The 72,089-nt window shown below is 39.9% G+C and overlaps 3 protein-coding genes across 3 annotated transcripts; 2 read left to right on the forward strand and 1 right to left on the reverse strand.

The window, feature by feature from the left end:
- Positions 1–588: 588 nt before the first annotated feature.
- On the reverse strand, positions 589–7,653 carry josd2 (Josephin domain containing 2). The gene is made up of 4 exons (XM_062062519.1): positions 7,214–7,653; positions 5,580–5,705; positions 5,292–5,486; positions 589–1,292 (listed from the first exon to the last, which is right to left on the reverse strand). Exons 1-4 carry the CDS (start codon positions 7,336–7,338, stop codon positions 1,160–1,162), a joined length of 579 nt encoding a protein of 192 aa, XP_061918503.1. The 5' UTR covers positions 7,339–7,653; the 3' UTR covers positions 589–1,159.
- Positions 7,654–10,988: 3,335 nt separating this feature from the next.
- ube2s (ubiquitin-conjugating enzyme E2S) lies at positions 10,989–28,571 on the forward strand. Its single transcript, XM_062064121.1, has 4 exons — positions 10,989–11,221; positions 19,240–19,387; positions 26,425–26,615; positions 27,962–28,571. Exons 1-4 carry the CDS (start codon positions 11,219–11,221, stop codon positions 28,322–28,324), a joined length of 705 nt encoding a protein of 234 aa, XP_061920105.1. The 5' UTR covers positions 10,989–11,218; the 3' UTR covers positions 28,325–28,571.
- Positions 28,572–62,276: 33,705 nt separating this feature from the next.
- LOC133660570 (uncharacterized) lies at positions 62,277–70,893 on the forward strand. The gene is made up of 5 exons (XM_062064122.1): positions 62,277–63,497; positions 65,354–65,508; positions 65,614–65,679; positions 68,099–68,284; positions 68,378–70,893. The coding sequence occupies exons 1-5, from the start codon at positions 62,860–62,862 to the stop codon at positions 69,418–69,420; spliced, it is 2,088 nt and encodes a 695-aa protein (XP_061920106.1). The 5' UTR covers positions 62,277–62,859; the 3' UTR covers positions 69,421–70,893.
- The last annotated feature ends 1,196 nt before the right edge of the window (positions 70,894–72,089 follow it).

Raw genomic sequence — 72,089 nt, forward strand, 5'->3', positions numbered from 1 at the left:
ATATATATATATATATATATATATATATATATATATATATGCATATTTATGTATATATATATATATATGCATATTTATGTATATATATATGCATATGTATACATATATATATCCATCCATCCATCCATCTTCAACCGCTTATCCGGAATCGGGTTGCGGGGACAACAGCTCCAGCAGAGACCCCCAGACTTCCTTCTCCAGAGCAACATTTGCGACTTCCTCCTGGGGAATCCCGAAGTGTTCCCAGGCCAGAGAGGAGATACAATCCCCCCATCTGGTCCTTGGCCTGCCGCGGGGTCTCCTCCCAGTGGGACGTGCAACGAGGACCTCCCTAGGGAGACGCTCGTGAGGCATCTGCACGAGATGCCCAAACCACCTAAACTGGCTCCTTTCCATATATATATATATATATATATATATATATATATATATATATATATATATATATATATATATATATATATATATATATATATATATATATATATATATATATATATATATATATATATATATATATATATATATATATACAGTATATATGAATTTTTTTTAAGGAATTACAAATCAACAAATTTTTTGTTTTTTTGGTGTAATTTTTATTATTTTCCCCCCAAAAATCTGCACATTTTATTTAGGCGTAGGAGGGGGGGATTATAAATTTAAAAAATGTTGTTCTAAACATGATCAAATTGACTATAGCCACTGTGTTGTACGGCAAACTGGAGGCAACTGAATCAACAGCGCCCCTGCAGGTCGCATTTGAGTACTGCACTTCCAAACAGTCTTCATGAACAATCGGAGCCCCAAAGTAGCATAAATTGTAGGAAATGTACCTTTCCATCCACACACACACACACACACACACACACACACACACACACACACACACACACACACACACACACACACACACACACACACACACACACACACACACACACACACACACATACACACACACACACACACACACACACACAGTGCTAGCAAGTAGAAGTGCATAGATGCATAGAAAGTGGATAAGATGTTAATAATTAGGTTGAATAATCACTAAGTGTTCCTTCCACTTGTGGCAGTTTGCAACTATCCCTCACTTTTCTTTGGACTTTGCTTTGTTTACGTCAGAGGGCAGTCCCTGAAGGCATCGCCGCTTCCCTCAGGCCGTACCGTCAGCGCCGTTAGCGGCGGGCGTGTCTGGGTTGAGCCAGGATCCGTCCTCCTCCACGTCGCGCCGCACCACCAGGAGCATCTCAGCCACGTCCTGCGACAGCTGCTCGCCCAGGAAGGTGCTGCAAGAGAGGGAGGGAGGTGGGCGTGGTGCGGGGAGGCGGAGCGAGGTGGACTTCCTACTACTTTTTTGGTTTGGTGTATATACCAAATTACTACTTTTTTGGTTTATTGTATACACTAAGTTACAACCTTTTTTGGTTTAGACTAGACTTAGACTTCCTTTTTATTGTCATTCAAATTTGAACTTTACAGCACAGATAAGAACGAAATTTCGTTACATAAGCTCATGGTAGTGCAGGATAAAAAGCAATAAGGTGCAGATATAAATAAATAAATATATATAAATAATATATAAATATATACATAAAATAAATAAATATATATACATAAATAAATAGATTACTGCACAGATAAATATATTGCACTTTTTCACATGCGCCCAGGTTTATGGATGTATGTTATATTGTCTTTTTTATTCCAGCGAGTTAATCCATTTTGGGGGGAGTTGAGGGGATAATTTAATTATGATGCGTTCAAGAGTCTTACGGCCTGAGGGAAGAAGCTGTTACAGAACCTGGAGGTTCTGCTTCGGAGGCTGCGGAACCTCTTTCTAGAGTCCAGCAGTGAAAACAGTCCTTGGTGGGGGTGGGAGGAGTCTTTGCAGATTTTCTGAGCCCTGGTCAGGCAGCGGCTTTTTGCCATCTCCTGGATAGGAGGAAGAGGAGTCCTGATGATCTTTTCCGCCGCCCTCACCACTCTTTGGAGAGACTTCCAGTCTGAGGCCCTGCAGGCTCCAGTCCAGACAGATGCAGGTGGTCTCTATAGTGCCTCTGTAGAATGTGCTGAGAATGGGGGGAGGGAGCTGTGCTCTTTTCATCCCACGCAAAAAGTGCATGAGCTGCTGAGCTCTTTTTACAAGAGCTCCGGTGTGTAGGGACCAGGTCATATTGTCAGTTATCTGCACCCCCAGGAACTTGGTGCTGCTTACTATCTCCACCGCTGTGCCGTTGATGAAGAGTGGAGCGTGGCTGGACTGGTGCTTCCTGAAGTCAACGATGATCTCCTTGGTCTTGTCCACGTTCAGGACCAGGTTGTTGGTTCTGAACCAGTCAACCAGATGTTTCACCTCCTCCCTGTAGTCCATGTGGTTGTCGTCACGGATGAGGCCCACTACTGTCGTGTACTTCACAATGTGGTTAGTAGTGGACCTGGCGCAGCAGTCATGGGTCATCAACGTGGACTCAGGACGCAGCCCTGGGGGGAGCCGGTGCTCAGGGAGATGGCACTGGAGGTGTTGTTGCCCACTCTCACAGATTGGGGTCTGTCTGTGAGGAAGTCAAGCAGCCAGTTGCAAAGGGGGGTACTGAATCCAAGGTTTGCTCACCAAGTGCTGCGGGATGATGGTGTTCAATGCTGAGCAGAAGTCCAGGAACAACATCCGCACGCGTGTGTCCTTTCCTTCCAGATGTTCTAAGCTCAGGTGGAGTGCAGAGGAGATGGCGTCCTCTGTGGAGCGGTCAGGGCGATAAGCAAACTGGTATGGGTCGAATGTGGGGGGAAGTCTGGAGACAATATATTCCTTTACCAGCCTCTCCAAGCACTTCATTATGATGGGGGTGAGTGCAACGGGGCGGTAATCATTGAGGGAGGAGATTGTGGGTTTTTTAGGCACTGGGATGATTGTGGCCGTCTTAAAACATGATGGTACCACAGCCTGGGTCAGCGAGATGTTGAAGATGTCTGTGAGAACCCCAGCCAGCTGGTCTGCACATCCCTTAAGCACCTTGCCCGGAATGTCATCAGGTCCCGGTGCTTTCCGGGGGTTCACTCTCCTCAGGGTTTTCCGGACATCCGCTGTGTCCAGGTTGAGCGGCTGCTCATCAGGGCGAGGGATGGATTTTCTCACCGGAGTGGTGTTAAGTGCCTCAAACCTCGCAAAGTAGTTGTTAAGGTCATCTAGGAAGCTGATACTGTTGTCACAGGGACGGGGGGCAGCTTTATAGTCCGTGATGACCTGTATGCCCTGCCACATTCGTGTAGTGTTTGTAGGGTTCTCGAAGAAGTCCTGCACTTTCCGACTGTGAGCACGCTTTGCAACCTTAATGGCACGGTTCAGGTTAGCTCTGGCTGATTTTAATGCCACCATGTCGCCAGACTTGAAAGCCTTGTTCCGAGCCTTCAGCATTGCACGTACCTCACTGTTCATCCAGGGTTTCTCGTTGGCCCGTGTAGGGATGTTCTTGATCACACTGACATCCTCCATGCACTTCTGAATGTATGCGGACACAGACTCTGCATACTCCTCCACACGTGTGTGGTGATTTTCGGTGGCGGCTGCTTTGAACATGTCCCACCCAGTCTGTGGTTTCGAAGCAGTCTTGTAATGCTTCCATTGCTCCCTCTGGCCAGGTCCTCACCTGCTTCACTGTAGCTTGCTTCCTGATCAGCAAGGGCTTGTATGCAGGAATTAGCATCACAGATAGATGGTCTGAAGAGCCTAGGTGAGGGCGTGGTGCAGCTTTATACGCCTGTTTAATATTACTATACACCAAGTCCAGCTTGCTTCCACCCCTGGTTGCAAAATTCACATATTGATGGAAATGACAGAAAACTGTTTTCATGTTAGCTTGATTAAAATCCCCTGCCACGATTAAAACTCCCTCTGGATGTGTAGATTGCAGTTCATTGATGGAGCAGTACAAAGCATTCAACGCTTCTTTGGTGTTAGCACTGGGGGGAATGTACACTACTGTGAAGATCATAGCACTGAATTCCCTGGGTAAATAAAATGGCCTGCATTTTATAGTTAATAGTTCAACATCAGGAGAGCAGTGACGTGATATTATCTTCCCATTATTGCACCAGTTATTATTGACGTATATGCAAACACCACCGCCTCGGGATTTACCAGTGAGAGATCTGCTCCTGTCTGACCGAAACATAGTTAGCCCCTCGATGCTAACTGCCTCGTCCGGAACGGTTGGTTTCAACCACGTTTCTGTGAGAAATATGGCGCAGCAGTCCCTCATCTCGCGTCTTGCATACAAATCCAGCTTCAGGTAGTCCAGTTTGTTCTCCAGGGAGCGGACATTTAAAAGCAGGATGGAAGGAAGCGGCATTCTGTGGGGATTAGCCTTTAGCTTTGTTGTTAGCCCCGCTCGGCATCCCCGCTTCTGCTTCCGATCACACCGCTTACATGTCTTTCGCTGACGGTCCCCGCTGGTACTTCACCCCGCTACGTCAAAGGCAGCTGGATGTAGCCGGCGAAGTATTCCCATGCTAGCGAGGAGGTCCAACGTACACGCATCTTTCAGTCCAAAACGGCCCAATCTATCCACATCCAGAATTGTCTGGCGGTCGTATGTGACCACGGAGTGTCCACGCTGTAAGCCAGCCATGAAATTTAAAGAATTGTCCGGCATTTTTGCCAAACTGTTCTATACTACCATGAGCGTCTGCAAGCCGCAGCCCGTCAGGGCGCCGCCATCTTATTGCTGCTGGTTTGGTGTATATACTAAGTTACAACTTTTTTGGTTTGGTGTATATACTAAGTTACAACTTTTTTGGTTTGTTGTATATACTAAGTTACAACTTTTTTGGTTTGGTGTATATACTAAGTTACAACTTTTTTGGTTTGTTGTATATACTAAGTTACAACTTTTTTGGTTTGGTGTATATACTAAGTTACTACTTTTTTGGTTTGGTGTATATACTAAGTTACTACTTTTTTGGTTTGGTGTATATACTAAGTTACTACTTTTTTGGTTTGTTGTATATACTAAGTTGCAACTTTTTTGGTTTGTTGTATATACTAAGTTACAACTTTTTTGGTTTGGTGTATATACTAAGTTACAACTTTTTTGGTTTGTTGTATATACTAAGTTACAACTTTTTTGGTTTGTTGGTATATACTAAGTTACTACTTTTTTGGTTTGTTGGTATATACTAAGTTACTACTTTTTTGGTTTGTTGGTATATACTAAGTTACTACTTTTTTGGTTTGTTGGAATATACTAAGTTACTACTTTTTTGAGTAGGGGGGGAGGTGGACTTCCTACCGTAGCTGGGCGTCTCCCCCGATGCACGCGGGACTCTTCAGCTTGGAGTCCAGGTTGTAGAACTGCCCGTGGACCTGGCGCACGGCCAGCCAGTGGCGCCGCCGCACGGGGAAGAAAACGGGTCCCAGCGAGACGCGAGACGGGACGTTGAGGATGAAGCCCTGGACTTTGGCGATGTGCAGGCTGTCCACCGTCCTGCAGGGGGCGGGGGGGTTGCAAAGGTCAAAGGTCGCACGCCGGTCTTTTTTTAATGGTCTCACGCCCACGTCCAAGATGGCCGACACCGACCTGCGCTTGTCCCACCACACGGCCGCCAGGTCCCTGCTCTGCAGCGCCGCCATGATGACGTTGACGTCGTAGTTTCCTGTGCCCAACATGGACCTGTGAGGGTTGACCACGCACTGTGGAGCCAGCCTGCAATCACAACACTCTTCACTACGTGTGCTACCTTTATTTACTACGTGTGCTACCTTTATTCACTACGTGTGCTACCTTTATTCACTACATGTGCTACCTTTATTTACGTGTGCTACCTTTATTCACTATGTGTGCTACCTTTATTTACAACGTGTGCTACCTTTATTCACTACGTGTGCTACCTTTATTCACTACGTGTACTACCTTTATTTACAACGTGTGCTACCTTTATTCACTACGTGTGCTACCTTTATTCACTACGTGTGCTACCTTTATTCATTACATGTGCTACCTTTATTTACAACGTGTGCTACCTTTATTCACTATGTGTGCTACCTTTATTTACAACGTGTGCTACCTTTATTCACTACGTGTGCTACCTTTATTCACTACGTGTGCTACCTTTATTCACTACGTGTGCTACCTTTATTCACTACGTGTGCTACCTTTATTTACAACGTGTGCTACCTTTATTCACTACGTGTGCTACCTTTATTCACTACGTGTGCTACCTTTATTTACAACGTGTGCTAACTTTATTCACTACGTGTGCTACCTTTATTTACAACGTGTGCTACCTTTATTTACGTGTGCTACCTTTATTCACTACGTGTGTGCTCGCTTCTGTCACGTGTGCTACCTTTATTTACAACTAAGTTACTACTTCTTTGGTTTGTTGTATATACTAAATTACTACTTTTTTGGTTTGTTGTATATACTAAGTTACTACTTTTTTCGTTTGTTGTATATACTAAGTTACCACTCTTTTGGTTTGTTGTATACACTAAATTACTACTTTTTTGGTTTGTTGTCTATACTAAATTACTATTTTGTTTTTTTGTATATACTAAGTTACTTTTTTTTGGTTTGTTGTATATACTAAGTTACTACTTTTTTGGTTTGGTGTATATACTAAGTTACTACTTTTTTGGTTTGTTGTACATACTAAGATACTATTTTTTTGGTTTGTGTATATACTTAGTTACTACTTTTTTGGTTTGGTGTATATACTAAGTTACTACTTTTTTGGTTTGATGTATATACTAAATTACTATTTTGTTTTTTGTATATACTAAGTTACTTTTTTTTGGTTTGGTGTATATACTAAATTACTATTTTGTTTTTTTGTATATACTAAGTTACTTTTTTTTGGTTTGGTGTATATACTAAGTTACTACTTTTTTGGTTTGTTGTATATACTAAGTTACAACTTTTTTGGTTTGTTGGTAAATTACTACTTTTTTGGTTTGGTGTATATACTAAATTACCACTTTATAGGTTGTTGTTGAACTTTGACAATGCCATGCACAGCCATGACGTCATCAAAGGAGTACAAGTGATTGTGACGTGTACACAACATAGACTGTGTGGAGAGTTCTGAAACTCTCCACCTTGCAAAAGTCTGCGTGTGTAAGTGTGGACCGGCGCAGAGATAAGTATGCGTGTATGAATAAGTGTCAGTTGGTGCGGACATGGCCAGAGTCACTAGTTTATTGGCGTCTCACCGCTTGCAGATGTCGTCTGCTGTCTCCTTGGTGAAGACGCGCTCCTGCAGCACGTTGTTGAGTGCGTGGATGGCGCACAGCTCCAAGCGTTGCTTCTCGTGGAAAACAAGCTCGCCGGCGCTCATCGTAAACTCGCTGTTGGACGCCGCGGGGAAAAAAACACACTAAAAACCGGCACACACTTCAAAGTGAAATGCCCGGGAAAGACATCAGCTAGCTTAGCTGCGGCTAACACACGCGGGCTAGCGAGCAACGGCCGGGTCGAAACGCCTGGAACCGCTTTAGTCGATACCCCCTTGTGTTGTTGATGCTTGTTGTTCGGGAGGAGCGGACGAGCTGCCGATGAAGCGATTCTCATCCGAACAATCACGATTTGTGGCGCTTGGTCGCGGCATCCAGAAGCAGGAAGTACTCTGTTGTTGTTGTGGTTGTGACGCCACGCCCATTTAAGCATTCGTTCCAAAAAAAATATATATCGGCTCATTTAAAATGCAACGACTATATTTGTTTGAACATTTAAATCAATCAGATATTAATTTAGTAATATTACACGAACGCCGATGTGTGTTTATATACATTTAGATGAGACGCGTTTTCGTCGGTCCTGGAGCGCTCTCTAGTGCTTAATAGTTTGAACGAACCGAGTTTTTTCTAATACATTTAGATATCCAGTCAAATGAAAATAAAATATTAATTAAAATGTTGATGTAATGTTCGAGTTGATGTTTAGAACATTAACGCGTTGAACTTGTGGCGCTTGGCCGCAGCATCCAGAAACAGGAAGTACTGTTGTTGTTGTGAGGCCACGCCCATTTAAGCATTAACTCAAAAAAAAATATATCGACTTATTTAATATGTAATGACTATATTTGTTAAAACAATTAATGCCATCAGATATTAATTGAATAATATTACACGAACACCGATGTGCGTTTACATATAGATAAGACGCGTTTTCGTCGGTCCTGGAGCGCTCTCTAGTGCTTAAAGGCCTACTGAAATGATTTTTTTTTATTTAAACAGGGATAGCAGATCCATTCTATGTGTCATGCTTGATCATTTCGCGATATTGCCATAGTTTTGCTGAAATTATTTAGTAGAGAACAATGACGATAAAGTTCGCAACTTTTGGTCGCTGATTAAAAAAAAGCCTTGCCCCTACCGGAAGTAGCGTGACGTAGTCAGTTGATCGCCTCCTCATATTTTCCTATTGTTTTCAATGCAGCTAGAGAGATTCGGACCGAGAAAGCGACGATTACCCCATTAGTTTGAGCGAGGATGAAAGATTTGTGGATGAGGCACGTGAGAGTGAAGGACTGCAGTGCAGGACGTATCTTTTTTCGCTCTGACCGTAACTTAGGTACAAGGGTTCATTGGATTCCACACTTTCTCCTTTTTCTATTGTGGATCACGGATTTGTATTTTAAACCACCTTGGATACTATATCCTCTTGAAAATGAGAGTCAAGAACGCGAAATGGACATTCACAGTGACTTTTATCTCCATGAAAATACATCAGGGAAACACTTTAGCTACGGAGCTAACATGATAGCATCGGGCTCAAATGCAGATAGAAACAAAAGAAATAAACCCCTGACTGGAAGGATGGACAGAAAATCAACAATACTATTAAACCATGGACATGTAACTACACGGGTTAATGCTTTCGAGCTTGGCGAAGCTTAAAAATGCTGTTGCTAACGACGCCATTGAAGCTAACTTAGCAATGGGACCTCATAGAGCTATGATAAAAACATTAGCTCTCCACCTACGCCAGCCAGCCCTCATCTGCTCATCAACACCCGTGCTCACCTGCGTTCCAGCGATCGACGGAAGGACGAAGAACTTCACCCGATCATCCGTGCGGTCGGCGGCTAGCGTCGGCTAGCGTCGGCTAGCGTGTCTGCTATCCAAGTCAAAGTCCTCCTGGTTGTGTTGCTACAGCCAGCCGCTAATACACCGATCCCACCTACAACTTTCTTCTTTGCAGTCTTCATTGTTCATTAAACAAATTGCAAAAGATTCACCAACACAGATGTCCAGAATACTGTGGAATTTTGAGATGAAAACAGAGATATTTTGTATTGGATTCAGGGGTGTACTAATACTTCCGTTTAGCTAGTGACGTCACGCGATTACGTCATCATACATAGACATTTTCAACCAGAAGTTTAGCGGGAAATTTAAAATTGCACTTTATAAGTTAACCCGGTCGTATTGGCATGTGTTGCAATGTTAAGATTTCATCATTGATATATAAACTATCAGACTGCGTGGTCGGTAGTAGTAGGTTTCAATAGGCCTTTAATAGTTTGAACGAGCCAAGTTTTTTCTGATACATTTAGATATCGAGTCAAATTAAAAGAAAATATTAATCAAAATGTTGATGTAATGTTGGAGTTCATGTTTAGTTCATTAACGTGTTGTGGCCCTTGGCCGCGGCATCCAGAAACAGGAAGCACTGTTGTTGTTGATGTTGTGAGGCCACGCCCATTTCAGCATTCACTCAAAAAAATAAATATCGGCTCATTTAAAATGTAACGACTATATTTGCTAAAACAATTATAGCAATCAGATGTTAATTTAATAATATTACACGAACACCAATGTGCGCTTATATACATTTAGATATGACGCGTTTTCGTCGGTCCTGGAGCACTCTAGTGCTTAATAGTTTGAACGAACTTGAATTTTTTCTGATACATTTAGATATCGAGTCAAATAAAATAAAATATTAATCAAAATGTTGATGTAATGTTCGAGTTGATGTTTAGTCCATTAATGCGTTGTGGCGCTTGGTCGCGGCATTCAGAAACAGGAAGTACTCTGTTGTTGTTGTGAGGCCACGCCTATTTAAGCATTCACTCAAAAAACTAAAAAATATCGGCTCATTTAAAATGTAACGACTATATTTGTTAAAACAAATAAATCAATCAGATATTAATTTAGTAATGTTATACGAACACCGATGTGCGTTTATATACATTTAAATAAGATGTGTTTTCGTCGGTCCTGGAGCGCTCTCTAGTGCTTAATAGTTTGAACGAACCGAGTTTTTTCTGATACATTTAGATATCGAGTCAAATGAAATAAAATTTTACTCAAAATGTTGATGTAATGTTGGAGTTGATGTTTAGTTCATTAACGTGTTGTGGCGCTTGGCCGCGGCATCCAGAAACAGGAAGTACTCTGTTGTTGTTGTTGTGAGGCCACGCCTATTTAAGGAAAAAAAAATCGGCTTATTTAAAATGCAATGACTATATTTGTTAAAACAATTAAAGCAATCAGATATTAATTTAGTAATATTACACGAACGCCAATGTGCGTTTATATACATTTAGATAAGACGCGTTTTTGTCGAATTTGGACGCTGTCCTGGAGCGCTCTCTAGTGCTTAATAGTTTGAACGAACCGAGTTTTTTCTGATACATTTAGATATCAAATCAAATGAAATAAAATATTAATTAAAATGTTGATGTAATGTTCGAGTTTATGTTTAGTTCATTAACGTTGCTGTTTTTTTTGGTACGGTATATTTATCGTTTTTCATATTCAATATATTTTCCTCCGTCAATTTTTAAAAAAAAATTCATCCCAGCCACCATACTTTTTTATCCCTAATTTGTTCTCAGTTTTGTATTAATTTTTCTGCAGTTTTATTCGTGGACATTTTTTTTTTTTTTAAACTGACCTATTGCGGAGAAGCGACAGTCAACATTGGTTGGGCGCTCGTTGATGACGCACATACGCATCGCTGTCGTGATTGGTGCAATTCAAACAAGGCGGCACGCTGATTGGTCAGGTCGACAGGACAGCGATGGTCGGTTAAACGATCAACATATTTGTGTTACTGTGACAAGGAACAGCGAAAAAAAAAACTGAAGAAGTTTCCGTAAAATTTATTTATAAGTATTTGTATTTTATATAAGTATTTTTTTTAATTTTAACTGCCCACTTCGTCGTGCATTTTAACCCCCCGCCGCCTGAGAAGAAGTCATTCTGAAGATGGTAAGATGTTTGCTAGCTAGAGATGCTATTAGCTAATTTCCGTCGCCAACCATCACGCCTTTTTGCTCCATTTAAGTCCAATAACCAACATTCATGTCGGCAGTTTAATGTTATTATTTACTTTATAATCATATCGATGACAAGAAAAAGCGTAAATCCATCATTGTCCTCGTTTGAGCGGTGCTACTGCGGCGCTAACGCGACGGTGAATTAAACCCCCAATCAGACATTATTCTACTTTTCTTGCTTAGTTACTTTTTATTCTTGCTCAGTTGTTTTTTTTTATTACCTGAGTGTCATTCATTTGTTTAAAACGACTTTCTGACATCGTAGCCATTTGTGTGAGTACCAAGTCTCCCCAGCGATCACTTTTACGCATATTCCAAATGCATTGATAAAGAATTAAGTCGACAATTTTCCTGGGACAAGCGGTACGAAATGGATGGATGGATGGACAATACAAATGTCATGATTTTCTTTGTTTCCGTTACATTTCCCAATATGTTTTTCCCAAAGTGTATATCATATTTAATATCTGACATGGAGAGGTACGTTGATTTACAAACCCCGTTTCCATATGAGTTGGGAAATTGTGTTAGATCTAAATATAAACGGAATACAATGATTTGCAAATCCTTTTCAACCCATATTCAATTTAATGCACTACAAAGACAAGATGTTTGATGTTCAAACTCATAAACCTTATTTTTTTTTTGCAAATAATAATTAACTTAGAATTTCATGGCTGCAACACGTGCCAAAGTAGTTGGGAAAGGGCATGTTCACCACTGTGTTACATGGCCTTTCATTTTAACAACACTAAGTAAATGTTTGGGAACTGAGGAGACACATTTTTGAAGCTTCTCAGGTGGAATTCTTTCCCATTCTTGCTTGATGTACAGCTTAAGTTGTTCAACAGTCCGGGGGTCTCCCTTGTGGTATTTTAGGCTTCATAATGCGCCACACATTTTCAATGGGAGACGTGTCTGGACTACAGGCAGGCCAGTCTAGTACCCCCACTCTTTTACTATGAAGCCACGTTGATGTAACACGTGGCTTGGCATTGTCTTGCTGAAATAAGCAGGGGCGTCCATGGTAACGTTGCTTGGATGGCAACATATGTTGCTCCAAAAGCTGTATGTACCTTTCAGCATTAATGGTGCCTTCACAGATGTGTAAGTTACCCATGTCTTGGGCACTAATACACCCCCATACCATCACACATGCTGGCTTTTCAACTTTGCTCCTACAACAGTCCGGATGGTTCTTTTCCTCTTTGGTCCGGAGGACACGACGTCCACAGTTTCTAAAAACAATTTGAAATGTGGACTCGTCAGACCACAGAACACTTTTCTACTTTGTATCAGTCCATCTTAGATGAACTCAGGCCCAGCGAAGCCGACGGCGTTTCTGGGTGTTGTTGATAAACGGTTTTTGCCTTGCATAGGAGAGTTTTAACTTGCACTTACAGATGTAGCGACCAACTGTAGTTACTGACAGTGGGTTTCTGAAGTGTTCCTGAGCTCATGTGGTGATAGCCTTTACACCCTGATGTCGCTTGTTGATGCAGTACAGCCTGAGGGATGGAAGGTCACGGGCTTAGCTGCTTACGTGCAGTGATTTCTCCAGATTCTCTGAACCCTTTGATGATATTACGGAGCGTAGATGGTGAAATCCCTAAATTCCTTGCAATAGCTGCTTGAGAAAGGTTTTTCTTAAACTGTTCAACAATTTGCTCATGCATTTGTTGACAAAGTGGTGACCCTCGCCCCATCCTTGTTTGTGAATGACTGAGCATTTCATGGAATCTACTTTTATACCCAATCATGGCACCCACCTGTTCCCAATTTGCCTGTTCACCTGTGGGATGTTCCAAATAAGTATTTAATGAGCATTAATCAACTTTATCAGTATTTATTGCCACCTTTCCCAACTTCTTTGTCACGTGTTGCTGGCATCAAATTCTAAAGTTAATGATTATTTGCCACAACAAAAAAATGTTTATCAGTTTGAACATCAAATATGTTGTCTTTGTAGCATATTCAACTGAATATGGCTTGAAAATGATTTGCAAATCATTGTATTCCGTTTATATTTACATCTAACACAATTTCCCAACTCATATGGAAACGGGGTTTGTAAATCAACGTACCTCTTCATGTCAGATATTAAATATGATATACACTTTGCAACATATTTTCTGGACGATTGAGCGCACAGGTATATAAGCCGCACCCACTAAAATTTTAGGGGAAGGAGGGACAGTTTTTTCATATATTCACATTGTGAAATGAGTAATTTACACAGAAATACTCTGTAAATGTTTATTTACATACTTGTTTCCAAACGGTGTCTGTAACACGGCAGTAAAACGGCTCATCAAACAAAACTAATTAAGTCGACAATTTTCCTGACTAAAAAAATATTACATGTGAATGACTGCTAAAATACGTCAAACACAATACAAATGTCATGATTTTCTTTGTTTACGTTACATTTCAAGTGTTGCCTAACAGTAATAGTAAGTAATTAATTCACAACATTTGTTTTTGTTGATCATCCTTTTATTATTCCTACCAGTGCACTTTTATTTGCATAGTACATATTCTCATCTTTTAGACCTATTTAACGATAGAAATATGAAGATATTTACTCTCTAAGAGTTTCTTTCATTCTTTTGCACGCACTAGTAAATCAACATACCCCTCCATGTCAGATATTAAATGTGATATACACTTCGTATCGTATTTTCTGGACGATAGAGTGCACCGGCATATAAGCCGCACCCACACAATTTTTAGTGGGGGGGGACAGTTTTTCCATATATTAGCCACATCGGACTATAAGTCACAGATATAAACGTAGTGAAATGAGTAATTTACACAGAAATACTCTGTAAATGTTTATTTACATACCTTAATTGTTTCCATACAGTGTCTGTAACAAGGCAGTAAAACAGCTGATCAAACAAAACAAGTCATGGTTATGGACCCACTAGCTGCGCGAGCTAGATCTCCAATCAGCTAAACAGACTCAATAACTCCACGGTGACGTTTTGGTGAATTTACTGAGGAATTTGTGAAACTGAAACAATATCACGACAGCACGTACAAATACGCGTGAAAACACTCCCACGGACATCACACATGGGACGGTTTAGTAAGTAACAATTGTATTTGCTTCACGCCGGGTGCTGTGGTTCTTAATAGAACCCTTTAACAATCCAATAAGTAATTAATTCACAATATTTGTTTTTGTTGATCATCCTTTTATTATTCCGACCGGTGCACTTTTATTTGTATTTGCTCCTCGCCGGGTGCTGTAGAACCCTTTAACAATCTAATAAAAAATTGAAAATATTTATGTAAACTTTACAGCCATTGTTTATATCTAGTGTCTAATGCAGGGGTGGCAAACTCATTTTATATCGGGGGCCACATGGAGAAAAATCTACACCCAAGTGAGCCGGGCTGGTAAAATCCCGGCACGATAACTTAAAAATAAAGACAACCTCAGATTGTTTTGTTTACAAATAGAACAAGCACAAATGTACAAATCCTAATGTTTTTTTTGTCGTTATTTATATTTTCTGAATAAATTATGTGATAATGTTCATCAATCAAATCATTGGTGTGAATTTTCAATCTATCAAGATAAAAAAATTGTATGGAAATCAAATTACAGGATGTTATTTATGTAATTTGATCATTTTCCTCAACTGTTGTACTAACATGTGGTTTATTTTGTACACATGTAGCATCATCTACAAAGATACAAATAATTGCTATTTTGACATCCAATGGACACATTTAGAACAGCTGTTTCATTCATTCAAAAATTTCAGATTAATTTTCATGCTTGGCAAACTCATCCTGTGGGCCAAATAAAGCCTGTTCGCGGGCCTGATCCGGCCTTCAGGCTGTACGTTTGACACCCCTGGTCTGATGTAAAACATAGGAAAAAAAGTTTGGATGCTATTTGTAATAACATAATTCATACAAGGTTTCCGCGGGTCATTAAAAATCTTTAAAAGTAATTTAATGGATTTATTTTGCGACAATAAGACCTTAAATGGCATTAAATAGCATTAAATCCACTGTCCAGATACATTAAAAATGGCATATAATTGCAATTGGCAACAAAAAATACAACAAAACAAACCATCTGACCCAGTTTTTCCAATTGCGGGGGGAGAATCAGCACTTTGAGATGTTCAATTTTTATTGAACGGCAATTTTGCAAACAAATATTGAGTCCTTTTAATTGAGAGTCCAATTGCGATAGTACAATATGCTACAGTAATGGAAAATATGCGTATTGCGTTTGAAAGGGTTACTTGCATTGTTATTATTTTGTGCTAGGTTTACATCAATGCTTAATTCGACCACTGTTAATGTAAACTGTCGTACTGTTCAACATTATTATTGTCAAATGCTTACAATTTTATCTGTACAGACATCTGTATGCTTTAGATTCAATGACGATCTGCGGTCGGAAATGGGCAATACATTTTTTAAAAGTTGCATTAAAAAAGCATTTAAGTTAGATTTTCTGATGCCTGCAAACACCCTGTTAGACCTGATCGTTACGGACCTCCGGTTGTCATGTAAACTCTATAATTACATAAAACTTGATTCTACTGTTAATATTTTTCATAGCAGATGTATAGTGCGTAAAACATGACTTTTGTGTAACGTCACTACTTTTTCTATTAATATTCCATCTTCAAAAGGCTCCAGATTGCCTATGACCCTGGTGAGGATAGGCGGCATAACCAAAAAAATCAATGTATACCATCTTTATTCTCATAATTCTCACCTTTTTTTCAATTAATATTGTCACTATTCTGATGAAATGGAAAATTATGTTTTGATACTATTCTGGATCTATAATATTCTGACTTCATTCTGATCAGACTTTGTTCACACTAAATAGAAACAGATTTTCTTATATTTTAACTTTATTCTCGTATTACGAATGCATTTGCAACAAAAAATAAACTTTTTTGTAAAATATATTCAGATTTAATTATCCTAGTATTATAAATTTTTTCCTGCAGAATTATGATGTGTAATTTGACAACTTTTTGTGTGATTGTACTGCTGTATTCACAATATTCTTATTAGGACTGGGCTGTATGGCTGCAAACTGTAATTAGTGACATTTTTTATGGCCTATCTAAAATAAGGAGCAGGAGAAAAAATTGGATATGTAAACATTTTTATTTCAAACGTAACCTTCCTCTTTGTTCATGCAACCAACCTTGCTTTGCAACTTCCAATTTCTTCCGACGAAGAAGGAAAACAATAACAAACGTCTTATTGAACACATTTTCTATTGCTATCGCAGTGTTGGCGCTAGGAATCTTCAAAATGGGGTCCCAGGGACCTCATCAAGTCATAAAAATGGGGTCCCACAGTAAATATTTGGGGTCCCACTTTTTTGTAAGCGTTTTGAAAACAAATGATACATGTATACATGTTATAGATCACATTCTATATTGTGTTTTGGAAAAAGGTTGTCATAAATGTTACTTCATTCATTAAAAAAAATAATACAAAAGAAAACACATTTTTATGTGTATTTAAATTTATTCAGTTGTAAACATTCATTCACTTTCTTCTTTCCTTCATGGATCTAAACTTTACCGCTGCAGGTATTTTTTTCCTATATTTGTATTTAATAAGTTGTAGGTGTATTTATTTCAGTATAAAAGTGTAAAAAGTTTTTTGCTTGGGTCATGAAATGATGATAATGGTGTGCCAGGGCATACATACATTATTTATTTAACGCTTAAATCTCTAGAGTCTACATCAACTTCACATGTATCCCTCAATACTAAGTTTGAAAAAAAAATGTATGTTGTTGTTTTGTTGGTTCGTTTTCTGACCTTTTTAACAAATAAAACTATGTTTTTTTTATGGCAAACACACAAAATATGCAAAATCTACCACAAAATATATTTTTCAAAGTGGAATATTTGATGTGAAGTAATCGGAGCCTTGGATAGGTCAATAATTCATAAAAACATAATTTTGATTCAATATTATGTTTTCAGCAATGACAGTTTTCAAGAAAAAAACAGCTTTTTTTTATAAGTCAACATTGCAACTTTTCCTAAATTACATTTCACTTGTAAGCTTTTTTAATTCCACTTTTGTTATGTTTTTGTTTATTTAATAGTATTTTTAGAATGTGCTCCCGGCCACACTTTTGACACCCCTGCTATAGATAATAAAATATTAAATCTGATAAGTCTTTGGATAAAAAGCAGAGCGTTTATTGTTGTTCCTTTTTGACTGTACTTGAATGTATAATACACTGTATTTATATTATTCACATGTGAATAATGCTGTATAATAGACTTTATTTATATTATTCACATGTGAATAATGCTGTATAATAGACTGTATATTATTCACATGTGAATAATGCTGTATAATAGACTGTAATTATATTATTCACATGTGAATAATGCTGTATAATAGACTGTAATTATATTATTCACATGTGAGTAATGCTGTATAATAGACTGTATTTATGTTATTCACATGTGAATAATGCTGTATAATAGACTGTATTTATGTTATTCACATGTGAATAATGCTGTATAATAGACTGTATTTATATTATTCACACGTGACTAATGCTGTACAATAGACTGTATTTATATTATTCACATGTGAATATTTCTGTATAATAGACTGTATTTATATTATTCACATGTGAATAATGCTGTATAATAGACTGTATTTATGTTATTCACATGTGAATAATGCTGTATAATAGACTGTATTTATATTATTCACATGTAAACAAATACCTAAGTGTTTATTGTTTATTGTGAGCGAACTGTGGTGCTGAATTTCCCCCAGGGATCAATAAAGTACTTTTGATTTTATTCTATTCTATTATCATAACGCACAGTCAGCATCTCTGCTTCAGTAAACAATGACGGTGATGATGTCACTTGCTAACTTGTCAGCCACTTCTCCAAGAGACTCCTTTTGAACACTCCTCGCACATTAACACTTCACTATTGTTGACCTGCAAAGTATGTTTTTGGGGTGGAGGAGTCTGGTCGGGTGCTGGTTAGCTTGAAGCTAACAGCTAGCCTGGCTCCATACTCAAACGATGTCGATCCAGCAGGGGATAACAGTGAAGTTTCCATGGACTCACAAAGACTAAAACAAGTCATTTACTGGAGACATGGCACAGGATGACGTTAAAAAGGTTGACTTTACACTCACCTTAGTGTTCACCTTCAAGTCTTTCATTGACAGCCCCTTGTGGTAAAGTTGTCCCAGTGCAAACTGAGGCAGTATTTGTCATTGATAAAACTTTCGGCGAATCAAAATGTAAGAAATTGTACCGCAAAGTTCATTACTTTGAAGACGACTAATAAAAATGCAATAAACGGGGATGGAAATTTGACTGGGCAAATATAAACAAAACCCCGGCGGAAAGCAATAATTGATATAGAAAAAAGAAGGAAACAGGAGGTTTGGCCCGCAGAAGGAAGGGTCGGTTTAAAAAAAAGAAAAAATCAGAGTCCCAGCGACGCACAGACTTCCGGAAATGAGCGTCCTTTCTGATTTCAATGCGTAAAAAGAGTGTTATCGGTCTCACGATATTTATTGATATTGTTTTATCTTCCAGCCCTAATTCCTATTCTTAATATTTTAACTTTATTCTTGTAATATTATGACTGTATTCTCTGGGGCGGTACAGCTGGGTTGTTAGAGTGGCCGTGCCAGCAACTTCAGGGTTCCAGGTTCGATCCCCGCTTCCGCCATCCTAGTCACTGCCGTCGTGTCCTTGGGCAAGACACTTTACCCACCTGCTCCCAGTGCCACCCACAGTGCTTTAAATGTAACTTAGATATTGGCTTTCACTATGTAAAAAAAGCGCTTTATAAATATAATTCACTTCACTTCTCAATTTGTTGACTTGATTCTGATATAAGTTTTTCAAATTGATGCTTAATGGACCCCACGAAACCTTCTGTGCCCCACCAGAACTCCAATGTGGAGAATCTACCCCCTCACGTGCTACGCTTGGTCTACAAAGAGGTTTCAGCTTTAGTGGCAGACCCACCGGAGGGCATCAAGATCTATCCCAGCGATGAGGACATAACAGAACTGCACACAGCCATCGAAGGGCCAGGTAAGCCAGGCCATCAAGTCCTGGTCTTCCATGTTCTGCTTTGTAAAAAAAAAAAAAAAAAAAGAAGTCTCACCTGCCCAGTGAGAAGAGCCATGCGTGCTTTTATGCATGCATGTAAGCACTGACAACAATTTGCATAGTACATTGTCTCATCTTTTAGACCTATTTAACGACACAAATATGAAGATATTTACTCTTTAAGAGTTTATTTCATTCTTTTGCACGCACTAGTAAATCAACTAGAGATGTCCCGATACCACTTTTTCACTTCCGATACGATACCGATATTGTAGCCTTAAATATTGGCCGATACCGATATCAATACGATACGATATAGGCACAAATCATACATATATTTATTCTAGGGCTGCAACTAACGATTAATTTGATAATCGATTAATCTGTCGATTATTACTTCGATTAATCGATTAATAATCGGATAAAAGAGACAAACTATCTTTCTATCCTTTCCAGTATTTTATTGAGAAAAAAAACAGCATACTGGCACCATACTTATTTAGATTATTGTTTCTCAGCTGTTTGTACATGTTGCAGTTTATAAATAAAGGTTTATTTAAAAAAAAAAAAAATTCTTTTTTTCTTTCAAAAAGCCTCTGCGCATGCGCATAGCATAGATCCAACGAATCGATGACTAAATTAATCGGCAACTATTTTTATAATCGATTTTAATCGATTTAATCGATTAGTTGTTGCAGCCCTAATTTATTCCTTATTTTGTTGTGTGGAATGTTAGAAAAGGCTTGATAAATTGATGTTACTGTTACTGATGTTGTAGTGTTAAAACAGAAAACAATAGTCAGCAAGAGTAGGTATAGGAAAAACTGACCCATTTATTATTAACCAATTGGTTACATACATTTTAACCTTCAACATAAGAGTATTACCTCAACAAATCCAATAGAAACAAAATGTTATATTTAAAGTGCACAATAACCACTAATACCAACATAATTATACAATTGAATAGAATAAATTAAAAAATAAATTAGAAGACCCTGAAAAATAACCTATATAAATCCAATTTAAAAAAAAAAAAACAAAAAAAAGTTTTAATGTGCAAACAATTCAAGTTCACTTCAGTTATTTTTTTACTGTCAGCATATGTTGGAAACAACTGTGGGCAGGGACAAAAACAACACAATATTGTCCACTGTCCAACCGCTCTAAGTTAAGAGTTCACAGCTCCAGTTTCACTGACTGACTGTGCCCAAAACAATGTAGTAATTACTCTTAGCCTTCACTGAAGAATAGTGTAAACACAATAAACATATCACTCTAATAACAAGAGCATAAAACAAATAATAATCAGTCAGTGCTGACTACCCTTACTACTCCTCCTCCTCCTTCTCCACTTTCTGCAGTCCGAGCATAAGGTGGAGATTTTTTTTAAAGAAGATAAGCATTTCGGCATGCTGTGCGGCAATACACTTTTTAACCTCTTGGTGCATCTGGGGTATAGTTTTGTCTACAAAGTAGTGGCGGCTAGGAATAATGTAGCGAGGTTGGAGGTGCTCCATTAAGCGTTTAAAGCCGACATTACTCACCACCGACAGGGGCTGGTCATCAAGCACAATAAACTGGGCTATCTTTTCTGTTATGGCCATTGCCTTTTTGCTGTCCCGTGGTAGTTTGTCACGTCTTGCAAAGCTTTCGGCCAGCGTGGGTTGCTGAAGCGAGCCAGAGGTGTGTTGCTTCGCCTTGCTGCTCTCGCCAAAATCCTCATGTTCTTTTTTGTGGTGTTTTTTCAAATGTGCGATGAGGTTGCTTGTATTAAACCTTCCCGGTTCTGTCCCTCCACGGGACACTTGCGCCTGACAAATGTTGCATTTAGCGGCAACGTCTTTGTCCGAGTTTAGGTTCAAATACTTCCACACAGCCGACATCACTACACTTTGCTGCGAGCACACGCGTTGTCGTTGTTGTGATCACGTGGGCTGTGCATGCTGGATCAGAGACGCTCTTCTTCCACGGCCGGCACCAACGTTAATTAAAGGCCTACTGAAACCCACTACTACCGACCACGCAGTCTGATAGTTTATATATCAATGATGAAATCTTAACATTATAACACATGCCAATACGGCCGGGTTTACTTATAAAGTGACATTTTAAATTTCCCGCTAAACTTCCGGTTCGAAACGCCTCTGAGGATGACGTATGCGCGTGACGTAGACCGGCGAACACGGGTATGCCTTCCACATTGAAGCCAATACGAAAAAGCTCTGTTTTCATTTCATAATTCCACAGTATTCTGGACATCTGTGTTCGTGAATCTGTTTCAATCATGTTCATTGCATTATGGAGAAGGAAGCTGAGCAAGCAAAGAAGAAAGTTGTCGGTGCGAAATGGACGTATTTTTCGAACGTAGTCAGCCACAACAGTACACAGCCGGCGCTTCTTTGTTTACATTCCCGAAAGATGCAGTCAAGATGGAAGAACTCGGATAACAGAGACTCTAACCAGGAGGACTTTTGACTTCGATACACAGACGCCTGTAGAGAACTGGGACAACACAGACTCTTACCAGGATTACTTTGATTTGGATGACAAAGACGCAGACGTGCTACTGTGAGTATGCAGCTTTGGCTTCTAAACATTTGATCGCTTGACCGTATGTGCGCAACTTTTTTTTGCGTATGTACGTAACTTTTTTAAAATATATAAGCTTTATGAACCTTGGGTTAGGTGAACGGTCTTTTGGGCTGAGTGATTGTGTGTGTTGATCAGGTGTTTGAATTGTATTGGCGTGTTCTATGGAGCTAGGAGCTAGCATAGGAGCTAGGAGCTAGCATAACAAACACGCAGGTGTTTTTATGCAGGATTAATTTGTGGCATATTAAATATAAGCCTGGTTGTGTTGTGGCTAATAGAGTATATATATGTCTTGTGTTTATTTACTGTTGTAGTCATTCCCAGCTGAATATCAGGTCACCCCCGGCTCTCACAGCATCTTCCCTATCTGAATAGCTTCAACTCCCCACTAGTCCTTCACTTGCACTTTACTCATCCACAAATCTTTCATCCTCGCTCAAATTAATGGGGAAATTGTCGCTTTCTCGGTCCGAATCTCTCTCACTTCATGCGGCCATCATTGTAAACAATAGGGAACTTTGCGTATATGTTCAACTGATTACGGCACGCTACTTCCGGTAGGGGCAAGCCTTTTTTTTTATCAGATACCAAAAGTTGCAATCTTTATCGTCGTTGTTCTATACTAAATCCTTTCAGCAAAAATATGGCAATATCGCGAAATGATCAAGTATGACACATAGAATAGATCTGCTATCCCCGTTTAAATAAAAAAAATTCATTTCAGTAGGCCTTTAAGGGGCATTGCCGCCACCTACGGTGTTGAAGTGTGATCAAACCAGAGTCACCTATTATAGACGTGCCGCAGCGGAAAATGGACAGCTTATATCGGAGCGCTTATATCGGAGTTTTTAGATTCAGTCCGATAAAATCCGATATTCACTTTTTTGGCTAATATCGGACTGATTTCCGATATCAATATCGGATCGGGACATCCCTAAAATCAACGTACCCCTCCATGTCAGATATTAAATATGATATACACTTCGTATCGTATTTTCTGGACGATGGAGCGCACCGGTATATAAGCCGCACCCACAACATTTTAAGGAGGGGGAACAGTTTATTTACATTAGTGTTGTCTTGATACCAATATTTTGGTACCGGTACCAAACTGTATTTCCATACATTTTGGTACCGGTACCAAAATGTATTTCCATACTTTTCGATACTTTTCTAAATAAAGGGGACCACAAAAAATGTCATTATTGACTTTACTTCAACAAAAAATGTTAGGGTACATGAAACATGTGTTTATTATTGTAATTTAGTCCTTAAATAAAATAGTGAACATACTAGACAACTTGTCTTTTAGTTGTAAGTAAACAAACAAAGTCTGCTGACGTATGCAGTAACATATTGTGTCATTTATACACCTATTATTTTGTACACATTATTAAGGACAAGTGGTAGAAAATGGATTATTAATCTACTTGTTCATTTACTGTTAATATCTGCTTACTTTCTGTTTTAACATGTTCTATCTCCACTTAAGTTAAAATGTAATAATAACTTATTTTTCTCTTCTTTGATACATTACATTAGTTTTGGATGATACCACACATTTAGGTATCATTCCGATACCAAGTCGTTACAGGATCATACATTGGTCATATTCAAAGTCCTCATGTGTCCAGGGACATATTTCCTGAGTTTGTAAACATAATATACATTTTAAAAAACGAAAGAAGATGATGTGATGCCAAAAAATATTGATGTAATCATAGTAGCACAAATGTAGTACAAACAAATGGAACACGTCTGGGGAGATTTGGACATGGTTAGGGTCTAGTCATGCTTAATAACACTTTAATTACACGTTAATAACTTTGGGACATTATAATATAATATAATGGGACACAATTGGGGAGATTTGGACATAGTTAGGGTCTAGTCATGCTTAATAAAACTTTAATTACACGTTAATAACTTTGGGACATTATAATATAATATAATGGGACACAATTGGGGAGATTTGGACATAGTTAGGGTCTAGTCATGGTTAATAACACTTTAATTACACGTTATTAACATAACCAAAAAAAAACTAACAAAAATGTCACTTAAAATCCATAACAGCACAAATGAAAATGTTTGTAGCACAAATGTAGCACAAACAAATGGGACACGTCTGGGGAGATTTGGACATAGTTAAGGTCTAGTCATGGTTAATAACACTTTAATTACACATTAATACTTTTAGAAAAATAAAAAAATACTAAAACGTTAACTTAAAACCATACCGCACAAATGAATGGGACATGTTTGGGGAAATTCGGACATAGTTAGGGTCTAGTCATGGTTAATAACACTTTAATTACACGTTAATAACAAACAAACAAAAAAACAACTAAAATGTTCACTTAAAATCCATAACAGCACACATGAAAATGTTTGCAGCACAAACGAATGGGACACGTTTGGAGAGATGTGGACATAGTTAGGGTCTAGTCATGCTTAATAACACTTTAATTACACGTTAATAACATTAAAAAAAAATAACTAAAAAGTTAACTTAAAAACCGTGAGAGCACAAATGAAATTTTTTGCAGCACAAACGAATTGGGCCATGTTTGGGGAGATTTGGACATAGTTAGGGTCTTGCCATGGTTAATAACACTTTAATTACACGATATTAACAAAAAAAAATTAAACACTTAAATGTTCACTTAAAATCCGTAACGGCACAAATGAAAATGTTTGCAGCACAAACAAATGGGACATGTTTGGGGAGATTCGGACATAGTTAGGTTCTAGTCATGCTTAATAACACTTTAATTACACGTTAATAACATTAAAAAAAAAAAAATTAATAAAATGTTAACTTAAAAACCATACCGGCACAAATGTAGCACAAACAAATGGGCCACTTTTAGGGAGATTTGGACATAGTTAGGGGCTTCTCATGCTTAACACTTTAATTACACGTTAATAACATTAAAAAAACAACAACATTAACTTAAAAACCATAATAACATTTTTTTTAAAAACTTCAAAAGTTAACTTAAAAACTGTGAGGGCACAAATGAACATTTTTGCAGCACAAATGTAGCACAAACAAATGGGGACATGTCTGGGGAGATTTGGACATAGTTAGGGTCTAGTCATGCTTAATAACACTTTAATTACACGTTAAGAACATTAAAAAACACAACTAAAATGTTCACTTAAAATCCATAACGGCACAAATTAAATTTTTCCAGCACAAATGTAGTACAAACAAATGGGCCACGTTTGGGGAGATTTGGACATAGTTAGGGCCTAGTCATGGTTAGTAACACGTCAATTACATGTTATAACATAAAAAATCTACGTAAAACGTGAATAACTTAAAAAACGTGACGGCAAAAACTAAAATGTTTGCAGCACAAACGATTGGGACACGTTTGGGGAAGAATTGGGGAAGGGCAAGTTGACACAGGTGCACTGTCAACAGCACCCACCATGAATACATTGGAAAATGCATCGTGAATACATGAGATCAGTTTTGGTATCAACAGCACCTACCATGAATACATTGGAAAATGCATCGTGAATACATGTGATCAGTTTTGGTATCAACAGCACCCACCATGAATACATCGGAAAATGCATCGTGAATATATGTGATCAGTTTTGGTATCAACAGCACCTACCATGAATACATTGGAAAATGCATCGTGAATACATGTGATCAGTTTTGGTATCAACAGCACCTACCATTGAAAAATGCATGGTGAATACATGTGATCAGTTTTGGTATCAACAGCACCCACCATGAATACATTGGAAAATACATGGTGAATACATGTGATCAGTTTTGGTATCAACAGCACCCACCATTGGAAAAATGCATGGTGAATACATGTGATCAGTTTTGGTATCAACAGCACCCACCATTGAAAAATGCATGGTGAATACATGTGATCAGTTTTGGTATCAACAGCACCCACCATTGAAAAATGCATGGTGAATACATGTGATCAGTTTTTATCAACAGCACCCACCATTGAAAAATGCATGGTGAATACATGTGATCAGTTTTTATCAACAGCACCCACCATTGAAAAATGCATGGTGAATACATGTGATCAGTTCACACTATTTAACTCTTCCTATATCATCACGCAAATGTTAGCATGCTAACGTTTTATGCTAGCATTTAGGCTCATTTTATTTGTGAAACTATAAATCATGGCTTTGGATGCTTGGTGCCATCTTGGAAGTATATTAACGTTCTTTATGCTATCATGCTAACATTAGCATGCTAACATGTTATCATAGATTGTGAGACTTAGCGGTAGGCATGCTAATGTTTTATGCTAGTACTTGAGCTGATTTGAACCTAACAATCATTGATTTGCATATGTGCTCCATTTTTCTCGGGGACATGTTTGTTTGTTCCCCTTCACTCCCGCCTCATGCCATGAATTGTTAATGCCCGACAGAGGGAACTCCGTTTGCCGGCGGCGTTTTCCGAATGCGCCTGGTCCTGGGCAAGGACTTCCCCGCCGTGCCGCCCAAGGGCTACTTCCTCACCAAGATCTTCCACCCCAACGTGGGCCACAAAGGAGAAATCTGTGTCAACGTCCTGAAGAGGGACTGGAAGGCGGAGCTTGGCCTCAGACACGTACTACTGGTAAAGCAAAGCAGGCCCATAATAATATTACTCATACTTCCTTATTTAATACGGGACCAACCGCAACATATTTTGTATGGTCAGAGAGGTCTTCATTGGGCCTACAGCGCTACTTTACTTTTGGAGCATTTCCTGTTACCATGGCGACGCTATTGAAGGAAGAAACACTCAATGGGCCCGTTGATTAGGTACACTTGGGCCTATTGATTGGGTACGCACCCTTACAATGATGCTTTTTCATCGTCTGAGGGTTCAGTACATTCCAACTTGTTAGATGCTAGCATGCAAACTATTTTCATATGAATATTTTATTTCACACCAGACCTAGAACTACCTCACCACTTTTGGTATTTCTTCCGATCTGGTTACGTGCTAGCATGGTAAATACATGTGATCATTCAATTTAAAGTTAAAGCATCAAACCTAGCTAAAATGCCAGTATGCTAATGGGATTTTAGCTAGGTTTGATCCTTTAACTTTAAATTGAATGTATTTCGAATGCTTACTGTTGCTAATATAACAAGCTAATGTTAACATGCTAATGTTTCTTGCTAGAATTTTAGCTAGTGTTGATCATTTAACTCTAAAATGAATGGGTTTTGTATGCTAACTGTTGCTAATAAAACAAGCTAATGTTAGCATGCTAATGTTTCATGCTAGCTAACTCTAAAATGAATGGGTTTCGTATGCTAACTGTTTCTTTAATAACAAGCTAATGTTAGCATGCTAACGTTTCATGCTAGAATTTTAGACGGTTTTGATCATTTAACTCTAAAATAAAATAGGTTTTGTATGCTAACTGTTCCTTATGTAACACACTAACATTAGCATACCAGCATTTTAGCTAGGTTTGATCCTTTAACTTTAAATTGAATGGGTTTCGCATGCTAACTGTTCCTAATATAACAAGCTAATGTTAGCATGCTAATGTTTCATGCTAGATAACTCTAAAATGAATGGGTTTTGTATGCTAACTGTTCCTAATATAACACACGGACATTAGCATACTAGCATTTTAGCTAGGTTTGAGCCTTTACCTTTAAATTGAATGGGTTTCGCATGCTAACTGTTGCTAATATAACAAGCTGATGTTAGCATGCTAACGTTTCATGCTAGAATTTTAGCTAGGTTTGATCCTTTAACTTTAAATGGAATGGGTTTCGTATGCTTACTGTTGCTAATATAACAAGCTAATGTTAGCATGCTAATGTTTCATGCTAGCTTTCTAGCTTCAATCACAGACTGCAGTGCAGGCCCATCGACATTTCAAGGGGGATTTTCCAGATCTTTTGAGTGTGACTCGTGTGATGATAAGATCCAATCAGCTCCAATTGTCCACCTTGCAGACTATCAAGTGTCTTCTCATCCATCCCAACCCGGAGTCGGCCCTCAACGAGGAGGCGGGGCGCCTGCTCCTGGAGGACTATGCGGAGTACGAGGCCCGCGCCCGCCTGCTCACGGAGATACACGCCATGGCGGGGCCCGGCGACTCCACGGGGGCCGCCCAGGACCCCCACGACGGCCCCCAGCCCAAGAAGCACGCGGGCGACCTCGCCAAGAGGGCGGGAGGCGGCGCGCCCGCGGTGCCCGCCGCCCTCGGGAACGGCGCCAGCGGGCCCAGCGTGAGCGTCGGCAGCACCAGCACGTCCAGCAGCAGCGTAGCCGTGAAGAAGAAAGCGGATAAAAAGCGAGCGTTGAGGCGACTTTAATGCTGCTGTGACCGTTGTTGTGTGTGTGTGTGTGTGTGTGCGTGTGCGTGTGTGTGTGTGTGTGTGTGTGTGTGTGTGTGTGTGTGTGTGTGCGTGCGTGTGTGCGGGCGCCCGTGTAAATACCAATATCAAAATTGCTCCTTTTTGGTTTTCCCTCTTTTAAAGGAACCACGCAGACTGTCCACTTTGTACCGTAGCTTTTTGACTTCCTCATGCTAAAAGTCATAATAAAATGATGAGAGCCGTCACTTTAAGACCGTGACTTTTTGTCCCCTCCCCCTCGCCACGTCACGTTTCCAACTTTCACCATCCTCCATGCGACTTTGAGTTGAAACCGACCAATCAGAGCGCACTGTTTGGTAGCGTAGCCTCTGATTGGCTCAGCCTTGGGCGGGCATTACTAAATGACATTAAAGGAGTGTCAGGTTTACTAAAGGGCGCCAACGGAACCAATTAACAATTTTAAATGGAGATGTCCGATAATATCGGACTGCCGATGATATTGGCCGATAAATGCTTTAAAATGTATTATCGGTAATGGTTTCAAAAGGTAAAATGTATGACCTTTTAAAAGGCGGCTGTGTACACGGACGTAGGGAGAAGTACAGAGCGCCAATAAACTTTAAAGGCACTGCCTTTGCGTGCCGGCCCAGTCACATAATATCTACGGCTTTTCACACACACAAGTGAATGCGACGCATACTTGGTCAACAGCCATACAGGTCACACTGAGGGTAGCCGTATAAACAAGTTTAACACTGTTACAAATATGCGCCACACTGGGAACCCACACCAAACAAGAATGACAAACACATTTCGGGAGAACATCCGCACCGTAACACAACATAAACAACAGAACAAATACCCAGAACCCCTTGCAGCACTAACTCTACGCTACAATATACACCCCCCACTAACCCCCCCCCCCCCCCCCCCACACACCTCAACCTCCTCATGCTTTCTCAGGGAGAGCATGTCCCAAATTCCCAGCTGCTGTTTTGAGGCATGTTTAAAAAAAAAAAATGCACTTTGTGACGTCAATAATAAATATGGCAGTGCCATGTTGGCATTTTTTTTCCATAACTTGAGTTGTTTTATTTTGGAAAACCTTGTTACATTGTTTAATGCATCCAGCGGGACATCACAACAAAATGAGGCATAATAATGTGTTCATTCCACCACTGTATATATCGGTATCGCTTGATATCGGAATCTGTAATTAAGAGTTGGACAATATCAGAATATCGGCAAAAAAGCCATTATCGGACATCTCTCATTATAAAGTGTTGAAATCGCCATGTAAAATTGCTAATGCCAACCAGTAGCACGTCCAATGTAAATTAGCATCAAGCTGAGGGCTTCCTATCGGACGTGCTTGCTTTGCAGCACACTTTGACCACACCTGTCTACCCACATGTCTACCCACTTTGACCACACCTGTCTACCCGCCAAGTGTTTGAGTCTGCAACCAAAGTGTCCGACTATGTTAATTGTACGTGAATGGAAACGACCGCCAGAGTCCAGTCGGTTTGTGCGCGCGCACGCACTTCCCTCCTGGAGGCTGGCATCTTTGGACGCCTCACCCATTGCATTCTGGGATGACCGTTTGATCGAATGCAACATCGTTGTTGTCATTTATTACAGAAGCTCCCCTTGGCTGCTAAATTATATGCCAATAAATGTCCTTACATTTTTACTTTTGACAAATACCACAATCTAAATCAGTCTAATAAAATAAACATTAAAACAACAGTGTATATATATATATATACTGTATATATATATATATATTACACATATGTGTATATGTATACATATATGTGTGTGTATACACAAAAGCAGTGAAGTTGTCACGTTGTGTAAATGCTAAATAAAAAGAGAATACAACAAATCCTTTTCAACTTATATTCAATTGAATAGACTGCAAAGACAAGATATTTCATGTTCACACTGAGAAACTTTCTTATTTTTTGCAAATATTAGCTCATTTGGAATTTGATGCCTGCGACATGTTTCAAAAAAGCTGGCACAAGTGGCAAAAAAGAGTGAGAAAGTTGAGGAATGCTCATCTAAGACTTATTTGGAGCATCCCACAGGTGAACGGGCAAATTGGGAACAGGTGGGTGCCATGATTGGGTATAAAAGCAGCTTCCATGAAATGCTCAGTCATTCACAAACAAGGACGGGGCGAGCGTCACCACTTTGTCAACAAATGCCTGAGCAAATTGTTTAAGAACAACATTTCTCACCAAGGAATTTAGGGATTTCACCATCTACGCTCCGTAATATCATCAAAAGGTTGAGAGAATCTGGAGAAATCACTGCACGTAAGCCATGATATTACACACCTTGGATCTCTCAGGGGGTACTGCATCAAAAAGCGACATCAGTGTGTAAAGGATATCACCACATGGGCTCAGGAATAGTTCAGAAAACCACTGTCAGTAACTACAGTTGGTCGCTACATCTGTAAGTGCAAGTTAAAACTCTACTATGCAAAGCCAAAACTAATAAATAAATAAAAAATCATATTTTTCTCGAGTACTATGAATCGATTCAGAATGGAAACACTTGTTTTTTTGCAAATTTTCCCTTTAAAAAAATTAATACATTCAGAAACGTATTTTTTTTTTAAAATAATTTTATTGCACATTTCTCTCAAACTTTGAATCAATTCAGAATCGGAATATGTTTTTAAATTTTTTATTTTGTACATTTTCCTTAATGTAAAATAAAAATCAATTCAGACTAGAAATAACATTTTAAAAAATGTGTCATTTTCCCTTTAAAAAAAACAATTCACAATCGGATTAAAATAAACTATGAATCGATTCAGAATATTCTGAATATTTTTTTAATTTATTATTTAGCACATTTTCCTTAATTATTTTACATAAATTCTGACAAGGAATAAAACATTTTTTATTTTATTCTTACTTTAAAACTATGAATCGATTCAGAATTTGCTTACTTTGTTGCACATTTGTCTTCATTTCTTTTTAATCAATTCAGAATCGGAACAAATTAAATTTTCTTTAAAAACTATGAATCAATTTAGAATCAGCATACTTTTTTTTTCTTTTTTTTTTGCACATTTTCCTTTTTAAAAAAATACCCAATATAGAATCTGAATATTATTCTAAAAATTGCACATTTTTCTTGAAAACTCTGAATCGATTCAGAATTACTATTTTGCACATTTTCCTTAATTTATTTTAAAATCAGTTTAGACTAGGAAAAAAAAAAGTTTCACATTTTCCTTAAACTATGAATCGATTCTGAATCTGCATATTTTTTTAAATTTTGCACATTTTCTTTAAAATGCTTTAAAATCAAGAAAGACAAGGAATAACTTTTAAAAAATGTTTCTTATTTTTCTCAAACTGAATTGATTCAGAATCGGAATAAAATAATTTTTTTAAATTGCGCATTTTCTTTACAAACTATGAATCGATTTAGAACCGGCATACTTTTAGTTTTTTTGCACATTTTCCTTTTTAAAAAAATACCCAATTCAGAATCTGAATATTATTATATATTAATATATTTTTCTCGAGTACTATGAATCGATACAGATACTTGTTTTTTTCCCCTTTTGCCTTCAGAAACAAATTTATTTATTAGAATCGCTTTCAAATTTAAAAAAAAATTGCACATTTCTCTCAAACTATGAATCGATTCACAATCAGAATATGTTTTTGTTTTTATATTTTTTGCACATTTTCCTTAATTAAAAAAAAAAAATCAATTCAGACTAGGAAAAACATTTAAAAAATGTTTCACAGTTTTCACATTAAGAATACTTTTTTTGGGGTTTTTTTTGCACATTTTCCCTTTTCAAAAAAATAAATCTAATCAGAATCGGATTAAAATAAAAAAATTATTGCGCAATTGTCTCAAACTATGAATCGATTCAGAATCAGAATTTTTTTTAAATGTATTATTTAGCACATTTTCCTTAACTTTTTTTTTTTACATCAATCCAGACTAGGAATAAAAAAAATGTTTCAAATTTTTTCTTTAAAACTATTAATCGATTCAGAATTTGGTTACTTGTTTTTTGCACATTTTTCTTCATTGTTTTTTTAATCAATTTAGAATTGTAAAAAAAAAAAATAACTCGATCAAATGGGATGGAAAAGTGTACTGCTAACCATAGAACAGGAAGTACGTGATGCCTACCAATAAAACATTTATGTGAAGATGTTGCTATGGCGACCCCAACTCCTTCCGATCATGCAATGCTGACACCTAGTGGCCCTTTTGAGGCACTGCAGCGTTGGTTTGCAGAGTAGAAGAAGCCCGTTTCACTTCTGCTGTTTTTTGGGATCCGCTGCCAGTCAAACGTCCTCTATACCAATGGTCCCCAACCACCGGTCCGCGGACCGATTGGTACCGGGCCGCGCAAGAAATTAAAAAAAAATTAAATTAAAAAAAAAACTTTTTTTTTTTTTTTTTTTTTTGAATTAAATCAACATAAAAAACACAATATATACATATTGTGTATGTGTATGTCAATATAGATCAATACAGTCTGCAGGTATACAGTCCGTAAGCACACATGATTGTATTTCTTTATGAAAAAAAAAAAAAAAAATCCTCTATTTCAGTGACACTCACACTCATGAGTGGATGCTAAAAATAAGATAGTAAGAAGTGCTATAATTCAGTGGTCCCCAACCACCGATTGGTACCGGGCTGCGCAAGAAATTTAAAAAATATATATATAAATAAATTAAAATTTAAAAAATAATATTTATTTTATTTTTTTAATTTTTTTTTTAATTAAATCAACATAAAAAACACAATATATACATATTGTGTACGTGTATGTCAATATAGATCAATACAGTCTGCAGGGATACAGTCCGTAAGCACACATGATTGTATTTCTTTATGAAGACTATAAAAATGGGACCCGTTTCCCTCCCTGCTTGGCACTCAGCATCAAGGGTTGGAGCTGGGGGTTAAATCACCAAAATGATTCCCGGGCGCGGCGCCGCTGCTGCCCACTGCTCCCCAAGGGGATGGGTCAAATGCAGAGGACACATTTCACCACATCTAGTGTGTGTGTGACAATCATTGGTACTTTAATCTTTAATCTTTAAACCCCCCCCCCCCCGGTCCGCGGGACAAATTTTCAAGCGTTGACCGGTCCCCAGCTACAAAAAGGTTGGGGACCACTGCTCTATACGACAACTGTGCTGTTTTTAAGGATCCAACGCAAACAGGATCGTCAAAGATCCTCTATGTGGCAGGAACGCTGTGCTGTTTTTAAGGACCCACCGCAAACGCGCGTGTAAAAATATCTTCCACAAAGTTACAGCAACACTCTGCTGTTTTTGTTTTTTCCAAGGATCATCTGCAAAAAGCCCTTCTCTGTGTCACAGGAATAATCTGCTGTTTTTAAGGATCATCTGCAAAAACACCTGTCAAATAACCTTTATAAGACAGGAATGCTCTGCTGTTTTTAGGGATTATCTGCAAAAACACCTGTCAAATAACCTTTATAAGACAGGAATGCTCTGCGGTTTTTAGGGATTATCTGCAAAAACACCTGTCAAATAACCTTTATATGACAGGAATACTCTGCTGTTTTTAGGGATTATCTGCAAAAAATGCTTGTTAAATATCTTTTATGTTTCAGGAACAATCTGCTGTTTTTAGGGATTATCTGCAAAAATGCTTGTTAAATATCTTCTATGTTACAGGAACAAACTGCTGTTTTTAGGGATCGTTGCAAAAAACGCTTGTCCAAGATTCTTTATGTGACAGGAACACTGCTGTTTTTAAGGATCATCTGCAAAAACACTAGTCAAATAACCTTTATATGACAGGAATACTCTGCTGTTTTTAGGGATTATCTGCAAAAAATGCTTGTTAAATATCTTCTATGTTTCAGGAACAATCTGCTGTTTTTAGGGATTATCTGCAAAAATGCTTGTTAAATATCTGCTATGTTACAGGAACAATCTGCTGTTTTTAGGGATCGTTGCAAAAAAACGTTTGACCAAGATTCTTTATGTGAAAGGAACACTGCTGTTTTTAAGAATCATCTGCAAAAACAGTTGTTAAAATTCCTTTATATCACAGAAATACTCTGCTGTTTTTAATGATCATCTGCAAAAACAGTGGTTAAAATTCCTTTATACGACAGAAATACTCTGCTGTTTTTAAGAATCATCTGCAACAGTTGTTAAAATTCCTTTATATGACAGAAATACCCTGCTGTTTTTAAGAATCATCTGCAACAGTTGTTAAAATTCCTTTATATGACAGAAATACCCTGCTGTTTTTAAGTATCATCTGCAAAAACACTTGTCAAAAATCCTTTATATGACAGGAATACTCTGCTCTTTTTAAGGATTGTCTGCAAAAATGCTTGTTATATATCTTTTATGTTACAGGAAGAATCTGCTATTTTTAGTGATCGTTGCAAAAAACGCTTGTCCAAGATTCTTAATGTGACAGGAACACTGCTGTTTTTAAGGATAATCTGCAAGAACAGTTGTTAAAATTCCTTTATATGACAGAAATACTCTGCTGTTTCTAAGGATCGTCTGCAAAAACACTTGTTATATATATTTTATGTTACAGGAACAATCTGCTGTTTTTAGGGATCGTTGCAAAAAACGCTTGTCCAAGATTCTTTATGTGACAGGAACACTGCTGTTTTTAAGGATCATCTGCAAAAACACTAGTCAAATAACCTTTATATGACAGGAATACTCTGCTGTTTTTAGGGATTATCTGCAAAAAATGCTTGTTAAATATCTTCTATGTTTCAGGAACAATCTGCTGTTTTTAGGGATTATCTGCAAAAATGCTTGTTAAATATCTGCTATGTTGCAGGAACAATCTGCTGTTTTTAGGGATCGTTGCAAAAAACGTTTGTCCAAGATTCTTTATGTGACAGGAACACTGCAGTTTTTAAGAATCATCTGCAAAAACTGTTGTTTAAATTCCTTTATATCACAGAAATACTCTGCTGTTTTTAATGATCATCTGCAAAAACAGTGGTTAAAATTCCTTTATATGACAGAAATACTCTGCTGTTTTTAAGAATCATCTGCAACAACAGTTGTTAAAATTCCTTTATATGACAGAAATACCCTGCTGTTTTTAAGGATCATCTGCAAAAACACTTGTCAAAAATCCTTTATATGACAGGAATACTCTGCTCTTTTTAAGGATTGTCTGCAAAAATGCTTGTTATATATCTTTTATGTTACAGGAAGAATCTGCTATTTTTAGTGATAGATGCAAAAAACGCTTGTCCAAGATTCTTAATGTGACAGGAACACTGCTGTTTTTAAGGATTATCTGCAAGAACAGTTGTTAAAATTCCTTTATATGACAGAAATACTCTGCTGTTTTTAAGGATCGTCTGCAAAAACACTTGTTATATATATTTTATGTTACAGGAACAATCTGCTGTTTTTAGTGATTATCTGCAAAAATGCTTGTTAAATATCTGCTATGTTACAGGAACAATCTGCTGTTTTTAGGGATCGTTGCAAAAAACGTTTGTCCAAGATTCTTTATGTGACAGGAACACTGCTGTTTTTAAGAATCATCTGCAAAAACAGTTGTTAAAATTCCTTTATATGACAGAAATACTCTGCTGTTTTTAATGATCATCTGCAAAAACTGGTTAAAATTCCTTTATACGACAGAAATACTCCGCTGTTTTTAAGAATAATCTGCAACAACAGTTGTTAAAATTCCTTTATATGACACAAATACCCTGCTGTTTTTAAGGATCATCTGCAAAAACACTTGTCAAAGATCCTTTATATGACAGGAATACTCTGCTCTTTTTAAGAATTGTCTGCAAAAATGCTTGTTATATATCTTTTATGTTACAGGAAGAATCTGCTATTTTTAGTGATCGTTGCAAAAAACGCTTGTCCAAGATTCTTAATGTGACAGGAACACTGCTGTTTTTAAGGATCATCTGCAAGAACAGTTGTTAAAATTCCTTTATATGACAGAAATACTCTGCTGTTTTTAAGGATCGTCTGCAAAAACACTTGTTATATATATTTTATGTTACAGGAACAATCTGCTGTTTTTAGGGATCGTTGCAAAAAACGCTTGTCCAAGATTCTTTATGTGACAGGAACACTGCTGTTTTTAAGGATCATCTGCAAAAACACTAGTCAAATAACCTTTATATGACAGGAATGCTCTGCTGTTTTTAGGGATTATCTGCAAAAAATGCTTGTTAAATATCTTCTATGTTTCAGGAACAATCTGCTGTTTTTAGGGATTATCTGCAAAAATGCTTGTTAATATCTGCTATGTTACAGGAACAATCTGCTGTTTTTAGGGATCGTTGCAAAAACCGCTTGTCAAAGATTCTTTATGTGACAGGAACACTGCTGTTTTTAAGAATCATCTGCAAAAACAGTTGTTAAAATTCCTTTATGTGACAGAAATACTTTGCTGTTTTTAATGATCATCTGCAAAAACAGTTGTTAAATTTTCTTTATATGACAGAAATACTCTGCTCTTTTTAGGGATCGTCTGCAAAAACAGTTGTTAAAATTCCTTTATGTGACAGAAATACTCTGCTGTTTTTAATGATCATCTGCAAAAACAGTTGTTAAATTTTCTTTATATGACAGAAATACTCTGCTCTTTTTAGGGATCGTCTGCAAAAACAGTTGTTAAAATTCCTTTATATGACAGAAATACTCTGCTGTTTTTAAGAATCATCTGCAATAACAGTTGTTAAAATTCCTTTATATGACAGAAATATCCTGCTGTTTTTAAGGATCATCTGCAAAAACACTTGTCAAAAATCCTTTATATGACAGGAATACTCTGCTCTTTTTAAGGATTGTCTGCACAAATGGTTGTTATATATCTTTTATGTTACAGGAACAATCTGCTATTTTTAGTGATCGTTGCAAAAAACGCTGGTCCAAGATTCTTAATGTGACAGGAACACTGCTGTTTTTAAGGATAATCTGCAAGAACAGTTGTTAAAATTCCTTTATATGACAGAAATACTCTGCTGTTTTTAATGATCATCTGCAAAAACAGTTGTTAAATTTTCTTTATACGACAGAAATACTCTGCTGTTTTTAGGGATCGTCTGCAAAAACACTTGTCAAAAGTCCTTTATATGACAGGAATACTCTGCTGTTTTTAGGGATTGTCTGCAAAATGCTCATCAAAGATCCTCTATGTGACAGGAACACTGCTGTTTTTAGGATCATCTGCAAAACCACTTGTCAAAATGTCTTTATACGACAGGAATACTCTGCTGTTTTTAAGGATTGTCTGCAAAAATGCTTGTCAAAGATCCTCTATTTTACAGGAACAATCTGCTGTTTTTAAGGATGCACTGCAAAAACGCTTGTCAAAAAAAACAATTGGCTGTTTTTAAGGATCATCTGCAAGACACTTGTCAAAAATCCTTTATATGACAGAAATACTCTGCTGTTTTTAGGGATTGTCTGCAAAAATGCTTGTTAAATATCTTCTATATTACGGGAACAATCTGCTGTTTTTAGGGATCGTTGCAAAAAACGCTTGTCAAAGATCCTTTATCTGACAGGAACACTACTGTTTTTAGGGATCGTCTGCAAAAACAGTTGTTAAAATTCCTCTATATGACAGAAATACTGTTTTTACGGATTGTGTGCTAAAGTTAATATGAATTACTGTTTTTAAGAACATATTGTTTGTTTATGGCTGTTTTTAACACGGCGAAAAAACTTAAAGTGCTGTTTTTAAGGATCGTCTGCGAAAAACACTTAAAGCACTGTTTTTAAGGATCGTCTACGAAAAACACTAAAGAGCTGTTTTTAGTGATAGTCTGTGAAAACACTTTATGGAGCTGTTTTTCCGGATTGGCTGCGAAGAACACTTAAAGCGCTGTTTTTAAGGATTGTCTGTGGAAAACACTAAAAAGCTATTTTTAGGCATTGTCTGCGAAAAACACTTAAAGCGCTATTTTTAAGGATCGTCTGCAAAAAACACTTAAAGCGCTGTTTTTAAGGATGGTCTACGGAAAACACTAAAGAGCTGTTTTTAAGGATCGTCTGTAATAAACACTTAAAGCGCTGTTTTTAAGGATTGTCTGTGAAAAAAACCTTAAAGAGCTGTTTTTAAGGATTGTCTGCAAAAAACAACACTTTTTTTTAAAGATTGTCTGTGAATAAACTTTAAAGAGCTGTTTTTAAGGATTGTCTGTGACAACTCTTTTCAAAGATCTTTTGTATGACAGTAACACACTGCTATTTTTGGGAACCTACACTGCATAAGGTCCTCAAAGATCCTCTTTGATACAGAACCCCTAAAGCGGTTTTCAAGGATCGTCTACAAAACGGCTGGTCAAAGATCTTCTATGTTGGAGGAACATTCTGTTGTTTTTAAGGATCAGATGTAAAAATGGTTATCAAATATTCTATTGGACAGGAATTAATTGCTATTTTTGAGACCATAAACTTGCAAAAGCTCTTCAAAGATCCTTTATGTTACAGAAACCCTACAGCTGTTTTTAGGGATGGTCTACAAAAACGCCTGTCAAAGATCCTCTATGTGACAGGAACACTGCTGTTTTCAAGGATTGGCTGCAAAACTCTTGTCAACATTCTTATGTATGACAGGAACAGCCTGCTGTTTTTGAGAAGCTGCGCTGCAAAAACTCTTCAAAGATGTTACAGAAACGCTAAAGCTGTTTTTAAGGATTGTCTGCAAAAACGCTGGGAAAATATTTCATGTATCACAGCTGTCAAAGATCCTATATGTGACAAGAGGACCAGTAAAATATATATTTCTGGTAGTTGTGATGTTTTTAAGGATCCATTCTAGTCAAAGATCCTCTATGTGACAGCAGGACCAGTAAAAGGTCCTAAATTTCTGATAGATGTGTTTTTTAATATCCATTCTAGTCAAAGATCCTCTATGTGACAGGAGGACCAGTAGAAGATCCTAAATTTCTGATGGATGTGTTGTTTTTTAGAATCCACTTGAGTCCAAGATCCTCTATGTGACAAGAGGCCCAGTAAAATATTCTATAGTTTTGACAGGGGTGCTGTTTTTACGGCTGCACTGTAGTCAAAGATCCTCTTTTTGACAGGAGGCCCAGTAAAATATCCTATACTTCTAATAGCTGTGCTGTTTTTAAGGATCCACTGTCGTCAAAGATCCTCGATGACACAGGAAGACCAGTAAAAGATCCTATATTTCTGATAGCTGTGCTATTTTTAAGGATCCACTGTAGTCAAAGATCCTCTATGTGACAGGAGGCCCAGCAAAAGATCCTATGGTTTGGACAGAGGTACTGTTTTTAAGGATCCACAGTAGTCAAAGATCCTCTTTGTGACAGGAGGCCCAGTAAAAGTTCCTATATTCCTGACAGGGGTGCTGTTTTTAAGGATCCATTGTAGTCAAAGATCCTCTACGTGACAGGAGGACCATTAAACGATCCTAAATTTCTGACAAGGGTGCTGTTTTTAAGCAACCACTATAGTCAAAGATCCTCTATGCGACAGGAAGACCAGTAAAAGATCCTATACTTCTAATAGCTGTGCTGTTTTTAAGGATCCACTGTCGTCAAAGATCCTCGATGGGACAGGAAGACCAGTAAAAGATCCTATATTTATGATAGCTGTGCTATTTTTAAGGATCCACAGTAGTCAAAGATCCTCTATGTCACAGGAGGCCCAGTAAAAGATCCTAGTTTGGACAGAGGTACTGTTTTTAAGGATCCATTGTAGTCAAAGATCCTCTACGTGACAGGAGGACCATTAAACGATCCTAAATTTCTGACAAGAGTGCTGTTTTTAAGCAACCACTGTAGTCAAAGATCCTCTATGTGACATGACGACCAGTAAAAGATCCTATACTTCTAATAGCTGTGCTGTTTTTAAGGATCCACTGTCGTCAAAGATCCTCTATGTGACAGGAGGCCCAGTAAAAGATCCTAGTTTGGACACCCCACCCCCCCCACCCCACCCCACCTCCACACTCCTGATTGTAAATAATGTAAATAATTCAATGTGATTATCTTGTGTGATGACTGTATTATGATGATAGTATATATGATAGTATATATCTGTATCATGAATCAATTTAAGTGGACCCCGACTTAAACAAGTTGAAAAACTTATTCGGGTGTTACCATTTAGTGGTCAATTGTACGGAATATGTACTTCACTGTGCAACCTACTAATAAAAGTCTCAATCAATCAATCAATCAATCAATCAAAATTAAACGATCCTAAATTTCTGACAAGGGTGCTGTTTTTAAGCAACCACTATAGTCAAAGATCCTCTATGCGACAGGAAGACCAGTAAAAGATCTTATACTTCTAATAGCTGTGCTGTTTTTAAGGATCCACTGTCGTCAAAGATCCTCGATGGGACAGGAAGACCAGTAAAAGATCCTATATTTATGACAGCTGTGCTATTTTTAAGGATCCACTGTAGTCAAAGATCCTCTATGTGACAGGAGGCCCAGTAAAAGATCCTAGTTTGGACAGAGGTACTGTTTTTAAGGATCCATTGTAGTCAAAGATCCTCTACGTGACAGGAGGACCATTAAACGATCCTAAATTTCTGACAAGAGTGCTGTTTTTAAGCAACCACTGTAGTCAAAGATCCTCTATGTGACATGACGACCAGTAAAAGATCCTATACTTCTAATAGCTGTGCTGTTTTTAAGGATCCACTGTCGTCAAAGATCCTCTATGCGACAGGAGGCCCAGTAAAAGATCCTAGTTTGGACAGAGGTACTGTTTTTAAGGATCCATTGTAGTCAAAGATCCTCTACGTGACAGGAGGACCATTAAACGATCCTAAATTTCTGACAAGGGTGCTGTTTTTAAGCAACCACTATAGTCAAAGATCCTCTATGCGACAGGAAGACCAGTAAAAGATCTTATACTTCTAATAGCTGTGCTGTTTTTAAGGATCCACTGTCGTCGAAGATCCTCGATGCGACAGGAAGACCAGTAAAAGATCCTATATTTATGATAGCTGTGCTATTTTTAAGGATCCACTGTAGTCAAAGATCCTCTATGTGACAGGAGGCCCAGTAAAAGATCCTATAGTTTGGACAGAGGTGCTGTTTTTAAGGATCCACTGCAGTCAAAGATCATCTATGTCACAGGAAAAGCCAGTAAAAGATCCTATACTTCTGATAGCTGTGCTGTTTGGAAGGATCCACAGTAGTCAAAGATCCTCTATGCGACAGGAGGCCCAGGGGCGCCGCGTTCCGCCACCTATCTGCAAACTGCAAAGATCCTCTACGTGCGAGGAGGCGTCAGGAAGGTTCTACGGCTGGAACTTTTGTCCCACTTTGGAGGTTCCCAGCCTGGCGGGCGCACAGAAAACGAGTCGGAGCGGAACTCACACACACACTCACACACACACACACACACACACACACACACACACACACACACACACACACACACACACACACACACACACACACACGATCTTTGCATTCACAAAACCTCCTCCGATGGTGAACAAGATTCGTGTTTTCACTCTTATTTTGCACTAACCCCCCCCCCCCCCCCCCCTCTTCCTTCCTCCGGTTTCATCGCTTTCATAATTGCCACCAACATAATGACACTGTTGCCGTGGCAACCGTGTCTCTATGCTAACCCCCCCTCCCCCTCCCCATCCTCTCCTCCCCTCCTCCCGCCCCCTCCTCTCGCATAAAGAAGCGAGACGTGGCCGCCCGCACTTGCGCCAATCAAAGCTCCCCCCCCCCCCCCACCAATACCCAAGCAAGATACCCCCCACCCCCCCGCGCGTGCACGTGACGGTGATGAGGACGACGAGGACGCGGATCTAATCAGTGTGACGTCACGGGAGAGGAAGAAGACGAAAAGTTGGTCCTGAATGGTTCCAGAACATCTCAGAACATCTCGTCTGATGCCCCCCCCCCCCCTCTCTCTCTCTCTCTCTCTCTCTCTCTCTCTCCCCCCGCGCGCGCGTTGCCGGACCACCAAGAAACGTGCACGAGGACGATGGAGACCGGCGACACTTTGTGACTCGCTCCCGTGGATCTCATCATCATCGTCTTCTTCATCGTCGTCATCATCACCGCCAGGTCCAACAACAACAACAACAGGTTGGTGAGACTCCAGCCTGCAGAGAAGCAGGTAAGACGCACCATCATTATTATTATTATTATTAACAGTTCTGGCTAACTTTACGGAGGTATTGTGTAATCCATAATAATAATAATAAAAAAAATTAAAAAATCGTGCGCGTGCATGAGGAGAATAACGCCGGCGAGGATCCTCCCACGCACGCGGAGCAGCGTGCGAGTCGTCGTCCCCCCCCCCCCCCCACCCCTCCCCCCCTCCCTTCCACCCCCCTGCAAGAATCCGTGGGGGTTTAAAAAAAAACAAAAACATTAATCATGAAAAACTTGCGCGCACACTTGTTGCGACGCGCGCGCACACGCACTTCCCCCCCCCCCCCAAACTGGCGCATATTGTGCGCGCGCAACGACGCTATTCAGAGAGAGAGAACCCACGCGCGTGGAGGAGAAGAAGGGGCGACGGATTTAAAAGTCGGTAAAGCGCGACCCCCAAAGGGACAAGCGGTAGTAAATGGATTGGATGGAAATCGGAATGATTTTTATGCGTTGGAACATTGCGTGCGCGCCACCCGCAATGTGGCGGCGCGCGCATGTGTTGCACGCGTTGCTGCTGAGTGCGGGACAAATGTGCCTGTTCCACCCGCCCACGCATGCACGCACGCACGCACACGCACGCACGCCGCCCTCCCACTCACGGTGGTCTTTGCGTCCGCACTTCTTGATGTGCGGCTCCGCTGCTCCTTTTTTTTTTTTTTTTTACCCACAAAGCACCGCTTCACCGTCCAATAACTCTGACGCGTTCTTGCTTGTTCTTGACGTGATTTCGTCTAGTTTCCACATCCTTCTTATTCTTCTTAATTAGTATTATTCCTAATTAATAGTTCTTAACATCATTTTCTTCTTAACATTGCAATATCATTATTGTGATTACTAACTAATTAGTACCTAAAGTTCAAACTGCTGTAGAAATATTCTATCTTTTTTAAAAATTATTTCTACTAATTCATTTATTATTATTATTATTATATTTCATTAATATTATTTTACACTTTTTTTTTTACACTTTTCAGGCCATCATTTTTACATTGTTCCAGATTTTTTTACATAATTTACATGAAATACATTTCAGTAATAATTTTCTTCTTAACATTACAATATAATTATTGTGATTATTAACTAATTAGTACCTAAAGTTCAAACTGCTGTAGAAATATTGTATATTTTGTATTATTATTTCTACTAATTCATTTATCATTATTATATTTCATTAATATTATTTTACACATTTTTTTTATTTTTTTTACATTTTTCAGGCCAACATTTTTACATTCTTCCAGATTTTTTTAAATATACAAAAAAACATAATTTACATGAAATACATTTTAGTAATAATTTTCTACTTAACATACTGTTAGAATTATTTTGATTATTATTAATTAATTAAGTATTATTACTTTCGAGTGACAAAATATTTAAACTGCTGTAAAAATGTTTTTTTAAAATTATAAATTCCCCTAATGAATTAATTGTGATTATTATTATTTTACACATGTTTAAATATTTTTAGGGCATTATTTTACATTGCTCAACAGTTTTTGTGTTGTTATATTTACATAAAATTCATTTCAGGAATAATTTTCTTCTTATCTGTTATACTTAAACAGCTGTAAAAAAAAAAAACAATCCTATTTATTTTTATTTTTTTAAATAATTTATTTGTTATCATCCTATTTCGTTATTATTATTATTTTACATGTTTTCTTACATTTTTCAGGCCAACATTTTTACATTGTGTTTTTTTAAATTATAAATTCCCCTTATTAATTAAGATTATTGTTATTTTACACATGTTTAAATATTTTTAGGGCATTATTTTACATTGCTCAACAGTTTTGTTGTTGTTGTTTTTTTTACATAAAATACATTTCAGGAATAATTTTCTTCTTTTTCTTTTTCTATTATAATTACTTAAACAGCTGTAAAAAAAAAAAAAAAAAAAACCAATCCTGTATATTTTTATTCTTAAAAATTTATTTGTGTGTGCTGGAGCCTATCTCAGCTGCATTTGGGCGGAAGGTGGGATACACCCTGGACAAGTCGCCACCTCATCGCAGGGCGAACACAGATAGACAGACAACATTCACACTCACATTTACACACTAGGGAGCATTTGGTGTTGCCAATCAACCTATCCCCAGGTGCATGTCTTTGGAGGTGGGAGGGGCCTATCCCCAGGTGCATGTCTTTGGAGGTAGGAGGGGCCTATCCCCAGGTGCATGTCTTTGGAGGTGGGAGGGGCCTATCCCCAGGTGCATGTCTTTGGAGGTGGGAGGAAGCCGGAGTACCCGGGGAGAACATGCAAACTCCACACAGAAAGATCCCGAGGACTACTCAAGACCTTCGTATTGTGAGGCACATGCACTAACCCCTGTCCCACCGTGCTGCTGATATTTCGTTATCATTATTATTATTTTACATGTTTTCTTACATTTTTCAGGCTAACATTTTTACGTTGTTCCAGATTTTTTAAAATCTAAACATTTTTTTTTACATGAAATACACTTTTGTAATAATTTTCTTCTTAACATTCTGTTATAATTATTTTGATTATTATTAATTACAGTAAGTATTATTACTTCCGAGTGACAAAATATTTAAACTGCTGCAAAAATGTTGTTTTTTTAAAAATTATAAATTCCCCTAATTAATTGATTATGATTACTATTATTTTACATATGTTTAAATATTTTTAGAGCATTATTTTACATTTAAATTTTTTTTTTTTTTTTACATAAAATACATTTCAGGAATAATTTTCTTCTTATCTATTATAAATACTTAAACAGCTGTAAAAACAAACAAACAGTCCTATTCATTTTCATTTCTAATAATTTATTTGTTATCATATTTTGTTATCTTTATTATTATTTTACATGTTTTCTTTCATTTTTAAGGCCAACATATTTACATTTTCCCACAGTTGAATTGAATTGAGTAATTATCATTATTAGTCCATGAAATATGTCAATAATTGGCAACGTATGGTCTGTTGTATCATTCATACTTAATATTTCATGTTTGATCATTCATACTTAAAGGCCTACTGAAATCCACTACTACTTCCCTCTCACGTTCCTCATCCACAAATCTTTCATCCTCGTTCAAATTAATGGGGTAATCGTCGCTTTCTCGGTTCGAATCGCTCTAGCTGCTGGTGTAAACAATGGGGAAATGTGAGGAGCCTTTCAACCTGTGACGTCACGCTACTTCCGGTACAGGCAAGGCTTTTTTATCAGCGACTAAAACTTTATTGTCGATGTTCTCCACTAAATCCTTTCAGCAAAAATATGGCAATATCGCGAAATGATCAAGTATGACACACAGAATGGATCTGCTATCCCTGTTTAAATAAAAAAAAACTTTTCAGTAGGCCTTTAATATTTCATGTTTTATCATTCATATTTAATATTTCTTGTTTTATCATTCATACTTAATATTTCATGTTTTATCATTCATACTTAATATTTTATGTTTTATCATTCATACTTAATATTTAGTTTGATCATTCATACTTAATATTTTATGTTTTATCATTCATAATCAATATTTCATGTTTGATCATTCATACTTAATATTTCATCTTTTATTGTTAATACTTAATATTTTATGTTTTATCATTCATACTTAATATTTCATGTTTGATCATTCATACTTAATATTTCATGTTTTATCATTCATACTTAATATTTTATGTTTTATCATTCATACTTAATATTTAGTTTTATCACTCATACTTAATATTTTATGTTTTATCATTCATAATCAATATTTTATGTTTTATCATTCATACTTAATATTTCATGTTTTATTGTTAATACTTAATATTTTATGTTTTATCATTCATACTTAATATTTCATGTTTGATCATTCATACTTAATATTTCATGTTTTATCATTCATACTTAATATTTTATGTTTTATCATTCATAATCAATATTTTATGTTTTATCATTCATACTTAATATTTCATGTTTTATTGTTAATACTTAATATTTTATGTTTTATCATTCATACTTAATATTTCATGTTTGATCATTCATACTTAATATTTCATGTTTTATCATTCATACTTAATATTTTATGTTTTATCATTCATACTTAATATTTCATGTTTTATCATTCATACTTAATTTTGTAGTGATAAGCTGTCAATTTGTTGTTGTTCAGTCTGCTAACTCAAACTTGTAATTAATGGTTTATGATCATATTGCACATCTTTTATTTTTAGTATATTCATTGTACTTTAAGGACCTTCTTATTGAAAAGAAAATCCCCAAGACATAATTTCCATAAAGATTTAAAAAAATAAAAAAGGTCTTCAGGACAAAAATTGCCAGCTTCCAAAAACTGCACAAAAACAAAGAATGAAGTAAATCTTTCCGAACTACTTCAGCGTGAATTCCATGTATTAATTATAAATCATATTTGGGGGTTTAAACCGTTAAAAAAGGCAGATATTTTTACATTCAAAAACATTTGAGGTCCTTCAGGCAAAAATGTCAACCTCCCAAAAACGTGACAAAAAAGCCTATTTGCGTTTTATTATTATTATTATTATTATTTATTTTTATGAATCACTTTGTCTCCCCAAGGTCAGACAAGAGATATTTAAAATGATTAGGTGTCAATTAACAAGAATATCTAATATAAAATAGGTGAAAACACCCACACGTATGTTTCAGTGTCAACATTGTGCTGCATGCTTTGAATGGGAAAAGTAGCAGCATCCAGTGGACAAATATTCAAATCTGCTCGTCCATATTCAAACATTAATAGTTTGTATCTAAATAAAAAAGGACATTATTTTGGCGTGAGAACCTTTTCTCTAATTTTGGGCCAGTTAAAGACCTTTTGGGCCTGTTTTTATTATTTTTATTTTTTTATTTTTTATTTTAAACAACATAAAAAAAGACACAAGATACACTTACCATTAGTGCATCAACCCCAGAAAACCCTCCCTCCCCCATTCACACTCATCCACACTCATTTACACAAAAGCGGCTGTCTCTTTCTGTTATTAAAAGACTTCTTGTTCCTACTAGGGCTGCAACAACTAATCGATTAAATCGATTAAAATCGATTATTAAAATAGTTGCCGATTAACTTAGTCATCGATTCGTTGGATCTATGCTATGCGCATGCGCAGAGTTTTTTTTTTTTTTTTTTAATTATTGTTTTATTTTTTAAATTTTTTTTAATAAACCTTTATTTATAAACTGCAACATGTACTAACAGCTGAGAAACAATAATCAAAATAAGTATGGTGCCAGTATGCTGTTTTTTTTCAATAAAATACTGGATAGGATAGAAATGTAGTTTGTCTCTTTTATCCGATTATTAATCGATTAATCGAAGTAATAATCGACATATTAATCGATTATCAAATTAATCGTTAGTTGCGGCCCTAGTTCCTACAATATAGAATAATACAGTCTGCAAGGCATGCAGTCTTTAGAGCACACATGACTGTGTGTGCTGCTGGTCCACTAACATTTCCATTAATTACTATTTTTTATGTAGTTGTTTTTATATTGCTTTACTTTCAAACAAAACAAACAAAGGACCTTAACTTCACCAAACCGGGTTGTCAATGAAATCAGATTGTTCAAAAGGGTTCTTAAAACCAGGTCCAGTTCAGATTACGTCCAGATCGGGCTCAGCAACACACACCTTCACCCATGTACACCAAAAACCAGGGAACACAACAGGTTGCATACAATCCACAAACAAAATTACATTTCCATCTTTTTTTATGTTTTTTGGCATCATTATCATTTTCAACCATATAATTTTCTAAAGTTAAAAAATACTGAATACATGTTTTAAAGAAAGTAATACTAAGTGGGCCCTGCGATGAGGTGGCGACTTGTCCAGGGTGTACCCCGCCTTCCGCCCGATTGTAGCTGAGATAGGCTCCAGCGACCCCGAAGGGAATAAGCGGTAGAAAATGGATGGATGGAATACTAAGTGGATATCTGTTTTTGGCCTTAAAAATAAACCTTTTACCGAGTACTATAATTAAATTGACTAAATCATGACTGTCAATGAACTCTCCTAAAACAACAGAAAACACATCAAGCTTCACAAACAAACCAATCTTTAAACACATTTTTTCAACTTCCACCCAAAACAAAGAGACAATATGACAATACCAAAACAAATGCAGGGTGGATTCAGACTCCTGACAACAAAATGGGCAATCATCTGACTCTGTCATATTCCATAGTTTTAACATCTTTCCCGTGGGTAGGAAGTTATAAATAATTTTAATTTGAAAATAACGATTTTGCACATCGATAGTGGTTTTGTAGATTAATTTGAATATTGCATCCCACGGCAACGGGCAGTCAAAAAAGTCCTCCCATTTTCCATATGTGTTGTATGAGGCAGCCTTCAAAGATTTCTTTATTAAATAAAACTTATATATTTTTCTATTTATTTTCGTTCCTTTTTGCCAACTAGAATTTCTTATTAGAGGTTTACAAACTAATAATTTAGTAGTTTCATAATTAATTTGTTTCCATCTTTTCCCAATGACTCCAGTTAGTTGATGAAATGAAAAGCTTTAACAAGCATCACCATACATAGTTCTAAATTCATCATATTTCATAATTTTACCATTTTAATTGATTATATCATTGACAAAAATGATTCCTCTTTCAATCATATTTTTCCAAAAGAAAGGCTTTCCATCTATTACAATATTAGAGTTCATCCATATTATGTGCTGCAAAATATCATCTCTTTTTTCTTGTTTTTTGTCCAACAGGACACTTGTGTACCACTCAGTGTTTAAATACATCTTTGGAACAATTGATGCTTTTAAAGACAGACACATAGCTTCAAGGCTGAGAAGTTTCAGGCCCCCATATTCATATTCATTGTACAGAACCTTTCTTTTAATCTTTTCTGGTTTGCCGTCCCAGACAAAATCCAAGACCCTTCGCTCATAAATCTTAAAAAAGTTTTGTGATGAAGCTGGTAATGACAAAAACAAATAAATAAATTGAGGAATAATTAACGAGTTGACGATAGATATTTTACCATACAAGGTTAAGGATTTCCCTTTCCATAATTGCATAATTTTATCCAGCTTTCTTAGTCGATTATCATAATTTACTGAGCCTAGATCTTCCAGGTTCTCTGGGACAACAACACCAAGTATGTTAACTGGTCCATCTGTCCACAAAACAGGCACTTTGCATTCCACTCGAAAGGACGTTCCCTTTAGATTTCCGATCCTTAATATTTTACATTTATCATAATTTAGCTTAAGCCCAGATTGCTGTGAAAATATGTCCAAAAGATCAAGAAGGTTTCGCAAACAATGAGGATTGGGGCTTATAAAGAAGCTTGTATCGTCTGCATACATTGTTATTTTACTTTCAATATTATTATTACTGAGCCCTTCAATATTTGTATTCAATCTAACTTTAATCGCCAATATTTCCATAGCAATAATACATAAGTATGGAGACAAAGGGCACCCTTGTTTTAGACCTCTTAATAGAGGTATTGTCCCAGAGATGTATCCATTATTGATCATTCTACAGTTAGTTTTATTATATAGCGTCTTGATCCAGTGTGATAAGGAGTTGCCAAAATTGAAAAAAACTAAGCTTTTACAAATAAAATCCAAGCTAATTTTGTCATAAGCTTTCTCCAGGTCGGCTACAAAAATGAATCCTCTTTTATTTTCCATATTATAATTTTCTGTAATTTGTAATAACTGTCTAATATTGTTTCCTATGTTTCTTCCTTGTAGGAAGCCTGATTGATCTTGGTGAATAATATTTGACAAAACAGACTTAAGTCGTGTAGCCAAACATTTTGCCAGGATTTTGGGCCTGTTAAGCGGCGATTTAAAGGACCCTTTGGGCAACTTAAATAACCTTTTGGGCCAGTTAAAGGATCTTTTGAACCTTTTAAATGGTCACTTAAAGGACCTTTTGGGCCAGTGAAAGGACTTTATGGGCCAGTTAAATGACCTTTTGGGCCACTTAAAAGACCCTTTGGGCCAATCTAAGGACCGTTTGGTCCAATATAAGGACCTTTTGGGCCACCTAAAGGACCTTTTGGGAAAATAAAGGACCTTTTGGGCCACTTAAAGGATGTGTTGGGCCTGATAAAGTACTTGCTTGGCCAATCGAATGACCTTTTGGGCTAAGTAAATGACCCTTTGGGCCAATTGAAAGACCTTTTGGGACAATCAAAAGACCTTTTAGGCCAATTGAAAAACCTTTTGCGCTGAATAAAATACCTTTTGGGCCAGTTAAAGGACCTTTTGGGCCAGTTGAAGGACCTTTTTAGGCCAATGGAAGGACCATTTGGTCCAACCTAAGGACCTTTTGAGTCAAATAAAATACCTTTTAGGCCAGTTAAAGGACCATTTGGGCCAATTGAAGGACATTTTTAGGTCAATGGAAGGACCTTTTAGGCAAATCAAAGGACCTTTTGCGCCAAATAAATGACCTTTTGGGCCAGTTAAAGGACATTTTGGGCCAATTGAAGGACATTTTTAGGCCAATCAAAGGACCATTTGGGCCAATCAAAGGACCTTTTGGTCCAATCGAAGGACCTTTTGGGCCAAATGAAGGACATTTTTAGGCCAATGGAAGGACCTTTTTGGCCAATCAAATGACCTTGTGAGCCAAATAAATGACCTTTTGGGCCAGTTAAAGGACCTTTTGGGCCAATTGAAGGACCTTTTCAGGCCAATCGAAGGACCATTTGGGCCAATCGAAGGAACTTTTGGGCCACTTAAAGGACCTTTTTAGTCCAATCGAAGGAGCATTTGGGCCACTTGAAGGACCTTTTTAGTCCAATCGAAGGAGCATTTGGGCCAACCAAAGGACCTTTTGTGCCTCTTGAAGGACCTTTTGGTCCAATCGAAGGACCTGTTGGGCCAAACAAAAGACCTTTTGGGGTAATTAAATGACTTATTGGACCAGATAAATACCTTTTGGGCCAAATGAAGGACCTTTTGGGACAATCAAAAGATCTTTTGGGGTGATTGAAGAACCTTGAAGGACTTTTTGAGGCCAAACGAAGGACCTTTTGAGCCAAATAAAACACCTTTTAGGCCAAACGAAGGACCATTTGGGCCAATCGAAGGACCGTTTGGTCCAATCGAAGGACCTTTTGGGCCACTTAAAAGACCGTTTGGGTCAACATAAGGACAGTTTTGGGCCAACCGAAAGACCTTTTGTGTCCACTTAAAAGACCTTTTGGTCCAATTTAAGGACCGTTTGGTCCAATCGAAGGACCATTTGGGCCACGTGAAGGACCTTTTTTGTCCAATCGAAGGAGCATTTGGGCCAACCGAAGGACCTTTTGTGCCTCTTGAAGGACCTTTTGGTCCAATCGAAGGACCTGTTGGGCCAAACAAAAGATCTTTTGGGGTAATTAAATGACTTATTTTGGGCCAAATGAAGGACCTTTTGGGACAATCAAAAGATCTTTTGGGCCAATTGAAGAACCTTTTCAGGCCAAACGAAGGACCTTTTGAGCCAAATAAAACACCTTTTAGGCCAAACGAAGGACCATTTGGGCCAATCGAAGGACCGTTTGGTCCAATCGAAGGACCTTTTGGGCCACTTAAAAGACCGTTTGGGCCAACATAAGGACAGTTTGGTCCAATCGAAGGACCGTTTGGTCCAATCGAAGGATCTTTTGGGCCAACTGAAGGACCTTTTGGGCCAATATAAGGACCGTTTGGTCCAATCGAAGGATCCTTTGGGCCAGTTAAAAGACATTTTGGGCCAATCGAAGGACCTTTTGGGCCAATCAAAGGACCTTTTGGGCCACTAAAAAGACCTTTTGGTCCAATCTAAGGACCATTTGGTCCAATCGAAGGATCCTTCGGGCCAGTTAAAATACCTTTTGGCCCAACCGAAAGACCTTTTGTGTCCACTTAAAAGACCTTTTGGTCCAATTTAAGGACCGCTTGGTCCAATCGAAGGACCGTTTGGTCCAATCGAAGGACCTTTTGGGCCACGTAAAAGACCGTTTGGGCCAATATAAGGACCGTTTGGTCCAATCGAAGGATCCTTTGGGCCAGTAAAAGACCTTTTGGGCCAATCGAAGGACCGTTTGGTCCAATCGAAGGACCATTCTGTCCAATCGAAGGACCGTTCGGTCCAATCGAAGGACCGTTCGGTCCAATCGAAGGACCTTTTGGGCCACTTAAAAGACCTTTTGGGACAATCTAAGGACCGCTTGGTCCAATCGAAGGACTGTCTGGTCCAATCGAAGGACCGTTCGGTCCAATCGAAGGACCTTTTGGGCCACTTAAAAGACCTTTTGGGCCAATATAAGGACCGTTTGGTCCAATCGAAGGATCCTTTGGGCCAGTTAAAAGACCTTTTGGGCCAATCGAAGGACCGTTTGGTCCAATCAAAGGACCGTTTGGTCCAATTGAAGGACCATTCGGTCCAATCGAAGGACCGTTCGGTCCAATCGAAGGACCTTTTGGGCCACTTAAAAGACCTTTTGGGACAATCTAAGGACCGCTTGGTCCAATCGAAGGACTGTCTGGTCCAATCGAAGGACCGTTCGGTCCAATCGAAGGACCTTTTGGGCCACTTAAAAGACCGTTTGGGCCAATATAAGGACCGTTTGGTCCAATCGAAGGATCCTTTGGGCCAGATAAAAGACCTTTTGGGCCAATCGAAGGACCGTTTGGTCCAATCAAAGGACCGTTTGGTCCAATCGAAGGACCATTCAGTCCAATCGAAGGACCGTTCGGTCCAATCGAAGGACCTTTTGGGCCACCTAAAAGACCTTTTGGGACAATCTAAGGACCGTTTGGTCCAATCGAAGGATCCTTTGGGCCAGTTAAAAGACCTTTTGGGCCAATCGAAGGACCGTTTGGTCCAATCAAAGGACCGTTTGGTCCAATTGAAGGACCATTCGGTCCAATCGAAGGACCGTTCGGTCCAATCGAAGGACCTTTTGGGCCACTTAAAAGACCTTTTGGGACAATCTAAGGACCGCTTGGTCCAATCGAAGGACTGTCTGGTCCAATCGAAGGACCGTACGGTCCAATCGAAGGACCTTTTGGGCCACTTAAAAGACCGTTTGGGCCAATATAAGGACCGTTTGGTCCAATCGAAGGATCCTTTGGGCCAGATAAAAGACCTTTTGGGCCAATCGAAGGACCGTTTGGTCCAATCAAAGGACCGTTTGGTCCAATCGAAGGACCATTCAGTCCAATCGAAGGACCGTTCGGTCCAATCGAAGGACCTTTTGGGCCACTTAAAAGACCTTTTGGGACAATCTAAGGACCGCTTGGTCCAATCGAAGGACTGTCTGGTCCAATCGAAGGACCTTTTGGGCCAACCGAAAGACCTTTTGTGTCCACTTAAAAGACCTTTTGGTCCAATTTAAGGACCGTTTGGTCCAATCGAAGGACCGTTTGGTCCAATCGAAGGACCTTTTGGGCCACTTAAAAGACCGTTTGGGCCAACATAAGGACAGTTTGGTCCAATCGAAAGACCGTTTGGTCCAATCGAAGGATCGTTTGGTCCAATCGTAGGATCGTTTGGGCCAACTGAAGAACCTTTTGGGCCACTTAAAAGACATTTTGGTCCAATATAAGGACCGTTTGGTCAAATCGAAGGATCTTTTGGGCCAGATAAAAGACCTTTTGGGCCAATCGAAGGACCTTTTGGGCCAATCGAAGGACCTTTTGGGCCACTTAAAAAACTTTTTGGTCCAATCTAAGGACCGTTTGGTCCAATCGAAGGACTGTCTGGTCCAATCGAAGGACCGTTCGGTCCAATCTAAGGACCGTTTGGTCCAATCGAAGGATCTTTTGCGCCAATCGAAGGAACATTTGGTCCAATCGAAGGATCTTTTGGGCCACTTAAAAGTCCTTTTGGGCCAATCTAAGGACCGTTTGGTCCAATCAAAGGACTGTTTGGTCCAATCAAAGGACCGTTCGGTCTAATCGAAGGACCGTTCGGTCCAATCGAAGGACCGTTTGGCCAAAAGGGCCACTTAAAAGACCTTTTGGGCCAATCTAAGGACTGTTTGGTCCAATCGAAGGACCTCTTGGGCCAATCGAAGGACCTTTTGGGCCACTTAAAAGACCTTTTGGGTCCAATCTAAGGACCGTTTGGTCCAATCGAAGGACTGTCTGGTCCAATCCAAGGACCTCTCGGGCCAATCGAAGGACCTGTTGGGACAGTTAAAAGACCTTTTGGTCCAATCTAAGGACCGTTTGGTCCAATCGAAGGACCTTTTGGGCCAATCGAAGGATCTTTTGGGCCACTTAAAAGACCTTTTGGTCCAATCGAAGGACCTTTTGGGCCAATCGAAAGGACCTATTGGGACACTTAAAAGGCCTTTTGGGTCCAATCTAAGGACCTTTTGGTCCAATCGAAGAACTGTCTGGTCCAATCGAAGGACCTCTTGGGCCAATCGAAGGACCTGTTGAGACACTTAAAAGACCTTTTGGTCCAATCGAAGGACCGTTTGGTCCAATCGAAGGACCTTTTGGGCCAATCGAAGGATCTTTTGGGCCACTTCAAAGACCGTTTGGTCCAATCGAAGGACCGTTTGGTCCAATCGAAGGATCCTTTGGGCCAGTTAAAATACCTTTTGGCCCAACCGAAAGACCTTTTGTGTCCACTTAAAAGACCTTTTGGTCCAATTTAAGGACCGTTTGGTCCAATCGAAGGACCGTTTGGTCCAATCGAAGGACCTTTTGGGCCACGTAAAAGACCGTTTGGGCCAATATAAGGACCGTTTGGTCCAATCGAAGGATCCTTTGGGCCAGTAAAAGACCTTTTGGGCCAATCGAAGGACCGTTTGGTCCAATCGAAGGACCATTCTGTCCAATCGAAGGACCGTTCGGTCCAATCGAAGGACCGTTCGGTCCAATCGAAGGACCTTTTGGGCCACTTAAAAGACCTTTTGGGACAATCTAAGGACCGCTTGGTCCAATCGAAGGACTGTCTGGTCCAATCGAAGGACCGTTCGGTCCAATCGAAGGACCTTTTGGGCCACTTAAAAGACCTTTTGGGCCAATATAAGGACCGTTTGGTCCAATCGAAGGATCCTTTGGGCCAGTTAAAAGACCTTTTGGGCCAATCGAAGGACCGTTTGGTCCAATCAAAGGACCGTTTGGTCCAATTGAAGGACCATTCGGTCCAATCGAAGGACCGTTCGGTCCAATCGAAGGACCTTTTGGGCCACTTAAAAGACCTTTTGGGACAATCTAAGGACCGCTTGGTCCAATCGAAGGACTGTCTGGTCCAATCGAAGGACCGTTCGGTCCAATCGAAGGACCTTTTGGGCCACTTAAAAGACCGTTTGGGCCAATATAAGGACCGTTTGGTCCAATCGAAGGATCCTTTGGGCCAGATAAAAGACCTTTTGGGCCAATCGAAGGACCGTTTGGTCCAATCAAAGGACCGTTTGGTCCAATCGAAGGACCATTCAGTCCAATCGAAGGACCGTTCGGTCCAATCGAAGGACCTTTTGGGCCACTTAAAAGACCTTTTGGGACAATCTAAGGACCGTTTGGTCCAATCGAAGGATCCTTTGGGCCAGTTAAAAGACCTTTTGGGCCAATCGAAGGACCGTTTGGTCCAATCAAAGGACCGTTTGGTCCAATTGAAGGACCATTCGGTCCAATCGAAGGACCGTTCGGTCCAATCGAAGGACCTTTTGGGCCACTTAAAAGACCTTTTGGGACAATCTAAGGACCGCTTGGTCCAATCGAAGGACTGTCTGGTCCAATCGAAGGACCGTACGGTCCAATCGAAGGACCTTTTGGGCCACTTAAAAGACCGTTTGGGCCAATATAAGGACCGTTTGGTCCAATCGAAGGATCCTTTGGGCCAGATAAAAGACCTTTTGGGCCAATCGAAGGACCGTTTGGTCCAATCAAAGGACCGTTTGGTCCAATCGAAGGACCATTCAGTCCAATCGAAGGACCGTTCGGTCCAATCGAAGGACCTTTTGGGCCACTTAAAAGACCTTTTGGGACAATCTAAGGACCGCTTGGTCCAATCGAAGGACTGTCTGGTCCAATCGAAGGACCTTTTGGGCCAACCGAAAGACCTTTTGTGTCCACTTAAAAGACCTTTTGGTCCAATTTAAGGACCGTTTGGTCCAATCGAAGGACCTTTTGGGCCACTTAAAAGACCGTTTGGGCCAACATAAGGACAGTTTGGTCCAATCGAAAGACCGTTTGGTCCAATCGAAGGATCGTTTGGTCCAATCGTAGGATCGTTTGGGCCAACTGAAGAACCTTTTGGGCCACTTAAAAGACATTTTGGTCCAATATAAGGACCGTTTGGTCAAATCGAAGGATCTTTTGGGCCAGATAAAAGACCTTTTGGGCCAATCGAAGGACCTTTTGGGCCAATCGAAGGACCTTTTGGGCCACTTAAAAAACTTTTTGGTCCAATCTAAGGACCGTTTGGTCCAATCGAAGGATCCTTTGGGCCAGTTAAAAGACCTTTTGGTCCAATCGAAGGACCGTTTGGTCCAATCGAAGGAACGTTCGGTCCAATCGAAGGACCTATTGGGCCATTTATAAGACCTTTTGGGACAATCTAAGGACCGCTTGGTCCAATCGAAGGACTGTCTGGTCCAATCGAAGGACCGTTCGGTCCAATCTAAGGACCGTTTGGTCCAATCGAAGGATCTTTTGGGCCAATCGAAGGAACATTTGGTCCAATCGAAGGATCTTTTGGGCCACTTAAAAGTCCTTTTGGGCCAATCTAAGGACCGTTTGGTCCAATCAAAGGACTGTTTGGTCCAATCAAAGGACCGTTCGGTCTAATCGAAGGACCGTTTGGCCAAAAGGGCCACTTAAAAGACCTTTTGGGCCAATCTAAGGACTGTTTGGTCCAATCAAAGGACCGTTCGGTCCAATCGAAGGACCGTTTGGCCAAAAGGGCCACTTAAAAGACCTTTTGGGCCAATCTAAGGACTGTTTGGTCCAATCGAAGGACCTCTTGGGCCAATCGAAGGACCTTTTGGGCCACTTAAAAGACCTTTTGGGTCCAATCTAAGGACCGTTTGGTCCAATCGAAGGACTGTCTGGTCCAATCCAAGGACCTCTCGGGCCAATCGAAGGACCTGTTGGGACAGTTAAAAGACCTTTTGGTCCAATCTAAGGACCGTTTGGTCCAATCGAAGGACCTTTTGGGCCAATCGAAGGATCTTTTGGGCCACTTAAAAGACCTTTTGGTCCAATCGAAGGACCTTTTGGGCCAATCGAAAGGACCTATTGGGACACTTAAAAGGCCTTTTGGGTCCAATCTAAGGACCTTTTGGTCCAATCGAAGAACTGTCTGGTCCAATCGAAGGACCTCTTGGGCCAATCGAAGGACCTGTTGAGACACTTAAAAGACCTTTTGGTCCAATCGAAGGACCGTTTGGTCCAATCGAAGGACCTTTTGGGCCACGTAAAAGACCGTTTGGGCCAATATAAGGACCGTTTGGTCCAATCGAAGGATCCTTTGGGCCAGTAAAAGACCTTTTGGGCCAATCGAAGGACCGTTTGGTCCAATCGAAGGACCATTCTGTCCAATCGAAGGACCGTTCGGTCCAATCGAAGGACCGTTCGGTCCAATCGAAGGACCTTTTGGGCCACTTAAAAGACCTTTTGGGACAATCTAAGGACCGCTTGGTCCAATCGAAGGACTGTCTGGTCCAATCGAAGGACCGTTCGGTCCAATCGAAGGACCTTTTGGGCCACTTAAAAGACCTTTTGGGCCAATATAAGGACCGTTTGGTCCAATCGAAGGATCCTTTGGGCCAGTTAAAAGACCTTTTGGGCCAATCGAAGGACCGTTTGGTCCAATCAAAGGACCGTTTGGTCCAATTGAAGGACCATTCGGTCCAATCGAAGGACCGTTCGGTCCAATCGAAGGACCTTTTGGGCCACTTAAAAGACCTTTTGGGACAATCTAAGGACCGCTTGGTCCAATCGAAGGACTGTCTGGTCCAATCGAAGGACCGTTCGGTCCAATCGAAGGACCTTTTGGGCCACTTAAAAGACCGTTTGGGCCAATATAAGGACCGTTTGGTCCAATCGAAGGATCCTTTGGGCCAGATAAAAGACCTTTTGGGCCAATCGAAGGACCGTTTGGTCCAATCAAAGGACCGTTTGGTCCAATCGAAGGACCATTCAGTCCAATCGAAGGACCGTTCGGTCCAATCGAAGGACCTTTTGGGCCACTTAAAAGACCTTTTGGGACAATCTAAGGACCGTTTGGTCCAATCGAAGGATCCTTTGGGCCAGTTAAAAGACCTTTTGGGCCAATCGAAGGACCGTTTGGTCCAATCAAAGGACCGTTTGGTCCAATTGAAGGACCATTCGGTCCAATCGAAGGACCGTTCGGTCCAATCGAAGGACCTTTTGGGCCACTTAAAAGACCTTTTGGGACAATCTAAGGACCGCTTGGTCCAATCGAAGGACTGTCTGGTCCAATCGAAGGACCGTACGGTCCAATCGAAGGACCTTTTGGGCCACTTAAAAGACCGTTTGGGCCAATATAAGGACCGTTTGGTCCAATCGAAGGATCCTTTGGGCCAGATAAAAGACCTTTTGGGCCAATCGAAGGACCGTTTGGTCCAATCAAAGGACCGTTTGGTCCAATCGAAGGACCATTCAGTCCAATCGAAGGACCGTTCGGTCCAATCGAAGGACCTTTTGGGCCACTTAAAAGACCTTTTGGGACAATCTAAGGACTGCTTGGTCCAATCGAAGGACTGTCTGGTCCAATCGAAGGACCTTTTGGGCCAACCGAAAGACCTTTTGTGTCCACTTAAAAGACCTTTTGGTCCAATTTAAGGACCGTTTGGTCCAATCGAAGGACCGTTTGGTCCAATCGAAGGACCTTTTGGGCCACTTAAAAGACCGTTTGGGCCAACATAAGGACAGTTTGGTCCAATCGAAAGACCGTTTGGTCCAATCGAAGGATCGTTTGGTCCAATCGTAGGATCGTTTGGGCCAACTGAAGAACCTTTTGGGCCACTTAAAAGACATTTTGGTCCAATATAAGGACCGTTTGGTCAAATCGAAGGATCTTTTGGGCCAGATAAAAGACCTTTTGGGCCAATCGAAGGACCTTTTGGGCCAATCGAAGGACCTTTTGGGCCACTTAAAAAACTTTTTGGTCCAATCTAAGGACCGTTTGGTCCAATCGAAGGATCCTTTGGGCCAGTTAAAAGACCTTTTGGTCCAATCGAAGGACCGTTTGGTCCAATCGAAGGAACGTTCGGTCCAATCGAAGGACCTATTGGGCCATTTATAAGACCTTTTGGGACAATCTAAGGACCGCTTGGTCCAATCGAAGGACTGTCTGGTCCAATCGAAGGACCGTTCGGTCCAATCTAAGGACCGTTTGGTCCAATCGAAGGATCTTTTGGGCCAATCGAAGGAACATTTGGTCCAATCGAAGGATCTTTTGGGCCACTTAAAAGTCCTTTTGGGCCAATCTAAGGACCGTTTGGTCCAATCAAAGGACTGTTTGGTCCAATCAAAGGACCGTTCGGTCTAATCGAAGGACCGTTTGGCCAAAAGGGCCACTTAAAAGACCTTTTGGGCCAATCTAAGGACTGTTTGGTCCAATCAAAGGACCGTTCGGTCCAATCGAAGGACCGTTTGGCCAAAAGGGCCACTTAAAAGACCTTTTGGGCCAATCTAAGGACTGTTTGGTCCAATCGAAGGACCTCTTGGGCCAATCGAAGGACCTTTTGGGCCACTTAAAAGACCTTTTGGGTCCAATCTAAGGACCGTTTGGTCCAATCGAAGGACTGTCTGGTCCAATCCAAGGACCTCTCGGGCCAATCGAAGGACCTGTTGGGACAGTTAAAAGACCTTTTGGTCCAATCTAAGGACCGTTTGGTCCAATCGAAGGACCTTTTGGGCCAATCGAAGGATCTTTTGGGCCACTTAAAAGACCTTTTGGTCCAATCGAAGGACCTTTTGGGCCAATCGAAAGGACCTATTGGGACACTTAAAAGGCCTTTTGGGTCCAATCTAAGGACCTTTTGGTCCAATCGAAGAACTGTCTGGTCCAATCGAAGGACCTCTTGGGCCAATCGAAGGACCTGTTGAGACACTTAAAAGACCTTTTGGTCCAATCGAAGGACCGTTTGGTCCAATCGAAGGACCTTTTGGGCCAATCGAAGGATCTTTTGGGCCACTTCAAAGACCGTTTGGTCCAATCGAAGGACCGTTTGGTCCAATCGAAGGACCTCTTGGTCCAATCGAAGGACCTTTTGGGCCACTTAAAAGACTTTTTGGGTCCAATCTAAGGACCGTTTGGTCTAATTGAAGGACTGTCTGGTCAATCGAAGGACCTCTTGGGCCAATCGAAGGACCTTTTGGGCCACTTAAAAGACCTTTTGGTCCAATCTAAGGACCGTTTGGTCCAATCGAAGAATCTTTTGGGCCAATCGAAGGATCTCTTGGGCCAATCGAAGGACCTTTTGGGCCACTTAAAAGAGCTTTTGGTCCAATCTAAGGACCGTTCGGTCCAATTGAAGGATCTTTTGGGCCAATCGAAGGACCTTTTGGGCCACTTAAAAGACCTTTTGGTCCAATCTAAGGAACATTTGGTCCAATCGAAGGATCTTTTGGGCCACTTAAAAGACCTTTTGGGCCAACCGAAGGACCGTTTGGTCCAATCGAAGGACCTTTTGGGCCACTTAAAAGACCTTTTGGGCTAAGGACCGTTCTGTCCAATCGACGGACCTCTTGGGCCAATTGAAGGACCTTTTGGGCCACTTAAAAGACCTTTTGGTCCAATCTAAGGACCGTTTGGTCCAATCGAAGAATCTTTTGGGCCAATCGAAGGACCTCTTGGGCCAATCGAAGGACCTTTTGGGCCACTTAAAAGAGCTTTTGGTCCAATCTAAGGACCGTTTGGTCCAATCGAAGGATCTTTTGGTCCAATCGAAGGAACTTTTGGGCCACTTAAAAGACCTTTTGGGCCAACCGAAGGACCATTTGGTCCAATCGAAGGACTTTTTGGTCCAATCGAAGGACCGTTCGGTCCAATCGAAGGACCTTTTGGGCCACTTAAAAGACCTTTTGGGCCAACTAAGGACCGTTCGGTCCAATCGACGGACCTCTTGGGCCAATCGAAGGACCTTTTGGGCCACTTAAAATACCTTTTGGGACAATCTAAGGACCGTTTGGTTCAATCGAAAGACTGTCTGGTCCAATCGAAGGACCTCTTGGGCCAATCGAAGGACATTTTGGGCCACTTAAAAGACCTTTTGGTCCAATCTAAGGACCGTTTGGTTCAATCGAAGGACTGTCTGGTCCAATCGAAGGACCGTTTGATCCAATCGAAGGACCTTTTGGGCCACTTAAAAGACCTTTTGGGCCAATCTAAGGACTGTTTGGTCCAATCGAAGGACCTTTTGGGCCACTTAAAAGACCTTTTGGGCCAATCTAAGGACCGTTTGATCCAATCGAAGGACCTTTTGGCCCACTGAAAAGACCTTTTGGTCCAATCTAAGGACTGTTTGGTCCAATCGAAGGACCTTTTGGTCCAATTGAAGGACCTTTTGGTCCAATCGAAGGACCTTTTGGGCCACTTAAAAGACTTTTTGGGCAAATGGAAGGAGCTTTTGGTCCAATGAAAGATCCCTTAGTTGTGAATGTCCATAAAGGTGCCATAAAAGTGTCTCCTGTGTGTTGCAGATGTGTTCCATGGTCTTCTCTGGCTCGACGTGAGAGTGTAGAAGAAGAATCCAAACTGCTTTGTCTCTTTCTGCCCCCCTTGCCCCCCCCCCCCCCCCCGCTCCCCTTCCATACGTGCCTACGCGCATTTGTGATAATTTCCTGTAATTATCATTTCTCCTCCTGACACAAAAACCTTCTCACACAAAAGTGATGGAGGTCCCGCCTTAAATGGCACATTTGGCGAAGGCGAGCTCGCACCGTGGGCCAGGGCTCGCCGCGTCCCTCACTTCCTCTCTTGGCCCCCGGCTGCCAACCACTTCCTGTCTTGGCCCCTCGCGCCTGAACGCCTCGCGGCGAGCACAGTATGCCTAACGAGGAGGCGTGTCTACAAGGGCAGCGTGATTACGAGTGCCTCCTCTGAATGTTCCCCAGGAGGAACACGCCTTCACCTTCAGTTCCGCCGTCAGCCCAGGAATGTAGGAGGACCCAGAAGTGCTCCCAAGACTTTTTGCTGCATGCTTTGAGGGGGCAAGAATACTGCCACCTGCTGGACAAGATCTTGGTCAGGAGTTATTGACATCATGAGGCACTTTAGGGCGCCTGAATCTGTTCTCAGTGGTCTCCTGGCGCGTCACGCTCCTCCCTGACTGTGACCGCAAAAACCTTTCCAAGCCATAAAACCTTTGGGTGACCAAATCCTCAAGAACTGCACGGCGTCTTAACCATGTCAGAATGACGCTTGCTGCCAATCTCCGACTCCTCGCCCTCCTCTCCCTCCTCGGCGCCCACATCCCCGCCGCCGCCCCGGACCCCGCCCCGACTCCGCCCGCCCCTCGCTCCAGGAGCAGGGCCAACCCCCCTGAGAGAGTCCCGGAGGAGGCGCCGCCCCGAGCGGCGGCCCAGGTCATGTTCCCCAAGAACGTGACCTCGGCCGAGGCGCTGGCGCCCCCGCTGGGCGCGGCCCAGGTGTCCCCGCGCCTGATGGACGTGTGGATGGACGTGTGCCAGGGCTACTATGACGTAATGGGACAGTTCGACAGCGCCTTCAACTGCTCCAAGGACACCTACATCTACTGCTGCGGGACCTGCCACTACCGCTTCTGCTGCCCGGACCGGAACCGGCAGCTGAAGCAGGACAGCTGCAAGAACTACGACTCCCCCGAGTGGGCCAAGACCGAGTCCCCCGCTTTGGTTCTGGAGGATGAGCCGGGCTCCGACCCGGACGTGGACCCGCTGAGGCAGCAGAGCCACTACACGGGCTTCGTGATCGGGGGCGTGGTGGTGTTCATGGTGGCCGTGGCCGTGGGCATCAAGGTGGTCTTCAACAAGGTGCAACAGGAAGCCCACCAGCGAGACCTCAACATGCCCAGGTGACCTTTCACACACATTTCGGACTTCCTGCTGTGCGACCAAATAGTTCTCTTAGTCATCGGCTGGGAGAGATTTTATGTAGCAGACGCTAGCAACGGTAGCATAGCTGTGTGAGCTACATGCTAACACCCACATTTTAACAGAAGCATCATGCTAGGTTAGCATCTTTGCTGGCATTTTAACAGAAACATCAGACTAGGTTAGCATCTTTGCTGGCATTTGAATTGAAACATCGTGCTAGGTTAGCATCTTTACAGGCATTTGAAGTTTTGAACAGAAACATCATGCTAGGTTAGCATCTTTGCAAGTCTTCTAAAAGAAACATCCTGCTAGGTTAGCATCTTTGCTGGCATTTAACAGAAACATCAGGCTAGGTTAGCATCTTTGCAAGCATTTGAACTTAAACATCGTGCTAGGTTAGCATCTTTACAGGCATTTGAAGTTTTGAACAGAAACATCATGCTAGGTTAGCATCTTTGCTGGCATTTAACAGAAACAACATGCTAGGTTAGCATCTTTGCAAGCATTTGAACTGAAACATCGTGCTAGGTTAGCATCTTTACAGGCATTTGAAGTTTTAAACAGAAACATCATGCTAGGTTAGCATCTTTGCTGGCATTTAACAGAAACATCAGGCTAGGTTAGCATCTTTGCTGGCATTTTGATAGAAACACCATGCTAGGTTAGCATCTTTACTAGAATTGTAACAGAAACACCATGCTGGGTTAGCATCTTTGCTAGAATTGTAACAGAAACATCATGTTAGGTTAGCATCTTTGCTGGCATTTTAACAGAAACATCAGGCTAGGTTAGCATCTTTGCTGGCATTTTAAAAGGAACATCATGGTAGGTTAGCATCTTTGCAGGCAATTTAACTGAAACGTCATGCTAGGTTAGCATCTTTGCTAGAATTGTAACAGAAACATCATGTTAGGTTAGCATCTTTGCTGGCATTTTGATAGAAACACCATGCTAGGTTAGCATCTTTACTAGAATTGTAACAGAAACACCATGCTGGGTTAGCATCTTTGCTAGAATTGTAACAGAAACATCATGTTAGGTTAGCATATTTGCTGGCATTTTAACAGAAACATCAGGCTAGGTTAGCATCTTTGCTGGCATTTTAAAAGGAACATCATGCTAGGTTAGCATCTTTGCAGGCAATTTAACTGAAACGTCATGCTAGGTTAGCATCTTTGCTAGAATTGTAACAGAAACATCATGTTAGGTTAGCATCTTTGCTGGCATTTTAACAGAAACATCAGGCTGGGTTAGCATATTTGCTAGCATTTTAAAAGAAACATCATGATAGGTTAGCATCTTTGCAGGCAATTTAACTGAAACATCATGCTAGGTTAGCATCTTTGCAAGCCTTCTAAAAGAAGCATCATGCTAGGTTACCATCTTTGCTGGCATTTAACAGAAACATCATGCTAGGTTAGCATCTTTGCTGGCATTTAAAAGAAACATCATGCTAGGTTAGCATCTTTGCTAGAAATGTAACAGAAGCATCAAGCTAGGTTAGCATCTTTGCTGGCATTTTGATAGAAACACCATGCTAGGTTAGCATCTTTGCTGGCATTTTGATAGAAACACCATGCTAGGTTAGCATCTTTGCTGGCATTTTGATAGAAACACCATGCTAGGTTAGCATCTTTGCTGGCATTTTGATAGAAACACCATGCTAGGTTAGCATCTTTGCTGGCATTTTGATAGAAACACCATGCTAGGTTAGCATCTTTGCTGGCATTTGAACTGAAACATCATGCTAGGTTAGCATCTTTGCAAGAATTGTAACTGAAACATCATGCTAGGTTAGCGTTTGCGTCTCTCTTGACACATGGCCTGTGTCCAGGGCCCTGGTGGACATGTTGCGACACCAGTCCAGTCCGGTCCAGCAGGACGAGAGGAACAACAGCCTGGCCTTGGCTGTGGGGGACGGCCAGGGGACGCTGGGCAGAGCTCCTAAAAACCTCTACACCTCGGGACTTCCCAGCAAGGACAACCGACGTGAGCGAGTCTTTTTATTTATTACGGCGGCGCTATCAGTTGTGAACAACATGGAGGTGTGGCTGTGGCATCCACTCATTTAAACCTTTTCATTTTTGAGGGCAGTGGGGAATGTTCAGCACAACTTCATCCACTCGTCAGGATCCAGCCCCAAACACACGGCGACCATCGGTAAGGCCCACTTTAAAACTCTCCTTAAAATCACATTAGCATGCTAATATGCTAATTCAGTGCTTCTCAAATAGCGGCTTTGGGACACAAAACGTTTAACAAACTCAGAAATGACAAAAAATGAAAAAAAATAATAATGAAAAATTATAATATCTGAAATTGATCTAAAGACTAAAAAATAGAAAGTAAAAAAAATTAAATAATATTTGACTTATTTTTTAACGCTTTTTTGGGTCCCCAGGACCTTTAGTGTGATTTATTTTTGAAAAGCCTGTCTTTGCTCAAAAAATAATAATAAATTAAAATCAACGTTGTTATGAATTATTGGCTTATTTAAGGCTCCAATTACTTTACATCCAATATTCCACTTTGAAATATTTTTTTGGGGTGAAGATAATGAATATTTTGTGTGTTTGTCATTTAAAAAACAAAGTTTTGTTTGACAAAAATGCTATAAATAACAAAGAAAAAAAATATAATGAAAAATTATAATATCTGAAGTTAATCTAGAGACTAAAGCATTGAAAGTTAAAAAAAAAATAATAATTTTTTTTTTACTTATTTCTAACACTTTCATGACTGAGGCCTTTTTGGGTCTCCAGGACCTTTAGTGTGACTTATTTATGAAAAACCTACCATTGCTCCAACATTTTTTTTAAATCAGTGTTGTTATGAATTATTCATCTATTTAAGGCTCCAATTACTTTACATCAAATATTGCACTTTGAAATATTTTTGTCGAATATAATGAGTATTTTGTGTTTGTCATTTAAAAAACAAAGTTTCTTTTGACAAAAATTATACAAATAAAAAAAAAAAGAAATAAAAGATATGAACAATTATAATATCTGAAGTTGATCTAAAGACTAAAGCATTGAAAGTAAAAAAAATAATACAAAATAATATACTTATTTTTAACACTTTCATGACTGAGGCCTTTTTGGGTCCCCGGGACCTTTAGTGTGACTTATTTTTTTTAAAGCCTGTCTTTGCTCAAAAAATAATAATACATTAAAATCAATGTTGTTATGAATTATTGATCTATTTAAGGCTCCAATTACTTTACATCAAATATTACACTTTGAAATATTTTTTTGATGAAGATGATGAATATTTTATGGTTTGTCATTTAAAAAACAAAGTTTATTTTGACAAAAATGGTATAAATAATTTTAAAAAAAAGAAAATAAATAATAATATCGGAAGTTAATCTCGAGACTAAAGCGTTGAAAGTTAAAAAATATATATATATATTTTACTTATTTTTAAAATTGTCATGACGGAGGCCTTTTGGGTCCCCAGGACCTTAAGTGTGATTTATTTTTTGAAAAACCTGTCTTTGCTCAAAAAATAATAATAAGTTAAAATAAATGTTGTTATGAATTATTGATCTATTTAAGGCTCCAATTACTTTACATCAAATATTCCACTTTGAATAATTGTTAGGTGAAGATAATGAATGATTTGTGTTTGTCATTTTTTAAAAAAGTTTCCTTTGACAAAAATGGTATAAATAACAAATAAATACATTTAAAAAATAATGAAAAATTATAATATCTGAAGTTAATCTAGAGACTAAAGAATTGAAAGTAAAAAAATATATATATTTGACTTATTCTCTTCTTTGCTCTTCTTTGACAAAGAGCAAAACACATGAAAAAAAACCAACTCTGATAACCGACGGATGGATCTGAATTTTAAGTAGAGATTTAAGTAAAGAAAATTTAAAAAAAATACTTATTCTTAACACTTTTATTAGTGGGACCCTTTTGGGTCCACAAGACCTTTAGTGTCGCTTTTTTTTTTTTGTAAAAAACTGTCATTACTCAAAAATAAATACTAAATTAATATCAATGTTGTTATGAATTATTGATCTATTTAAGGTTCCAATTACTTTACATCAAATATTCTACTTTAAGATATGTTTTAGGAACAATTTGGTGGTTTTGCAATTAAAAAAAACAAGAGTTTCAATGACAAAAATGGGGGGAAATATTTTTTTTAAAGATATTTAACTTCATATCGACAAATAGATCTTGAGATGATCTGGATCAGTGGTTCTCAAACTTTGGAACTCAGGAAACACGTGTCTCTCCAAGTAATGACCAACATTAAAGTACAGTAGCGTAGTAGACAAAGTATTCGTTAAAAACAAAGCAGAGGTTTTATTTAACAAGTATGTTCAATATTTTCGGTCGTTGTAGCATTACACACGGTTTGAACAGTCACACTGTGTTGGAATATTTCATGAAGTGATTATTTGGCGCACCACAAGAGGGAGCCTGCGTACCACTAGTCTTAGAGAGACACGTAAACAAAGACAGCGGTGATATCGCAGTCGATCCACGATGTCCGCAAATGAAACTCTGCTGCTCCACGATCTAACGCCTTGGTTCTTGTGTCCCGTGTGGTCTGGCAGAACGCACGCCTCGCATGAACAACACTCAGCTGGCGGCGGGGGGCACCCTGCTCTCCAGCAAGCACAACAACACCAAGTCCCAGCCCGCCTTCCACCACTCGCTGCACAACCTCGCTCAGCTGCCGCCCTCCTACGAGAGCGCCACCAAGCCGGAACTCAACAGATACTCCTCGCTCAAGCGGCTCGGTAAGTGCCCGGCGAGGACTAATGTCCCACCCCGGTCTCCCCGCCGCTCTTGAATCCCCGCAACAAGTCAGAGAAATGTGCTTTGGCTTTCAGAAAAAGGTCTGGACGAGTACTCGTCTGGGTACTGCACCACCAAGCGGCGCCCGCACACCGCCCAGCCGGCACTTCAGTCCTCCCAGCACCACCTCCACTGGGGCGGGGACTACACCCTCGGCGGGAGAGGCACTCTCCCCAGGCATGCCACCCGACCCTGGATCCCGCCGCCGCCCTCCGGCATGCCGGCTTCGCCCACCCCCAATCCATACCCGCTGGATCCCCCGGAGCCCCAGTACAACCCCAATTACGACACCCTCTCCAAACCTGCGCGGAAGGTGAAGTCCACCGACCAGCTGCTCAACATGGGGGACGTCCCCGGTAACACTGGAACCTTGTCCCGCATGTCCAAGAACCAGCAGCACCAGTACTACAAAGCCATGGTTGCCTCTGGTAAGAACTCCAACACACAGACACTTACCCGCAAGACCCAGGACAGGCCGGACAGGCAGGACCGGCAGGACAGGCAAGACAGGCAAGACAGGCAGGACAGGCAGGACCGGCAGGACAGGCAAGACAGGCAAGACAGGCAAGACAGGCAGGACAGGCAGGACAGGCAGGAACGGTTGCTCATGTCCCCAGACCACTTGGAGGAGAGGATGGGCGGGATGGGGGTGGTCGACCCGTACGCCCACACAGGAGGGGGCGGCGTCCCCACCTTGCCTCGCCAGCAGAAGGCCCAGTCCCAGCAGAACGTGTGCGCCACGCCCTCCCTGGACCGCCACCACATGATCAAGATGAACTCTCACCCGACCTCCGGCAGGGAGCAGGAGAGGAACCCGGGCATGAGCGGCCACATTGCCGGGGGGATGGGCTGGGCAGGGGAGATGCCCGGGGCGGCGGGCGTCGTCATGGGGACGGGAACGCTGGGGGGCCACAGCGCCAGGAGGATGGCCTTCGCGGCTAAGCGGCAGAACACCATCGAGCAGCTGCACTTCATCCCGGGAGGGGGCGGTGGCAGCGGCGGCGGGGGATCGGGGGCCGGCGGAGGGGGCGGCAGTCAGGGGATCCGGACGGGGAGCAAAAACGAGGTGACGGTGTGAGCGCACCAAGCCAGAAGATGGACAGCTGCTAGAAGTAGAGTTCTTGTGACGAGGTTTAGGCTCTTCTAATTAGTGTAGTGACAGCCACCAATCACGGAGCACCTTTGTGACCACATCAGCCATATTTTCTACGTGAACATGCCATTCTTTGCCATATGTACGGTACGTACCCACACATGTACCGTACGTACCCACACAGCAGTGCCGTTACTCGCACCGAGTGGTCGGGAGGAACAAAGCTTGTACACTCGACGCTTTTTGAGAAGGAAAAAGCACTCAGGAGCCATATTAGATAAGAGACATATAAATACACCAACGGACTGACGGAGGGAGGGAGACCACGTGGGTCCTCGTCTCACCGAGCGCAGCCGACTAGTCGCCGGCCAGCCCTCGCCCACACCCATTTATTACCGAGACGGAGCTCGTGGGTGAGCAGCAAGACCGGAACCGTCTGACTGAAGACTTTTTGGACTTTGTGGGAGGTAGAGCCTGTGGACGCCCACCGGTCTGACGTTGCCTCCTTCGCCCCATGTGACCTTAGTCCGCAGGTGGGTGGCGGGGGAAGGGGAGGTCTCACCGCCCTATTTGAAGCGTCTCCCGCACGGGCTACCAAATATCCAAGAGCCATGATTCTCCTTAACGACTTCTTTGACGTTCTGTTCGGTTCTAAACTCAGCACAAGGTTGCACGTAGACCCCCGACGCGCCCTGCCAAGCCATTTTCACGGATATACAAAGAGGAAGCTGGTCTGACAATCACCCGGAGAAGAAGGGAGGCCCTTTCCAGAAGGTCCCCCTGGCACCCGCTCTATCATAGACGCTACTAGTGTGACTCTTTGGGCACATAACCGATTCGATTCAGCAAGATTCTTGATTCAAACCGATTTTAAAATGTTTTATTGTTATTGGGAAAAACATAAAAAATGTATATATTTTTTAATTGATTTTTGAAAATTACGAATCGGTTTAGAATCGGGAAAATAAGAATCACCTGTCGGATGTGAATCGATTTTTTGTACACTCCGAATCATCTCAAGGCACCTAACGCTTCGATCTGATTCCGATTCCTGGGTTGACAATTCGATTCAGCACGATTCCCCCATTCAAACCGATTCTCGATTCAAACCGGTTCTCGATTCAAACCGATTCTCGATTCAAAACAATTTTAAAAAATATTATTATTTGGAAAAACATAAAAAAGTAATATATTTTTTAATTGATTTTTGAAAATTACGAAACGGTTTACAATCGGGAAAATAAGAATCGCCCGTCGGATGTGAATCGATTTTTTTGTACACTCCGAATAGGGGAGTTAATCATCTGAAGGCACCTAACGATTCGATCTGATTCCGATTCCTGGGTTGACGATTTGATTCAACACGATTCTCCATTCAAACCGATTCTCCATTCAAACCGATTCTCGAGTCAAACCAATTGTCGATTCAAACCGATTCTCAATTTAAACCGATTCTCGATTCAAACCAATTTTAAAAAAGTTGATTGTTATTGGGAAAAACATAACAAAATAATATATTTTTTAATTGATTTTTGAAAATTGCGACTCGGTTTAGAATCGGGAAAATAAGAATCGCCCGTTGGATGTGAATCGATTTTTTGTACACTCCGAATAGGGGAGTTAATCATCTCAAGGCACCTAACGCTTCGATCTGATTCCGATTCCTGGGTTGACAATTCGATTCAGCACGATTCTCGATTCAAACCGGCTCTCTATTCAAACCGATTCTTGATTCAAACCATTTTTTTTTTTTTTAATTATTTGGAAAAACATAAAAAAGAAATATATTTTTTAACTGATTTTTGAAAATTATGAAACGGTTTACAATCGGGAAAATAAGAATCGCCCGTCAGATGTGAATCGATTTTTTTGTACACTCCGAATAGGGGAGTTAATCATCTCAAGGCACCTAACGACTCAATCTGATTCCGATTCCTGGGTTGACGATTCGATTCAACACGAATCTCCATTCAAACCGATTCTCCATTTAATACCGATTCTCGAGTCAAACCAATTGTCGATTCAAACCGATTCTCGATTTAAACCGATTCTCAGTTTAAACCGATTCTCGATTTAAACTGATTTAAAAAAAGTTGATCGTTATTGGGAAAAACATAAAAAATGAATATATTTTTTAATTGATTTTTGAAAATTACGTCTGGGTTTAGAATCGGGAAAATAAGAATCGCCCGTCGGATGTGAATCGATTTTTTGTACACTCCGAATAGGGGAGTTAATCATCTCAAGGCACCTAACGCTTCGATCTGATTCCGATTCCTGGGTTGACAATTAGATTCAGCACGATTCTCCATTCAAACCGATTCTCGATTCAAACCGGTTCTCTATTCAAACTGATTCTCGATTCAAACCAATTTTTAAAAAAAAATTTATTTGGAAAAACATAAAAAATAAATATATTTTTTAACTGATTTTTGAAAATTACGAAACGGTTTACAATCGGGAAAATAAGAATCGCCCGTCGGATGTGAATCGATTTTTTTGTACACTCCGAATAGGGGAGTTAATCATCTCAAGGCACCTAACGATTCAATCTGATTCAGATTCCTGGGTTGACGATTCGATTCAACACGATTCTCCATTCAAACCGATTCTCCTTTTAATACCGATTCTCGAGTCAAACCAATTGTCGATTC

The sequence above is a fragment of the Entelurus aequoreus genome, linkage group LG11 (assembly GCF_033978785.1).
Source record: "Entelurus aequoreus isolate RoL-2023_Sb linkage group LG11, RoL_Eaeq_v1.1, whole genome shotgun sequence".
NCBI classification, from domain to species: domain Eukaryota; kingdom Metazoa; phylum Chordata; class Actinopteri; order Syngnathiformes; family Syngnathidae; genus Entelurus; species Entelurus aequoreus.

What these genes read in the sequence shown, in the direction of transcription:
- josd2 (XM_062062519.1), bottom strand. Translation starts at nt 7,338, where the DNA reads ATGAGCGCCGGCGAGCTTGTTTTCCACGAGAAGCAACGCTTGGAGCTG. An exon ending in GTGTGGTGGGACAAGCGCAG is followed by an intron (nt 5,487 to 5,579) that starts GTCGGTGTCGGC and finishes CGCCCCCTGCAG; the next exon opens with GACGGTGGACAGCCTGCACA. An exon ending in GGGGGAGACGCCCAGCTACG is followed by an intron (nt 1,293 to 5,291) that starts GTAGGAAGTCCA and finishes CCTCTCTTGCAG; the next exon opens with CACCTTCCTGGGCGAGCAGC.
- ube2s (XM_062064121.1), top strand. An exon ending in CACAGCCATCGAAGGGCCAG is followed by an intron (nt 19,388 to 26,424) that starts GTAAGCCAGGCC and finishes AATGCCCGACAG; the next exon opens with AGGGAACTCCGTTTGCCGGC. An exon ending in GCCTCAGACACGTACTACTG is followed by an intron (nt 26,616 to 27,961) that starts GTAAAGCAAAGC and finishes TCCACCTTGCAG; the next exon opens with ACTATCAAGTGTCTTCTCAT.
- LOC133660570 (XM_062064122.1), top strand. Translation starts at nt 62,860, where the DNA reads ATGACGCTTGCTGCCAATCTCCGACTCCTCGCCCTCCTCTCCCTCCTC. An exon ending in CAAACACACGGCGACCATCG is followed by an intron (nt 65,680 to 68,098) that starts GTAAGGCCCACT and finishes GTGGTCTGGCAG; the next exon opens with AACGCACGCCTCGCATGAAC. An exon ending in CTCCTCGCTCAAGCGGCTCG is followed by an intron (nt 68,285 to 68,377) that starts GTAAGTGCCCGG and finishes TTTGGCTTTCAG; the next exon opens with AAAAAGGTCTGGACGAGTAC.